Source organism: Triticum aestivum, chromosome 2A, assembly GCF_018294505.1.
Source record: "Triticum aestivum cultivar Chinese Spring chromosome 2A, IWGSC CS RefSeq v2.1, whole genome shotgun sequence".
In the NCBI taxonomy this organism is placed as follows: Eukaryota; Viridiplantae; Streptophyta; class Magnoliopsida; order Poales; family Poaceae; genus Triticum; species Triticum aestivum.
In genome coordinates, this window is record NC_057797.1 from 267,840,344 (window position 1) to 267,912,432 (window position 72,089).

Consider the following 72,089-nt stretch of genomic DNA (forward strand, 5'->3'; position numbering starts at 1 on the left):
AAACCCATTTCATCAACCATTTATCTGTTAGTATGGTTATGTAAGGAAACTAGTAATATCATCTTGCTCTATCCCATACTTTCTAGGTTGCTAATAATGAGACTCCCATAATTTTCAACAAATGAGGTTCAAGTTAGATAGCCAAGATGATGCAACCAGACAAGCTTGCACCCATGTTTTCATGTCTGCTCTGCGAGAATATTGGTATAGCTGGAGGAAAACTCACTTTGAAGGCAAGGCTAAAAGTGAACTTGCCCAAACATCTCCAGTGGAAAATATATCGGATGAAGACTGGAGAGGCCTCGTTAAACACTGGTCTGATCCAAATATTAGGTACATTATATATATGTGATCAGATCACATGTTGAAGTCCTATTTATGCATGTGCCTCACAAATCTATCTTCTTGTCGGTGAACTATTCAAAGAACAAGGCCAACCGTACGAAAGTGAAATTTGAACAGACAATATGATCTCGTAGCTATATTGCACACTACGAGGGTCTTGTAATTAGCTGTTGTTTCACTCTTTTCGATGTACCATATTATCAGATCTGTATTGACTCGTTCTGAATGCAGAGGAAATCCTGCAAGGACCAAAAACTACCTGAACCAAATGCTGTGGAAATCATCAAGGACTATCACACCAACAAGACGAAGGGCATGACTACACCAGTCAAAGCTGTTGTTGTATGTCCTTAATCCTCATGCCTTTTAACTACTACTTACTCTGACTTGTGCATTTAACTTCATGGTTTGCAGCCAATGTCTAATACTCTTTTCAATTTTATACACAATTTTCTTAGCGTATCATTGCACTTTACAAGGTTTAAAACATAGGAGTGATGTTCCTTTGATCTTGATCTGTAATCTAGTTCCGTGCTAGACTTTTCCACACAATGTTAAAATTGCATGTTTGTATCTTCTCTGTTGTTTTGTGATATGAATGATGTCATACTATGCTTACTGTATTATAAACTTTGTCTCTTTGTCCTTAGATGTCAATATAATGTGAAGAAATAGACAATACATTAGCCATGGTACATGGTCATCGGTTTGGAACCTGGTTTTATTATGTACTTTGCAATAAAATACAACTAATATTTTACTTGGGTTCACTAGAATAAGTTTTGTATATAGACCAAAGCTATTTTGTTTGGTTTTGCTGTCTCCTTAATATCTTCTATTCTGGTACTACTAATGTAAAAACTCAACTTTCAGCAAGCTATGGAAAAAATGGTGGAACCGCCACCTTCTGAAGGTGATGTGGCAACTATAACCGCAATATCAGCTCTTGCTATAGTGGGTCAGTACCTGTCCACTAACAGTGCCAAAAGCATGTTCCTGCATAATACTGGGTTTGTTGTTAAGGCAAACTCATCCAAACTGCCTCATGATCAAGATATGCAAGCTCAAAACAATGTTATAACATAGACCCTTTGTGAAACAAGGACAGCCATTGTTCGATGTCGTCAAGATATGCATGGTTTTAAAACCTGACTATCAGACATTTTCTATGTTGTTCAGTAGCCTAGGAGAAATGAAGGTGAATTTTATGGTGCTCCATCGGACAATACATCATGAAAACATAACAGTCAGGTCAAATGAACTGAGCTTCTGAACTTCTGGTGGTGCATTTATATGCTAGACTGTTAACTTTTATGCCAACCTTCCTTTTGTTTTATGGTTGTAATTTGTTTTGTTGCGATACAAAATTTGTTCTTAACATGTAGCCACCGACTGAAGAAAACAGCAAGCCATTTTTGTATAGTGTAGGGTGTTCCCTATATTTGCACTGGTGGCGATCTTTGATGCCTAGTGCATGTAATCTATGCAATCGCCTTAATAGCCTACCGTTAGTTTCGGGCTTATCTACTTCCTAGTCTTGTTTTCCCCTGGTTTGCTAGTGGTCGCAACAACCATGGGCCATATACGGACCGTGGTAACCGCGAACTGCTCCGTGGGCCTCCTATGGGCCATCGGATAAATGGTATCGGCCCAGCACGGTAACGGGCTGTTAAACAGGCCCGAGGATAGCAAAGGCGTAATTCTGTCACAGCCATAATGGGTTGTTAATGGGCCAGAATATAGGACGGGCTGGCAACGGCGCAACGGGTTAACAGACCAAAAAGGGCCTATTCTTGCCACGGGAAGAATTTGGCCTATTAGGGGAACAGGCCAGTGATGGGCCGGAAGTAATCGAGGGCCGTAAAGGAGCCCAAGAACGTATGGGCCATTAATGGTTACAAAGAAATTTATTATTCAATATGGGCCAGAGTCACCGTGGGCCACTAAAGGGCCTAAAGATACGAAAGGCCTCATATGGGTCGAAAGACGTCGTGGGCCATACATGGGCCGAAAGTGAAATGGACTAGTGTTATATTCGATGGCCCACATGACATTGTTGGGATGATTTTGGGAAGGCCCTAATGGGCCGTGATTTACTGGGCCATAAAATGGGCTATTTGTGAATGGACCGTTAACAAGCTTTTCATGGGTCGGCCCGCTAACTTTTGACTAAGTCAAACAGGCCGACCATTGTAAGCTAAATGGGCCAGTGGTGGGCCGTCACACGTGTCGACATATCATATGCGGCTATCTGACCCAATGACGAGTTGACATGTGTTTCCTTCGGCTAATGACAATTTTACATGTGAAAAATCCCCATTGGCCTAGGCTGTTAACGGGTTATCGGATCCAAAACCGGACCCGATAGCTTAATGGCGCCCCATTACGGTGGATGCCACGTGTCGGTTAACCTTGACAAAAGCACTTCCATGACACATCATTTATCGTCATGGAAGTGAACACTTCCGTGAGGATAATTTTGGTATTGTCATGGAACACTTCTACGATAGCACAGGTATGACTATATTGATTCTGTCATAAAATCGTCATGGATGTACATACATGACAGAAAACGTGACCTACTATGACAAACACGTATTATCACGGAAGTGTATTTCTTTGTAGTGGTGCCCCAAGATTTCTACCAGAGAAACAAAAGACGAGAATATGCATCAACCCCTATGCATAGATTACCCCAATGTCACCGCGTGAATCCGCAAGTTGAGTGCCAAAACACATATCAGGTGAATAAATATGATACCCCATTGTCACCATGAGTATTCATATGCAAGAGATATATCAAGTGCTCTCAAATCCATAGAAGTATTCAATCCGATAAAACGAAATCTCAAGGCGAAAACTCAATTCATCACAATATAGAGAGGGGAAAACATCATATCATCCGACTATATTAACAAAGCCCGCAATACATCAAGATCGTGACATCTCAAGAACACGAGAGAGATTAAACACATACCTACTGGTACAAACCCTCAACCCCGAGGGTGGACTACTCCCTCCTCATCGTGGTGGCCGCTGGGATGATGAAGATGCCCATCGGTGATGATTTCCTCCTCTGGCGGAGTGCCGGAACGGGGTCTAGATTGGTTTTAGGTGGCTACAGAGGCTTGCAGTGGCGGAACATCTCATCTATGGTTATCCCAAGGGTTTTTGGAATATTTGGGAATTTATAGGGCGATGCGGGGCTGCGGGAGTCCACCGAGGTGGGCACAACCCACCTGTGCGCGCCTGGGTCCCCAGGCGTGCCCTGGTGGGTTGTGCGCCTCTCGGGGCACCCCCATGTGCCGCTCTGGTCCACTGGTTATCTTTTGGACCATAAAAAATCCACAAAAAGTTTCGCGGTTTTTGAACTCCGTTTGGTATTGATTTTCTTCTATGTAAAAAACAAGCAAAAAACAACAACTGGCACTGGGCACTAGGTCAATAGGTTAGTCCCAAAAAATGATATAAAGTTGCTATAAAATGATTGTAAGACATCCAAGAATGATAATATAACAGCATGAATGCTTCATAAATTATAGATACGTTGGAGAAGTATCAACATCCTCCCTCGTCTCCGCTATAAAAGGAGGTGTGCGAGGTCAGCGATGCTCATCTACTTCTTCCTACTTCTCCTTCCTTGCTCCTGTCTTTTGCCATGGAGAGAGGAAGAGGCCAGGCTCGTGCTTCATCCATGGTGGTGAGAGCTTCTCCTCCAAACCACTCCTTGCCCTCGGCCGAGGCTGTAGAAGTTGGCTCCAGTGCGTGATGTGGAGACACGGGGCAAGGTCGGGGTCGACGCGGCGCACACGGTCGAGGTGGATGGAGCAGCGCGCTCGTCATTACTCCTCTGACTACTCCACCTCTAACACAAGGCCAAGCGGGGGACACGGCGCTTGAGTTCATCGTCAAGCTGTATGAATCTCCCCCAGTCGCCTATGGCTTCCCTGTCCCTTCGCCAGAGTGATGGAGGTCGACCAGCCGTTGGGGCTGCGGTTGCGCATGAGCGGTTGCTGCAATGACATCGTGTGGGTGAACATGGAGTCCCCTACGCCTCGCGTCATGCTCCTTAGGCATGGGTGCAAAAATTTCGCCCGCGCCCATTATCTTGCGGAGGGGCAGGTCCTTCGATTTAAGCAGGTGGAGTCTGACATGCTTTCCATCAAGGTTTTCAGGCGTTCAAGCGCTCGTCTCGGGTGCTGCCTAGGATGCTCAAGCGACGATGAAAGCTCCTCCTTGAGTGACAGTGACGAGGAGTACATGGATGGTGAAGACGATAACGACGAGTCCCCAGTCGTCAAGTCCGAAGATGGCGACTCAGAATCCAGCTGAATGTCGGCGGCACCATCATCTGCGGATTGACCGCAGAGCAATTTGTTGGGGGTGCTTGGTCTTGGATGCCACCATCACTTCCAGCTAGACTCTGACAGGCACATAGACTCCGACTTCGTGTTCCCTGCAAGTGTTCATATCGATCTGTGTCCTGGTGGTCTTGGCGGGGGTGACTAGGGCATCGCCTTGCCGCTCCCTCCATCCTGGCTTCATCCTTCCCGCTGGGGCAGCGCTCTCTCGATCTTGTCGGGCTGTGTCCCTCTTGTCCTGACGGGGTTAGGCTGGGCTTCTACCCAGGTGCTCCTTTTGCCATCCTTGCTCCTGATGTAAACCATAGGAGGATAGAGACAAGCAAGGTATTACGAAGCACTTTTCTTTTTAATTGAATAAAATGTGGGCATTTTGCCATGTTTGAAGCGATCTTAAGTATCCCCCCATCCATGTCAGCACTTGTATGATTTGTACTTGTTTGTCCCTCACAAATTAAAAGAACAAAACGTGCTAGGAATTTCTCAGCTCCTGTTGATTTGATGGACCTACCCTCAACACATTTCATAAGCAAGGTTTCCGGCAAGCCTCTTGCCGATCTCCAACGCATCTACTACAAATCTTCGTTAAGTAGACTCGAAGCGAGTTAGGAGAGCGAATAGAGGTAGGTTCCTCGCTGGTATTTCTCAAATCCGGCTGCGACTGATCCTGTCGAGTGGACTTGAAGCAAGGATAGGAGCGCGAATGATAGACACAAATGCAGCTATAGCAGATCCTGTCGAGCGGACTCAAGGCAAGGACATGAGCGTGAATGGTAAACGCGTCAAGGTTCTCTCACGTGCAAGTTTATCATACTAAGCGTAACATGTAGTTACGGGAAAATTTAAAACGAAACAAACTTATCTTTATTTGATGTACTTATCACTTAGATAAGGAAGAGCCGTCGTAGGACCAAATAGGCAAGCATGTCTCCATCTCCACCCCCTGCTACTTCTTGAGCTTGTGTTGATTTTTCCCTTGAAGAGGAAAGGGTGATGTGGCAAAGTAGAGATAAGTATTTCCCTCAGTTAAGAACCAAGGTATCAATCAAGTAGGAGGCACAAGCAAGTCCCCAATATATGCACCTACACAAACTAACAAACACTTGCACTCAACACAAAAAATGGGTTGTCAATCCCTTCACGGTTACTTGCAAGAGTGAGATCTAATAGAGATAGATATAAAAGATAAGTAAAAGTCAAAATAAAGTAAATATAAATAAATTGCAGCAAGGTATTTATAGGTTTTTGGTTTTATAGGTCTGAAAATATATGATGGAAAATTGACTCGGGGGCCATAGGTTTCTCTAGAGGCTTCGCCCTTGAATAAAGCATATAGTGGGTAAACAAATTTCTATTGAGAAATTGATAGAAAGCGCAAAATTATGATGATATCTAAGGCAATGATCATGAATATAGGCATTATGTCCATGACAAGTAGACTGACTCCTGCCTACATCTACTACTATTACTCCACACATTGACTGACTCCTGCCTGCATCTAGAGTATTAAGTTCATAAGAACCGAGTAATGCCTTGAGCAAGATGGCATGATATAGAGGGATAAAATGAAGCAATATGATATAAACCCCATCTTTTAATCCTTATTGGCCATAATACAATATGTGTCATGTCCCCTTCTGTCATTGGGATTGAGCATCGCAAGATTGGACCCAACACAAAGAACCTCTCGCATTGCAGGAAAAACCAATCTAGTAGGCCAAACCAAACCGATAGATCAGGTAGAAATACTAAGATACTTTAATCATGCACAAAATAGTTTAGATAAGACACAAATAATATTCATAGATAATTTGATCATAAATCCACAATTCGTCGGATCTCAACAAACACACCGCAAAAGAAGATTACATCAAATAGATCTCCAAGAACATTGAGGAGAACATTGTATCGAAGATCAACGACAGGGAATAAGCCATCTAGCCACTAGCTATGGACCCTTAGGTACATTGTAAACTACTCACGCCTCATCGGTAGGGCAGCAAGGTTGATGTATAGGCCCTCCATGATCAAATCCCCCTCCGGTGGAGTGCCTGAAAAGGCCCCAAGATGGGATCTCACGAGAACAGAAGCTCGCGGCGGTGGAAAAGTATTTTTGGTGTAACCTCTGGTATAGGAGCAATATTTGAGGATTTATAGTGCAAAGATTAGGGATAACCGGTCCACGAGGGGCCCACAAGCAAGCGGCGCCCCCTCTGGGCACGCCCCCACGGCTTGTGGTCGCCTCTTATGTCGTCTCGCCTCCTCTCCAAGCCTCGTGGGTTTCTTTTGGTCCAAGAAAAATCATCATAAAGTTTTATTCCATTTGGACTCTGTTTGGTATTCCTTTTCTGTAATAGTCAAAAACAAGGAAAAAATGGCACTTGGGTATAACACAATATCATGTTAACAATTGCTTCGCTTATCATGCACAAACCCGATGACAAGTGAAGCAATTGTTTCATACTTTTAATGTTCTCAAGCTTTTTCAACTTCCATGCAATACATGAGCGTGAGCCATGGATATAACACTTTAGGCGGAATAGAAGGTGCTTGTGAGGAGAGGACAAAAAGGATAAAGTCTCACATGAACTAGCCAAATTAATGGGCTATGGAGATGTTCACCAATCGATATAGATGCAAGCGAGTAGGGTTTTCCATTCAACGGATGCACTAGATATATAAGTGTATGAAAGCTCAAAAGAAAACTAAGTGGGTGTGCATCCAACTTGATTACTCACGAAGACCTAGGGAAATTTGAGGAATCCCATCATTGGAATATACAAGACAAGTTCTATAATGCAAAATTCCCACTTGTATATGAAAAGTGATAAAATAGGAGACTCACTATTATGAAGAACATGGGTGCTATTTTTTGAAGTACAAGTGTGGAAAAGGATAGTAACATTGTCCCTTCTATCTTTTTCTCTCAATTTTTTTATTCTTTTTTTCAATTGGGCCCTTAGGTCTCTCTCTTTTTTATTTTTTATTTGGGCTCTTTGGCCTCTTTTTATTTTTTTGCTCTGGAGCCTCATCTCAACTTGTGGTAGAATCATATCCTCCATCATCCTTTCCTCACGTGGGACAATTGAAGGAAATATGCCCTAGAGGCAATAATAACGTGGTTATTTATATTTCCTTATATCATGATAAATGATTATTATTCACGCTAGAATTTTATTAACCGGAAACTTGATACATGTGTGGATACATAGACAAAACAAAGTGTCCCTAGTGAGCCTCTACTAGACTAGCTCGTTAATCAAAGATGGTTAAGTTTCCTAACCATAGACATGTGTTGTCATTTGATGAATGGGATCACATCATTAGGAGAATGATGTGATGGACGAGACCCACCCGTTAGCTTCGCATATTGATCGTTTAGTTTATTGCTATTGCTTTCTTCATGTCAAATACATATTCCTTCGACTATGAGATTATGCAACTCCCACCGGAGGAAGGACTTGTGTGCTATCAAACGTCACAACGTAACTGGGTGATTATAAAGATGCTTTACAGGTATCTTTGAAGGTGTTTGTTGGGTTGTCATAGATCAACATTAGGATTTGTCACTCCAAGTATCAGAGAGGTATCTCTGGGCCCTCTTGGTAATACACATCATAAGAAGCCTTACAAATAATGTAACTAATGAGTTAGTTGTGGGACGATGTATTACGAAACAAGTAAAGAGACTTCCTAGTAATGAGATTAAACTAGGTATGCAGATACCGATGATCGAATCTCGGGCAAGTAACCTACCGATGACAATGGGAATAATGTATGTTGTCATTATGATATGACCGATAAAGATCTTCTTCGAATATGTAGGATCCAATATGAGCATCTAGGTTCCGTTGTTGGTCATTGACCAGAGAGGTGTCTTCGTCATGTCTACATAGTTCTCGAACACGTAGGGTCCGCACGCTTAACGTTCGATGACGATTTTGTATTATATGAGTTATGTGAGTTGGTGACTGAATGTTGTTTGAAGTCTCGGATGATATCACGGACATGGCGAGGAGTCTCAAAATGGTTCGGAGGTAAAGATTCTTATATTGGACGATGCCATTTGGACACGCAAGTGTTTCCGGGGTACCCGGTACATATCGGGTCACCGGAAAGAGTTCCGGGCATCCCCCTGGCAACTACATGGGCCGAATGGGACAAGAAGGGGACAAACCAGCCCCCAAGGGGCTGGTGCGCCCCATGTAGGCCGAAATAAGGTGGAAGGAAAGAGGGGAAGAGAGAAAGGAAGGGGAGAAATTCGACCTCCGGATGAATATGGAAGGGGGGAGGCCGAATTGGGAGGCACCCAAGAAGGATTCCTCCTACTTGGGGCGTCCCCTTGGCTTCCTCTCCTCCCCCAACCTCTATGGAGGGGCAGCGCTAGAACACACAACAATATCTGTTAGCCGTTTGCGGCACCTCCCTCCACAGATTACACCTCCGGTCATATCTTGGTAGTGCTTAGGCGAAGCCCTGCGCTGACCACTTCACCATCACCATCACCACGCCGTCATGCTAACGAAACTCTCCCTCGACACTTTGTAGGATCAAGAGTTTGAGGGACATAATCAAGCTGAAAGTGTGCAGAACTCGGAGGTGCCATACATTCGGTGCATGATCGGTCGAAACGTGAAGAAGTTCGACGACATCAACCGCATTGTCAAACGCTTCTGCTTTCGGTCGACAAGGGTACATGGACACACTCTTTCCCTTTCGTTGCTACACATCTCCTAGATAGATATTGCGTGAGCGTAGGAATTTTTTTAATTGCATGCTATGTTTCCCAACAGTGGCATCCGAGCCAGGTCTATGCGTAGATGATATGCACGAGTAGAACACAAAGTGTTCTGGGCAGTGATCATCATACTGCTTACCTCCAATCTCTTATTTTGATTCAGCGGTATTGTTGGATGAAGCGGCCTGGACCAACCTTACATGACCACGTTCATGAGACCGGTTCCATCGAGAGACATGCAACTAGTTTTGCATAAAGGTGGCTAGCGGGTTTATGTTTCTCCAACTTTAGTTGAATCGAATTTTACTGCGCTCGGTCCTTGTTGAAGGTTAAAACAACAAACTTGATAAATCACCGTTGTGGTTTGATGCATAGGTATGAATGGTTCTTGCTAGAAGCCCATAGCAGCCACGTAAAACTTGCAACAACAAAGTAGAGGACGTCGAACTTGTTTTTGCAGGGCATGTTGTGATGTGATACGGTGAAGACATGATGTGATATACGTTATTGTATGAGATGATCATGTTTTGTAAAAGTTATTGGCAACTGGAAGGAGCCTTATGGTTGTCTCTTTATTGTATGAAATGCAAGCGCCATGCAATTGCTTTACTTTATCACTATGCGTTAGTGATAGTTGTAGATGCAATAGTTGGCGAGACGACCACGATGCTACGATGGAGATCAAGGTGTCAATCCGGTGACGATGGACATCATGATGGTGCTTTGGAGATGGAGATCAAAGGCACAAGATGATGATGGCCATATCATGTCACATATTTTGATTGCACGTGATGTTTATCTTTGGTGCATGTTATTTTGCTTAGTTCGACGGTAGGATTATAAGATGATCGTCGGTGTCAAAACCGGGCAATCTCGGGTAGGGGTCCCGAACTGTGTGTCTAAGGATCAAAGGTAACAGGAAACGAAGGGGACATGATGTTTACCCAGGTTCAAGCCCTCTTAATGGAGGTAAAACCCTACTTCCTGCTTGATTGACTTTGATGAGTATAGTGGTTACAAGAGTTGATCTACCTCGAGATCATAATGGCTAAACCCTAGCTGTCTAGCCTATATGAATTATGATTGTCTCTACGGACTAAACCGTCCGGTTTATATAGACACCGGAGGGGCCTAGGGTTGTATAGAGTCGGTTTACAGAACAAGGAATCTATACATCTGGACGCCAATCTTGCCATCCACGCAGAGGAGAGTCCCATCCGGACCTGGGGGAAGGCCTTCTACTTTGTATCTTCACGGCCCATCAGTCCGGCCCACAACACACGGCCCAGGCACTTGAGGACCCCTTAATCCAGGACTCCCTCAGTAGCCCCTGAACCAGTCTTCAATGACGATGTTTTCTGCGTGCAGATTGTCTTCGGCATTGCAAGGCTGGTTCCTCCTCCGAATACTTCAGAGCAATCTTCTGAATAAAAGAACTATATCCAGCTCTGGATAACAGCCACAACCCTCAACCATGAGGGAAATATACATAATCAAAATAAGGTTTGTCCACTGACAACTTTTTTCGACGAAACGCCACGTCTGGCCTCTTTATCATTTCGAACCATTTTTAGCCTCTCGCTTCACATTTCGAGGCGCGGCTTCTATTGACACGTCTTGTCAAAGCAGAGATCGTGTCCCCTTATTATGGGATTCTCATCAATACGGGTTTGGGTAATCCAACAGTGCCATTTGCACGACCCCTTGGGAACAGGCGAATTTTAAGGCTTGAGGGGGAGCGTTTGATATTCACTGCCTATATAAGCAAATAAAGATCCCTTCTTTTTACCTCACGCCTTCTTCCTCCCTCTACTTTCCCAACCTCGAGCTCTAGCGCCCAAGCTTCGATCTTTCCCACCGCCACCAACCTATCCAGCCATGTTCGGATCCGGCTCACAGGGCAAGTGGGTGGCCTCCTCTGTTACGGAGAAGGACGTCAAGGAACTCCGGGAAGCGGGCCACCTGGCTCCGGACGTCGTGGACATGCTCCCTGCCAAAAAGCAAGTCACCCCCACTCCAGAGCCCGGCGAGAGGAGTGGAGTTTATCCCCCACTTCCTCTGTGGACTAGGGTTTCCTCTCCACCCTTTTGTCTACGGCCTCATGTTCTATTACGGGCTAGATTTCCATGATCTAGCACCAAATTGCTTCCTCCACATCTCGGCGTTCATCATCATGTGTGAGGTGCTTCTCTGCATCCCCCCCCACTTCGGCCTATGGCTCAAGGTCTTCAACATGAAGCCAAAGGTGGTCGACGGGCAGCACGCGGACTGCGGCGGTGCCATGGTGAGCAATCTCCCCAACACCACCTGGCCCAAAGGGGCCTTCATGGATACTATTAAGGTATGACATCAGGAGTGGTTCTACATCACTGAACCTCGCGTGCCACACGGGCGGCCACTCCTGAGTTTAGATCCGGACCCCCAATGCGGCTCGCATCGTGGACCAACAAGGGTCTTGACCGGGGGTCGACCAATGAAGTGATGATGCTGCAAAAGCGCATCAAAGATATGATAGAGAAGAAAACATGTCTCCCTGATGTAATTCAGGTGATGCTTTTCCGCTGGATCATCCCCTGCCAGCGCCGGCCTCTCCATATGTGGGAGTTCAAATTGGAAGGGTCGCGAACAATGCAGCGATTCTTCGGCACAACACACGAAGAGATCTAGAAGATGCCCTTCAAGGCCCAGAAGACGTGGTCGGAGACGACCAATGACATCGGCCTCGACACTGGGCATCCGGCCACCCCGGTAAGCATTTAGTTTCTGAACATAACTTCAGTTCACAAATCAAAGGATATGATGAGCCTTCCATCCTTCAATCAGGGCGGGACAAAGAAGGCATAGTGGATCAAGTGTCCGACTCCGCTACTCGAAGACCCAGCCATTCCTTTGCTAACGAGTATGATGGTCCCAGTGCCGTATCAGGTGCTGGAGAAGAAGGCCGCGAAGAAGAGCAAGGAGGCCAAAGGTGACCAACGCCGTAAAGGTACTTTGGACGTTGTGTCCAGAGAGACCGAAGCTCCCCCTCCCATGAGGGAGATGAAGACAAAGAGGAGGAGGAGGAAGAAAGAAATTCTCCCCTTAAGGGAAGGAAGAAGAAAAGGACGGCCTCCGTTGACTCGGAGGCGGAGGCGTCCAAGGGACGGAAGATATCCCACTCGAACTGCTCGGATCCGGATGCCGAAGCCATCCCCGAGCGGCGCCCCAGGGTGAAGTCCCAGGCCACATCGTAAGTATCCAAGGATGCTTTACATATATCCAATCTTTTATGATTGTAGGATAACATATTATATTATGTGTTTCAGTCCGGCCCGCGACCTCCCCCTTCTATCATCATCTGAGGGGAACTCTCTAGTGCCGGAGATGGTGGACAGCAAGACGCCTCCGCAAGCCTCTCTGGCAACCACCGCGGATGACACTAAGGTGTTGTACGAAAGTACCTCTCCGGGCCATGGAGAGGTGCGGGAGGCTGCCAAGATGGAGCTACAGGGTAATGCCTCGGCTACCGAGAACATGGCAGGTGCAACCCCCATGGAGACTGGCGACGGGGGCCCTGACCAGTCCGGCCCCCGGTCGAAACCATTCCGGAGACCCAGGTGGGTCCTGAACTGAGCGAGAAATCCCCGTCAATGGATGTGGGAGCGACCTCTCCGGTGGCGACCTCCACTAATCCGAAGGCGCCGAACACTCTGGTGGAGGCACTACGACGTGCCACCATCATGGAGGAGCACTGCACCCTGATGGTTGTAGTGCTTGAGAAGGTTCAGTCCGCCAAGAGCGGGCTGAATGAAGCCTTCACCAGCCTGCTAACAGGCTTCGAGGTAGGTGATGTAATATTATTAGCCCCTTTTCATATGAAAATATACCTATATATAGATAGTAGCCCCTAAGACTTTGTTCAGTTTTGAAAAAAGGCCGAACAGAGGATCAAATAATAATCGCAGGAGGTAACGTACTTGTCCATTGGCAAATAGGCTTCCCTGTTAGCAGCGACCGCCCAAGCCACTGAAGTTTTCGAACTCAAGCGGAAGCTAAAGCTGGCCGACGATGATATCGACCGCATTAACATGCGGTTCGATGAGGCGCAAGTTATGTTTTAAAAGGTTGTTTTACGCGCCTGAAGTGATATTCAAATGTGCGTTTTAAGCTCATGTGCTTCCATGAATATGATTGTAGGTAGCGCGGCTGAGGTCGAGACCCTCAAGAGCGCCATTGTGCAAGCCAAAGAGCAGGCGAGGGCGAGCAAAGCGGACGCTAACAAAGCGGCTGCGTACTTAAAGGCCGAGCAGGTCGCCCACCGCCAGTATGAGGAGAGGGTGACTGAAGTGGAGCAAGAGCTCAAGGATGCCGCCGGCAAGTGCGAGGCCAAGGAGGACAAGAATAAGGCCTGGGTGGTCGATCTCGCCAAGGCTCTCTAGGAGGCCAAGGAGGCGCGGACTGAGTACTGGGCGGCTCGTGTGGAGATCCGATAGGCCAAACAGATAGCAGCTAGCAAGCCCTTTCTTTTGCAGAGTAAGTTTGGCAGTCAGAAATACACCTTGCTCACTTGACTATGGAGTTCTCCATATGCCATGGAGGATCTTCCGAAGAGCGCTGCCGATGCCGCGCAATTTTTTCGGGCCCAAGAGGGGAACAAGACGGAGAAGCTCTTCTGGTCACTATACCTGGCACCGGAGCATCCAGCAATGTTGAACAACCAGATGATGCAGGTGGCGAAGCAGCATAGGATGTCCGGCTTGGCCATGAAGGACCTCATAGTCCGACTGTGGCCAGCCGAACCCATTCCTAGCAGCTACTTCGGCCTTGTGAAGCGACTCGCCGACGCCCTGCCCTGAGTCGAAGCTGTAAAGTGCTCGGCGTGTATTGAGGGTGTGCGGATGACCTTTGCCCGTGTAAAGATGCACCGAGTTAAGATGAAGACCACCGTCGTAGCGACCAAGGGCCCACCCGAAGGCAAGGACCACTGCAAGCTGGAGCGATATTTTGATGATGTCCTGGAGGGTGCCCAGATAGTAGAGGGCTAGTGCTCGCAGGATATTGTGTTCAAATGAATGTATCCGGGTTGTCTAGACCTTATTTTTGTGAACCAAGGCTTTGTAATATATTTATGCCTTTATTCTGAAATTATTTGCCTCCTGTGAGGCCATTTTTAATTCTGAGAGTTTACCAGTCGTCGGCTTCAGCCCCCAAATAGATGTTACGGGGTGTTCGGAATAACACATGATTACACTTGACCAAACATCTTGGTCCATAAAGGAGGTGTCTGCGCATCAAACCAGGCAATCAGACTATGCGGCTTTATCACTCTCACTTAGCCATAGGAGTTTGACAATGGGACTAGGAACTAGCCCCTGGTGCATGTGCGGCTATCGAACTTGGATGCCTTAGGCGCATGACTGGATGAAGGCCGGTCCTTCGTATAATATGGAAAAAATCACAAGATATTTATAGTAAGTTGCCAAATCGCAGACCATCTCTCGCAGTATCATGACAGTTAGTTTTCGGCATTCTCTACCGAGTTGTTTGACCAGACGAGCTAGAAACACAATCGGAGTAGTTCCACCTTTACTACCCTAGCCGAACAAGCGGAACGTAAGGTAGTAATGACCTCGTTGCGGTAGTTGTCACGCTGGCCGAAGGTGACAGTGAGGCGGATCTGCCCTATCGGAGTGGTGGAGCCGTCGGTCACTCATGAGAAAGGCCTGGTGGGCTGCAACTGATCGTATGGCACTTGGAGGCGGTCGAATGTCTCGATGGAAAGAACATTGAGCCCTATGCCACCATCAATGAGGGTTTGGTGACTTGGACATTGCTGATGACGGGCGAGCAAAGCATCGGGAGGGTGCCGGCGGTTGCCGCGCACTTGAGTTGGTTGGAGAAACTGAAGGTAATGGCGCACTTGGACCACCTGAGCGGGCGTGTGGCCTGGGAAGGGTCGCATTCACCTCACGAGCAAACTGATTGAAGACACGCTGAGAGGCTGGGGCCTGAGCGCCACCAAAGATGCAAGCGATGGCGCGAGGCTCCTAGAAGCCCCCGGCCCCCTCGTGCCGATGATGGTCGTCGTTCCTTCTTGGTGGTGGTGGCAGCGGAGGGAGGCTAGCGTTGCCCCGAGAGCGGTCCTCACAAGGCTGATCCCTCCAGGCGCCCTCGCGAGGCTGGTCCTGCCAGCGGTCCTCACGAGGCTGGTCGCGCCACTCCTGACAGGGGCCGCGGTCGTCCCAGCGTCCTCCACTGCGGCCTTCTCCACGGTCATAGCATCGGTCGTTGCGCTCGGGGCGTCGGCCAAAGCGCCTGTCGCGGATGGCCCTGGGCTCCTGGCAGTCATTAGTGTTGTGGTTGTGCACGTTGTGGAAGGCGCAGAATGGACGGTTGGCCTTGGACGACTCGGGGTAGTCACAGCCGTGCTTCATCTCTGGCTCTGCCGCGAGTACGGCAGACCCCTTGCGCTTCACGTCCTTGGCCTTGGCCTTCTTGTTTTCCTAGTCAGCGGCTGGAAGCTCGAGGAGGGAGAGGCGCCCTTCCTCAGCCCTTGCACACTTGATCGCCATGTTAAACATATCCAGGGCTGTGCACGGGTCCTCATGGATGGAGAGCTCGTCCTTCATCTTCACATGATGGACGCCATCAGAGAATGCTGAGATGATGGCCTCGTCTGTCACCTTGGGAATCTTGAGGAGAATGTTGTTGAAGCGGTGAATGTACTTCTGCAGGGTTTCCCCTGGCTATTGCTTGATGCGCCGTAGGTCACCAGCAATAGGCGGGCAGTCACGAGTGCCTTGAAAGTTGGTGACGAAACGCTCGCGCATCTCGCCCCAGGAGGAGATCGATCCCACAGGCAGGTTTAGGATCCACGCGCGCACACCGTCCTTGAGGGCCATGAGGAACCAGTTCACCATGACCTTCTTGTCATTGTTGGCCGCCTCGATACTCAGCTCGTAGAGCTGCAAGAACATGCCAGGGTCGGGGGTGCCGTCGTAGGGCTGAGGCAGGTCGGGCTTGAACTTGCAGGGCCGGACGACACTCCGCAGCTCGGGGGTGAAGCCTCGGCAGCCTGCCGTCGTCACTAGAGACCGTCGTGGATGCAGAGCCCGATCTTGGTACTCGCGCGCCATCGCTACAAGCGGCGCGCTATCCTAAAGTGGTGGTGCTGGGAGCGCAGGAGCGTTTTCTTGCGGCCGAGGGACTTCTTGGCAGCAACCTTCTTCATGCGCGAGGGCCCTGCGCGGTGGGTCGCGCCGGGGGGGGGGGGTGCCTTGGTGCAAGGGCGCCATCTTGATGCAGAGGTGGTGGAGGCGTCCCTGGGCCACACCGCCCGTAGCTGGAGGTGGCGAGGTAGCGAGATAGACGGTGTGGGAGAGCCCCCAGCGGTGCTGACGACCTCGGTGATGCGGTCTAGCCAGTATTCGTAGAGGTCATCGAGCAGGCGGTAATGCAGGAGCTCGTGTGCCATGAGCAGCGCGGCATGTGCGTCTATGGGTGCATGGCGAGCATGGAACAACGAGCTGGCTAGGGTCAGCGACGGGGTGGCGGTGCGTCCGTCCCGCCGCACAGAGGGGTGCAGCAACGAAGCTTGCTGCTCGTTTCCCACCAGGCCGATAGCGGCGATGTCAGCGGGTGATGGAGAACAATGGGGAGGTCCACCATCGGGCGCCGTCTGGGCGACACGAGCGGGAAGGGTGGCCTGACGCTCAGCACGGGCTCGGCGAGCGTCGGCCATGAATGCGGTGGAGCAGCGGTACATCAATCAGTGGGGAAAGGCTTCATTGCACCCCTACCTGGCACGCCAAATGTTGGATCGCGGGTTCTGGCTTACCCTTGAGGTTCGAACTCTATGGTGCGCACTAAGAACACTCTCTCCCTAGTTTGCTTGCTCAACGATCTCGCGGCCTAGCTCGTCGAACCCAACGAACAAAAGACATGAGGGTTTATACTGGTTTGGGCCACCTTGCGGTGTAATACCCTACTCCAGTGTGGTGTTGGTGGATAGCCTCATGGGCTAAGGATGAACTAGTACAATGGATGAACAGCCTCGGGAGGAGGGGTGTTCTTGAGCTCGGTGAGTTGGGGATGTGAGGATGGAATGGATCCAACCCAAGACGAGTCGGTCCCTGCCTAGGTTTGTGGCTAGTCCTATTTATAGAGGCCCTGGTCCTCTTCCCAAATGTTTAGGTGGGAAGGGATCCCACAACAGCCAAGTTTGAAGGGGACAACTAGTACAAGCTATCCAGACAAAAGGTGGTCTTCGCCTGCCGAAGGCTCTGGTGGTGATGCTGATGTGGGCTCCGTGGTGACCTCCGTTCTGCCGTCCTGCTGGTCCTGGTCTTGTTGCACCGATATGCAAACCTTGGCCTGATGCCTCGGGACTCCTCTCCTGCGTCTGCCTCTTTAGCAAAAAGAGGAAACTGGTACACTGCACCCGTTGGCGCCCGCCTGGCCTTGGTCGTCATGACTCACGTCATGCGAACCTCGCAAGGTGCCCGCTGCATAGAGATCTCCGCTCCTCAGGAGCTAGCCTAGTGAGGCTGCCCCCAAGGAAGTCTTGGCGTCGTCCGCATTGCGAGGCATGGCCCCTCACGAGGGTCTTGAGCGGTTGTTGCTGAGGATGGGCCGTACCAGGCCGTTGGTGGAGCCACGCACAGGGCTGCAGGCTAGCAAGTCTGGGCACCCCCAGGCCCAGAACGCCGACATGTTCGGACTTCTTTTTTTAAAATATGTGTGGCCGAATAGAGCCCCTGGCATTGAAACTGTACCTGAATATATATGTGGCAATCTTTGCACAAAAGAGGAATGCAGATTATGAAACAAACCAAGACCGAACGAAGGTTGGTAAAAAAATCATTATAATCTGTCTTATACGTCAAGACGTGCTATTGCAGATAGTGCCCAGTCTATTTTACACGCCGAAATTTGTACACGAGGGAAATCTGTATACGGGGCCTGAGAACAAAATGGTCTTGAACATATGATTGATACCCTACCGCACGTCTGCGCTGTTGTCGCCTTTATGGAAAAGATCCGTTGAGAGAAGCGGTCCACGGTCGTTTATACGAAAATGGGACCGGAAAGGGTCCTTGCATGTCTACAGAACAGCTAGGTTTTAATGCACCTGCGGTATGGAAAAAAGAAGATCAAAGAAAAAGGTTAAGGTCAAATAGGGTCAAGCCGCACTATAGACATTGTCCGTACTGTGCCTCTGTTGTTGCCCAAGGTATTTTGAGTGCGTAATTGTGCATGCGTGGTATATATGTCGCAGATGTATGTGGCGGTTGACAGAGGAGAGACTGCTAGTCTAGAGCTGGATATACCGAGCTGTCATTGTGCTAACTAGACTGGATGCATTTAACGGTGTCCGGGGGCTTGATGGTCGATGAAGTATTTGGCCCAATGAGGTGTTCAGCCCAATGAGGCCGCTCTGCACTTCATCCGCAAGTTCCACGGTATGCTCCTTAGTACAGAGGGAGCACTCCATGTTTCCATTGACTGTGATAACACCGTGGGGTCTGGGCATTTTCAGCTTTAAGTACGCATAATGTGGGACCGCATTGAAGCAAGCGAAGGCCGTTCGTCCGAGCAGTGTGTGATAGTAACTGCAGAAGGGGACGATGTCAAAGATCACGTCTTCGCTTTGGAAGTTATCTGGTGAACCAAAGACTACTTCCAATGTTATTAAGCCCGTGCAGCGAGCCTCTACGCTGGGTATCACTCCTTTGAAGGTGGTGTTAGTAGGCTTGATTCTTGGTGGGTCAATACCCATTTTGCGGACCGTGTCTTGATAAATCAAGTTAAGACTGCTGCCGCCGTCCATGAGGACTCGGGTGAGATGGAATCCGTCGATGATTGGATCAAGGACCAAGGCTGCTGAACCTCCATGGCGGATACTGGTCGGGTGGTCCTTACGATCGAAGGTGATCGGACAAGCCGACCAGGGATTGAATTTTTGGGCAACCGGCTCTACAGCGTAGACGTCCCTTAGTGCATGTTTGCACGCCCTCTTGGGTATATGAGTGACCTATATCATATTCACTATTTTTACCTCATGGGGAAATTTCTTCTACCCCCTGTGTTTGGTGAGCCAGGCTCATCATCGTACTCGCTTGGAGGCCCTTTCCCCTTGTGTTTGATATTTAACTTACCAGTCTGTTTTGAGACCCAACAGTTTCTGTTTGAGTGGTTTGCATGTTTGTCTGGAGTACCATGAATCTGGCAAGGCCGATCAAGTATCTTGTCTAAATTGGATCGGTCGTCCCTATTTCCTTTGAATGGCTTCTTCCGCTGACCGGGTTTAGAGCCACTGAATCTGTCATTGACCGTCGTGTCTTCGATATCTTCATTGTTGCTGCGACGCTTTTGTTTGTTGCATCGTGGCCTGCCGTTGCCATCTGTAGCTTCGGAGGTGCCAGGGTCGTTGGTACTGTTGCTTCTACAAGCCAACCAACTGTCTTCTCCCACACAATACTAGTCATGGGTGCGGTAAGGGCTGCCATAGACTTCGGCTTTTCTTGGCCGAGGTGTTAGGCGAGCCATTCATCATGGACGCTATGTTTAATGGCCGTGAGGGCTTCGGCGTTCGGACAATCGATGATTTGGTTCTTTTTAATTAAGAACATAGTCTAGAGTTTTCGGGATGACTCTTTGGGTTGCTGGACTATATGACTAAGGTCATCGGCGTCCGGAGGCCGGACAAAGGTGCCCTGGAAGTTGTCTCTAAAGGCATCTTCCAAATCTTCCCAACTACCAATAGAGTTCTCTGGGAGGCTGTTTAACCAGTGCCGTGCTGGCCCTTTTAGTTTTAGGTGGAGGTATTTGATGCCATGGAGATCACCACCGCAAGCCATGTGAATGTGGAGAAGGAAGTCTTCAATCCATACCGCGAGATCTATCATTCCATCATATGATTCAATGTTTACGTGTTTAAACCCTTCTGGGAACTGATGCTGCATTACCTCGTCGGTAAAGCATAAGGGGTGTGCGGCGCCTCTGTATCGGGCGACGTCATGATGGAGTTTGGACGACATCTGTGTTCAGTTTTCAGCCTGGACGAGGTTATGCCTGTCGCGCCAGGCTTGATGGCCGTCATCGCGCATTGCCGCACGCCCCCTTGACCCATAGATTGATCTGGCCTTACTTGCTCTATGTCCAGGTCCTGGCGTAAGTCATAGGTATAGCCCAGAGCTGCTACTTCTTTGGCTCGATGGCGAGGCGGTGCAGGCTCGTGTTCGGCATAAGCGGCCGCTTTATCTCGCCCACATGGTTGTTGGTCTGGTTCATCAGCGAGGTCATATCTTGATGGTATTGGCTCAAGGATTCGTCATAGAATTGTGGTAGTAGCCGACGCTTCGGATAAATCTTTGTTGGGCGCTCGATATCGTATTCTTTGGCAGCTAGGGCTTGGGTCCATTTGTCGCTGAGGGTATCCTGTTCGGCTTGGAGCTGTTGCTGCTTCTTTTTTGGGCTTCTCGCAGTTGCGATTAGCTGACGCTTAAAGCATTCTTGCTCGAGGGGTTCCTATGGCACGATGAAGTCTTCGTTACCGAGGCTGACATCGTCCTTGTTGATTGGTAGATAGTTACTATCTTCCGAGTCCTCATTCCCGACCGGCTCGTCGGGGTTAACTTGTCCGTCCTCCCGTTCATCCTGCTCAGACGCAGGCTCGACCGGGTCATCAAGATCTTCGGCATCATCCGGGGTGTTATTGTCTCTGATGCCGGTATTGCTTTCCTTATCGCGACGTGATTTTGAGCGGTGTCGCTGACATCGATGTTTTGGTGGTGCCTCACCGGGCTTGCCCTCGATCGGATCTTTCCTGCCTTCGTCGTCGTCCTCTTTGGGTGTATCCACGATGTGTACATCATATGTGGAGGTAGCCATACAGCGCCCGGTGAATGGCGAGTCTTGGCTTTGTTTGTCTCTGGCATCGTCGTCCATACTGTCGATGTCTTTGGATGCGTAATCTAGCATGTCGGTCAAATCCTCGACAGTGGCTATTAAGTGGGTGGTGGGTGGGATGTAAAATTACCCGGTCTCAGCCCCTTGTCTGGGCTGCGCGTATTTCAGAGGCGATACTTCCGTAATGGCAAGGGATCGCATTAAGTCCAAGGCCTAGTTTAAGAGCGAAGGCCGGATGGGGAACCCAGGACCTATAGCGCTAGGCACGGCAAATTCTCCTAGGCCATGCTCACTAGATGCAGGCCTTGAGAGTTTGGAGTTTGCATCCTGAGGCGGGTGAGGGAGTACTGCATTAGGGGGTCCCCGGGCGTCCGGGCTACATGACGTGGGCCGGACTGGTGGGCCGTGGAGATACAAGATAGAAGGCTTCCCCCCGTGTTCGGATGGGACTCTCCTTGGCATGGAAGGCAAGCTTGGCGTTCGGATATGAAGATTCCTTTCTCTGTAAACCGACTTTGTACAAACCCTAGCCCCCTCCGATATCTATATAATCTGGAGGGTTTAATCCGTAGGGGCAGTCATAATCATATAGGCTAGACATCAAGGGTTTAGCCATTACAATCTCGTGGTAGATCAACTCTTGTAACCCCTATACTCATCAAAGTCAATCAAGCAGGATGTAGGGTTTTACCACCATCAAGAGGGCCCGAACCTGGGTAAACTTCGTGTCCCCTGCCTCCTGTTACCTTCGATCCTTAGATGCACAGTTCGGGACCCCCTACCTGAGATCTGCTAGTTTTGACACCGACATTAGTGCATTCATTGAGAGTTCCTCTGTGTTGTCGATGAAGCATTCGATGGCTCATTCGATCATCCACAATGATGCTATTTCGGGGGGATTTTCCCCCTGAGCCAAATTTTCGTGTTCGGCGGCTTCGCACTGCGAGCCAACTCAATTGGTCACCTCGAGCAGACCGACAGCTACGCTCCTGGTCATCAGATCAGTCTCGGGAACCTAAACTATGTTGCCGATATCTGAGGAGATTTGATCCTCGAAGGGTTCGTGACCCCGCTTACCACTCTGTCCTCAGATCCAGACCAAGCCGCCAGGTCTGAAGAATGGAGTCTAGATCCCGCCAGACTCTCTGCACTTATGGAACTTGTAATTGGATAAGCGCCGGACACTCCGCCGAACTCTAAGTCTGAAATCTCGAGGTCCGTGCCAAGTGGGCACCACCAGGAGGCTCCAACTCCGGACAGCCCCACGAACTCTCACTTCTCTGTCCAACCCTCACCTTTAAACAAGGCTCTCGACTTAATGCGATTACTCGCCATTGCAGAAGGATCGCTTCCAATTATGCCTAGCCCAGACTAGGGGCTGAGAGTGGGGAATTTTACGTCCCACCCACCTCCCACTTGTAACACCCACGATGCGTCTATATCTCCCACATGTCGAGGCACGACTTAGAGGCATAACCACATGGTGGTTTTATCGCAAGAGGGGTAATCTTCACACAATCCCATGTACTAAATAACAAAGGGATAAAGAGCTGGCTTACAATCCCATGTACCACAGTTGGCTTACAATCAGAAATAACAAGTTAAATATACATCATCCAGAGTACAATCAATGTCTGACTATGGAACCAAAATAAAAGAAGACAACCCCAAAAGCTAGATCCCCGATCGTCCCAACTGGCACCACTACTGATCATCCCGAAAAGACACAAAACAACGATTAAGATCTTCATCGAGCTCCCACTTGAGCTCGGTTGCCTCACCTACACTGGTATCATTGGCACCTGCAACTGTTTGGAAGTATCCGTGAGTCATGAGGACTCAGCAATCTCACACCCGCGAGATCAAGACTATTTAAGCTTATGGGTAGGATGTGGTAATGAGGTGGAGCTGTAGAAAGTGCTAAGAAAATATGACGGCTAACATACGGAAAAAAGAGTGAGAAGAGAAGCAACGCAACGCTCGAGAAGGTAGAAGTGACCCTGAAACTACTTACGTTCAAGTATAACACAAGACCGTGTTCACTTCCCGGACTCGGCCGAAAAGAGACCATCATGGGTACACACACGGTTGATTCATTTTAATTAAGTCAAGTGTCAAGTTCTCTATAACCAGATATTAAAAATTTCTCATCTGCAACATAACCGCGGGCACGGCTCTCGAAATTTTATACCCTGCAAGGGTGTACCAACTTAGCCCACCACAAGCTTTCACGATCAACGAAGGATATTCCTTCTCCTAGAACAACCCGATCAGACTCAGAATCCCGGTTACAAGACATTTCGACAATGCTAAAACAAGACCAGCAAGACCGCCCGAATGTGCCGGCAAATCCCGATAGGAGCTACACATGTCTCGTTCTCAGGGCACACCAGATGAGCACTCCACACAACTAAAAACCAGCCCTCAAGTTTCCACAAGGTGGCACTGCAAAGGACTCTAGATTGGACCAACACTCAGAGGAGCACTGTCCCGGGGGGTTAAAATAAAGATGACCCTTAAATCCGTGGAACCCAAGGGAAAAGGCTTAGGTTGTTAGGCAAATGTAAAACCAAGGTTGGGCCTTGCTGGAGGAGTTTTGTTCAAAGCAAACTGTCAAGGGGGCCCCATAACCCCATCCGCGTTAGGAACACAAAATCAAGGAACATAACACTGGTATGACGAAAACTAGGGCGGCAAGAGTGGAACACAACACCAGGCATAAGGCCGGGCCTTCCACCCTTTACCAAGTATATAGATGCATTAATTAAATAAGAGATAATATGATTTCCTAACATATCCATGTACCAACATGGAACAGACTTCAACTTCACCTGCAACTATCAATGCTATAAGAGGGGCTGAGCAAAAGTGGTAACATAGCCAAACAACGGTTTGCTAGGAAGGTGGGTTAGAGGCTCGACATGGAAATATGGGAGGCATGATATAAGAAGTGGTAGGTAGCGCGACATAGCGGTAGAACGAACAACTAGCAAAGCAAAGATAGAAGTGATATCGAGGTTATGGTCATCTTGCCTGAGATCCCGCAAGGAAGAAGAACGAGTCCAAGAAGTAGACAATCCAACGTAGTCGAACGGATCCCCACAACTCCGGAACGAAACCAAGCTTTAGCACGATCTCCAAGCGAAAAAGTAAATAGCTTCAATTTAACAATATCATTATCAACATCTTTCTTCTTTTGCATATCACACAAATCAACAAAGCTATTCAGATGGGTAGCAGCATCTTCACTAGGAAAGCCGGAAAACGGATCTTTCATGACAAGATTCAGCAAGGCAGCATTAATTTCACAAGATTCAACATCGGTAAGAGGAGCAATCGGAGTGCTAATAAAATCATTTGTTGGTATTGGTAAAGTCACACAATTTAGTGTCATCTTGAGCCATTGTGACAAATAAGCAATCCAACACACAAGCAAACGAGGAGCAAGCGAAAAAGAGGCAAATAGAGAAAGAGAGGGAGGATAGAGAGAGAGGGCAAATAGAACAACAAGGGTGGAGTAGGGGAGAGGAAAACGAGAGGCAAATGGCAAATAATGTAATGCGGGATATAAGGGTTTGTGATGGGTACTTGGTATGTTTGACTTTTGCGTAGACCTCCCCGGCAACGGCGCCAGAAATCCTTCTTGCTACCTCTTGAGCACTGCATTGGTTTTCCCTTGAAGGGGAAATGGTGATGCAGCGAAGTAGCATAAGTATTTCCCTCAGTTTTTGAGAACCAAGGTATCAATCCAGTAGGAGGCTACGCGCGAGTCCCTTGCACCTGCACGAAACAAATAAATCCTCGCAACCAACACGATAAGGGGTTGCAATCCCTACACGGTCACTTATGAGAGTGAGATCTGATAGATATGATAAGACAATATTTTTGGTATTTTTATGGTAAAGGTGCAATGTAAAATAAAAGGCAATGAAAATAACTAAGTATTGGAAGATTAATATGATGAAGATAGACCCAGGGGCCATAGGTTTCACTAGTGGCTTCTCTCAAGAGCATAAGTATTTTACGGTGGGTGAACAAATTACTGTTGAGCAATTGACAAAATTGAGCATAGTTATGAGAATATCTAGGTATGAACATGTATATAGGCATCACGTCCGAGACAAGTAGACCGACTCCTTCCTGCATCTACTACTATTACTCCACACATCGACCGCTATGTAGCATGCATCTAGAGTATTAAGTTCATAAGAACATAATAACACCTTAAGCAAGATGACATGATGTAGAGGGATAAATTCATGCAATATGATAAAAAAACACATCTTGTTATCGTCGATGGCAACAATACAATACGTGCCTTGCTGCCCCTACTGTCACTGGGAAAGGACACTGCAAGATTGAACCCAAAGCTAAGCACTTCTCCCATTGCAAGAAAGATCAATCTAGTAGGCCAAACCAAACTGATAATTCGAAGAGACTTGCAAAGATAACCAATCATACACAAAAATAATTCAGAGAAGATTCAAATATTGTTCATAGATAAACTTGATCATAAACCCACAATTCATTGATCTCAACAAACACACCACAAAAGAAGATTACATCGAATAGATCTCCACAAGAGAGGGGGAGAACTTTGTATTGAGATCCAAAAAGAGAAAAGAAGCCATATAGCTAATAACTATGGACCCGAAGGTCTGAGGTAAACTACTCACACTTCATCGGAGAGGCTATGGTGTTGATGTAGAAGCCCTCCGTGATCAATGCCCCCTCCGGCGGAGCTCTAGAACAGGCCCCAAGATGGGATCTCGTGGATACAGAAAGTTACGACGGTGGAATTAGTGTTTTTGCTCCGTATCTGATCGTTTGGGGGTACGTAGGTATATATAGGAGGAAGGAGTACGTCGGTGGAGCAACAGGGGGCCCACGAGGGTGGAGGGCGCGCCTAGGGGGGGGGGGGGGTAGGCGCGCCCCCTACCTCGTGGCTTCCCTGTTGGTTGCTTGACATAGGGTCCAAGTCTCCTGGGTCTTGTTCATTCCAAACATCACGTTCCCGAAGGTTTCATTCCGTTTGGACTCCATTTGATATTCCTTTTCTTCGAAACCCTAAAATAGGCAAAAAAAACAGCACTTCTGGGCTGGGCCTCCGATTAATAGGTTAGTCCAAAAAATAATATAAAAGTGAATGATAAAGCCCAATAATGTCCAAAACAGAAGATAATATAGCATGGAGCAATCAAAAATTATAGATACGTTGGAGACGTATCAGGTTCCCATGGGTCGACGGCATGGCAAAGAGGTGGAACTGGAAGGAATAATCGCAACGGTGAAAACACGCGGTTCATCTCATACAACATGCATTCGACCACGAGCCGTCGTCTTGGCGGTTATACCTTCAAAGCGTGTGTTCGGGGCGGTTCGGGTTCGATGGAATGTAGTTGTTCATGTTTCGTCATGGGAAGTAGCAGTACGCGTCTCAGAGAGGAACTTGATGAATCCGAGTAACGCGGGGTCGACGGTAGTTGTACACTTGGATTTTGTCGGATCCACATCGATGGTAGAGGTACAGACATTCTCAGGGTACTTGTCGGTCCGGTGTTGACGATGGTAGTTTTACACGGGTCGTTGGTAGTCGAGCTTGGTGTATCCAAGGTCTTCGGTGCTACAGTACTTGGTGGGTCATCATGTAGACGTACTTTCGAGAGGAACTTGGTGCGTCCAAAATCTTCGAGGATCGTCCTTGGACTTGCGGTGTTAGTCTCCCCGGGTCAACAGAGATGTGCAAGGACCGGAATAACCGGCAGCTTAGGCGGCTCCTCAAGGCCATGGAGACGACATGCAACAGGAGGCCGCTAGTGGACCTAGGGTCACAGCAAGGGAGACAGGGCACGGTCAATGCACGCGCGAAGCAGAGGAACTTGGTGCTGCAGCTGCGGGACGACGGGAATGGACTGGACGCGGCCGAAGGTCGGGGATCGATGCTGACATGGTAGGAAGGCGACGACGTCGGGTAGCAGCGAAGGAGCGGGCGCAACGAGGGAAGCGGACGTGCGCAGCAGAGGCAAATGAGGTCGGTGGCGAGGATGATCGGGAGTAGGGGCGGGTGAGGCACGCAGCGCGAGGGCCCTGCTCCTCTACATGTGGCCACGCAGGAGGACAAAGGGGTGATTAACGAGGCCGGCGGATCGGGACGAAGATGGAGGGGGCGAGCGAGGAGAGGTGAAGGACTTGGCGGTATGGACGAAATAGAGGGAGGCCGGGCATCCACGAGCTCGGGCATGAGAAGGCAGGTCAGCAAGGTCCTGCGGTGGCGCTGCTGCACCTGGTGACGGCGGCGAGTTCGGCGACGACGCGCGGGGTTGCACTAGCATGGGGAGGAGCTTTGCTCCAGCAAGGTCCGGTGGCGAGGGAGTCCTGGACTGGGCACGTCTGGAGGTCCAAGGGGATCGGGCACGACCCTGTCCGTGTGAGCGAGTGGAAGTGGCGTCGCGAGGTGAGGAGAGGGAGACGAGCGAGAGGAACGGGGTCGATAGGGAGAGGGGAGATGGGATCGGGTGCCCTGGCGGCTAGGATTTGCAGCGGGGCTGCGCGGCCTTAGAAGGCTGTGGGAATCATTGGGCCAGGGAGGCCGGCCCATCAGAGAGGGTAACGGCCAGAGGCCTGGTCGTCCGGTTAAAAGAAAGAAAGGAAAAAAGGTTTTCCTTTACCCTTACAGAGAAGAAAAGAGAGGCCAAAGGATTTATTTGGGGGGTCTAATAACTTCAAAATAAGTTGAAATTTGGCAGGTGACCTCTCTAGAATATATCAAGGCTCCACACGAAGGATTGGGGCCAAAAGGAGAATAGAGCAAGGATGTGAATATTCGGAAACGAAAGGAACTATAAAATGCAAGTGGGGTTGGTGATTAGTTCCAAATAAATGGAATATTTATTTTCAGCTACCTATACATATTGGGAGATATTTTATAAAGAGAAATCACCATGTGAATTCCCTCGATTTAAATGGATCAAAGACCTATACAATTTATTTAGTTGAGTTATAAAAAGGGTTGCATGATGACATGATGCAATGCACATGATGCAAAGATGAATGCAACGAACCAAACAAAACACACGGACGAAACTTGGAATCTATGGAAGGCAACTGGAGCGCCGGTCTTGGGGCCTCACAACACTCCTCCACTTACAAGAGATCTCGTCCCGAGATCTAGTGATGGCACCGGAGAGAAGTGGAAGAGCAAGAGGTAAAACAAAGTTGCTTCTTGACAAAAGTGTGAAACCACGAATCTTGAGAGTTGAGAAAATTGAAAGAAAGAATACAACGAAGATGAACAAAGTTGAAAACACTCCGTTAGAAAAGAGGAACAAGAAACATTACTAGAACCTTGTAGGTTGAAAGACAAAAGAAAAGGGTTGCAATGGACAAGAAGTACATGCAAGCGCTCCGGTTGAAACGAGATAGAGAAGTAATAAGAATGATATAATTTGGACAGCACTTTGACTGTAAATGGAAGGAATTGAACATGAACTTGACAAGATGAGAGGATACTTGATGAAATCAACAACACACTGCCTTCGGAACTAATGAAAGAATGACACAATGGGTAAGAATGATTTCAGACAGCACTCCGGTTGAGAAGGTAGGTAAACTTGACAGAATGGGAAGAGCTTGAAAAGAGGGCACGCCACTCCGGTTGAATGGATAAGAAAAGGGAAGAGCATGATCTTTGAAAAAAAACAAGATGATGGTCGAAGAGTGCAACATCACAATGCTTTCAGAACAAACGAATAGAAGCTAAATCGTTGGGAAGAAAGAAAATAGAAGGAAATGATAACTTCTACCACCATTGAATTTGAAGGCATCCTTAGAAAGAATGATTTGAATGGAGTTGTTGAAAATTAAAAAACAAAAGAATAAGGTTGTTGTGGGCTTATGGAAAATGTCTCAAAATTATGAGGTAAAATTCCGCCACCAACAGAAATGATAGATTGGATTTATATCAACAAGGACACGAGAAACTTATTTCACCGTGAGGATAAATGAAGAACTTGGGTCATTTATGAGCACCATAAATAGCAACAATTCTTAGGGAAAGCTTTAGGTGAAATATAACCCAATATAACTCCAATGAAGAGATTGATGGATTGAAAAGATGTCTTGAGCAAAGAGAAAATGATGGATTTAGATATGTCACTCTTGAAAACTTGTGAATCATGAAACATGAAGTCAAATTGTCAAGAATGACATAACACCACCTCAAAAGATAAGGTAGAAAGAATTGCTTTTGGAATGCAAGATGAAGAATGCTTGAACTCCTCAAAACAAAACACGTGTTGAGCACCATGTTAAATTTTGCATATTGCTTAGCAGATCGAAACTTCGAGACAAATCTTGATGAACAATTGAGGAATGAAAGGAATCCTTGATGAACCACCATGTAGAGTCTACATGACAAACTCTGGTAATAAAAGAATGATCAAATGAAAGGAAAGTTGAAAAGAACTCTAGGATAAGCCTTGCAATGATCAGATGGAGCTTCACGACGAGATAATGCGGAAAACTTGGAACTCCAAAAAAGAAAAGATGAAGCATCTTGAACCGAGAATGTGATATGATGAACAACTCCGGAAAGAAGAAATTAGATCACTTGGATGAAACAATAATATGAATTACGTAATGCGTATCCTTCACAAATTTAAAATGATGACAGCAACGGATTTGGCATACTACTTATTCTCGTAGAAAGGATTAAGAAAGATATAGCGCAAACTTGAGAAGGTCTTCAACGAACCACCGGTAGGATTGGAAAGAACGAATGAATTGATATGATGACATATGAAGAGGAATCTTGAACAAACTGCCATAAGAATTAAAAATGAACAAAGACAAGATAACAAAACTCCGGGAAGAATTAGAAAAAGAACGAAGATACTTGAGAGAATTGAGATACATGAGAACGAATAGATAACGAGCTGACTAGAGAGTACATGAATGATGCACCACATAGATCGAGGAAACGAGAGCAGCAAGTTGAGAACGAATAAATCTGAAATGATGGCCTTCATAGGAATAAAGTGGAAAGAACTCATGAACTGCTTCGGATGGTTGAAAATAATTCTCACAGTTGGAAATGATTTGAGAGGATAGCATCAAGCTTGAACTACTAATCTTTGAGGGAACGGACCAAGATTTAAGAGAAAATTTTCTTTAGTCTTCAAATGCAGAGAATGACGATGAGAAACGCCACCAAGAATTGTTTAGACACTCCGGGAGAATCAAAAGTGAAGAGGTTGAGCCAACAATGGAAAGAATTTAAAATATCTTGGAGGAAAACATATGACTGATGATAATTCATTCTTATGTCAAACTTGGAGAAGAATTTTAGAGTAACTCCGGGAAAAAATAGAAGAGTCAGGTAAGATCTTGGGAAAGACCTGTGGGTTAGGGCCCACTCAAAAGATACACCGTCGAACGATTTAAAAGAGAGATTGTGCCAGTTGAATTAAATGACTTGAATGAGATAATAATCTCCAAATAGTTAAGAATGAAAACATGAATCTTCTCAGATATCTTCAGCACTCCGGATACGAGAATCGCCATGTTAATGATCAGGAGATGGTTAGATAAGAACTTCCAACACGAGAAAGCATTTGAAAACAAGGAAATGGATATGATCGACAAAGCTTAAATTGAATCCATGGGAGAAGAAAAGAATGAAGAATGATGAACTAGTAGAGCATCATAACCACTGGGTAAAAACATTGAAGGAAAGAATGAAGAAACTTCACATCCATAAGATGGATACTTTATTAGGATATATGAGTCCTTGAAGAAAAGGGGTGGGAGGGCGGGAAAAACAAAGGCAACTTGGGGACAGATGAAATGAACAACGTTAGGAAAACTGAGAGGTGATCTTGCGAATGTTCAAACGATTGGATCCACTTGAAGAGAAGCACACCGGTTGTGAAGAAATTAAGATAACAAACTCGATGATCAAGAAGGATTAGTATTCACATAGGAATATGAGAACACCGCTTAGGAAAGGTATGTAATCAACACTTGACATAGAAGAAACTCGAATACCACAACTCAAATACAAAACAAAGGACTGGATTGCAAAATAAGCCGGAAACAAACATATGATAGAGATTTACCCAATCCCATATCATGCATTTGTCGGAAAGATATTCTAGGAGCTACTTAAATTCCCATCTATAAACTCCCGAAACTTTCTGGTTATGCAATCTGGTGTTGGGGATATAGGGGAAGCATAATATCTCACCCAAACTAACAATCCCTACATCCAGTTGTATCCATCCTTCAACACATAACCAAGAAACCTTCGGAAATCATGTACCTCAACCTTCAAAAAAGCATTCGTTATACGAGTTATGGGAATTCTCCCAAACTCCCGCCCCAGTACTAGGTGGCGTCGAGGTTATCTCACCAACAACTGCATAAAAGAGATTTTCGACGTCGGCGAACTCTGGTATTCCAGAACTGCAACGATAAAATTGTGATGACAACACATCGGAGCTCAACTCCCCGGGACACTGCCACAACCCCTAAATGTCAAGAGGCACCAATAACAATGTTCTCGTCACAAGAATATCGGAGCGATTCGAAGATACCCCTGTGATCCTAAAAAAAATCGTGAAATTTGAGGAGAGGAAAGTCAAAACATCTATGTCAGGAGACCTCACCAGAGCGACGAAGGGACTGAGGAGTAAAAAGAATCCTACTCTCTGATATATATAATCCTAAGACTCAAAACATTTTATTCTAGACTCGACAATGTCAGCAATTCTCTCAAGCAGGGGGCTTCTAAGTCGGGGATGGCTCTGATTACCAACTTGTAACGCCCACGATGCGGCTATATATCCCACGTGTCGAGGCACGACTTAGAGGCCTAACAACATGGTGGTTTTGTCGCACGAGGGGTAATATTCACACAATCCCATGTACTAAATAAGAAAGGGATAAATACTTGGCTTAGAATCGCCACTTCATGCAAATAACAAGTTAAACATACATCATCCAGAGTACAATCAAGGTCCGACTACGGAACCAAAATAAAAGAAGACAACCCCAAAAGCTAGATCCCCGATCGTCCCAACTGGGCACCACTACTGATGAACTGGTAAAGACACAAAACAATGATCAAGATCTTCATCAAGCTCCCACTTGAGCTCGGTTGCGTCACCTGCACTGGTATCATCGGCACCTGCAACTTTTTGGAAGTATCCGTGAGTCACGAGGACTCAGCAATCTCACACCCGCGAGATCAAGACTATTTAAGCTTATGGGTAGGATGTGGTAATGAGGTGGAGCTGCAGCAAGCGCTAAGCAAATATGGTGGCTAACATACGCAAATAAGACCAAGAAGAGAAGCAACACAAAGGTGGAGAAGCTAGAAGTCATCAAGAAGTGATCTTGAAACTACTTACGTTCAAGCATAACACAAGAACGTGTTCAGTTCCCAGACTCTACCGAAAAGAGACCATCACGGCTACACACGCGGTTGATTCATTTTAATTAAGTCAAGTGTCAAGTTCTCTACAACCGGATATTAAAAAATTCTCATCTGCCACATAACCGCGGTCACGGCTCTCGAAAGTTTATACCCTGCAGGGCTATCCCAACTTAGCCCATCACAAGATCTCACGATCAATGAAGGATATTCCTTCTCCGGGAACAACCCGATCAAACTAGGAATCCCGGTTACAAGACATTTCGACAATGCTAAAACAATACCAGCAAGACCGCCCGAATGTGCCGACAAATCCCGATAGGAGCTGCACATATCTCGTTCTCAGGGCACACCGGATGAGCACTCCGTACAACTAAAACCAGCCCTCAAGTTCCCCTGAGGTGGCGTTGCAAAGGACTCTAGTTTGGACCAACACTCAGAGGAGCACTGGCCCGGGGGGGTTAAAATAAAGATGACCCTTGAGTCCGTGAAACCCAAGGGAAATTGCTTAGGTTGTTAGGCAAATGTAAAACCAAGGTTGGGTCTTGCTGGAGGAGTTTTATTCAAAGCGAACTGTCAAGGGGGCCCCATAACCCCAACCGTGTTAGGAATGCAAAATCACGGAACATAACACCGGTAAGACGGAAACTAGGGCGGCAAGAGTGGAACACAACACCAGGCATAAGGCCGAGCCTTCCACCCTTTACCAAGTATATAGATGCATTAATTAAATAAGAGATAATGTGATATCCCAACATATCCATGTTCCAACATGGAACAAACTTCAACTTCACCTGCAACGATCAACGCTATAAGAGGGGCTGAGCAAAAGCGGTAACATAGCCAAACAATGGTTTGCTAGGTAGGTGGGTTAGAGGCTTGACATGGCAATATGGGAGGCATGATATAACAAGTGGTAGGTAGCGTGACATAGCGGTAGAACGAACAACTAGCAAAGCAAAGATAGAAGTGACATCGAGGGTATGGTCATCTTGCCTGAGATCCCGCATGGAAGAAGAACGAGTGCAAGAAGTAGACGACCCAACATAGTCGAACGAATCCTGACAACTCTGGAACGAAACCGAAGCTAACATGAGAAGCAAACCGGAAAGAAGCAAACAACATGGTAAACACACAAGCATAAACATGGCATTATGCACAACCAAGGATGATGCATGTCCGATTTAAAGATGCATGGCATGGCAAAGTGCAGAAACAAAACTACAAGTTAAGTGGAGCTCAACATGTAACAAGTTGCGTATTGACGAATCACCACATCAATTATTTAGTTCTCTCTCGATTATGTACCCAACAATATTAAATATTGTTAAACATGACAAGAGGTGAAGCATAAGTAAACTACACATTCTAGGCAATTTAAATGAGGCCGGAAATAACAAACAACAATTCCGATAAATCCTCATGTGCATGTAGAAATTTAAAGCAAACACCAATTTTAAGCATTTTAAATGTTGTTATCATGATGCGGATGACATAAGCAAGTTGTATGCAAATTTTAGGAAAGTTGGCATGAGCATGTTATGAAGCATTCTTCATCGTGGAAGAAACGAAAGGGGTGCCACGACAGCGACAACGGAAATGATGCCACAGCAACATCCTGATGATCCGGCAATTCGTGGAAATGCCGGTGCAAAAGAAGAAGTGTGCAGAGCATGCAAGAGTGACTGGGAGTGATCCCGGTAACCGGCTTCCCACGGGTCGACGACATGGCAAAGAGGAGGAACGTGCAAGGAACAATCGCAAAGGTGCAAACACGCGATTCATCTCATACAACATGCATTCGACCATGGGCCATCATCTTGGCGGTTATACCTTCGAAGCGTGCGTTCGGGAAGGTTCGGGTTCGATGGAATGTAGTTGTTCACGATTCGTCGTGGGAAGTAGCAGTACACGTTTCAGAGAGGAACTTGATGAATCCGAGTAACTTGGGGTCGGCGGTAGTTGTACACTTGGTTTTTGTATGATCCACGGCGACGGTAGAGGTACAGACGATTTGAGGGTACTTGTCGGTCCAGTCTTGGTGACAGTAGTTGTACATGGGTCGGTGGTAGTCGAACCTGGCATATTCATGGTCTTCGGTGCTACGGTACTTGGCGGGTCATCATGTAGATGTACTTTTGAGAGGAACTTGGCACGTCCAAAATCTTCAGGGATCATCCTTGGACTTGTGGTGTTAGTCTCCTCAGGTCAACAGAGATGTGAAAGGGCCAGAATAACCGGCAGCTTGGGCGGCTCCTCAAGGCCATGGAGACAACATGCAAGAGGAGGCCGCTAGTGGAGGTAGGCTCCCGACGAGGGAGACAAGGCACGGTCAATGCACGCGCGAAGCAGAGGAACTTGGTGCTGCAGCTGCGGGACGGCGGGAATGGACTGGACGCGGCCGAAGGTCGGGGATGGACGCTGACATGGCAAGAAGGAGACGACGAGGCAAAGGAGGTCGGCGGCGAGGATGATCGGGAGCAGGGGCGAGCGAGGCACATAGCGCGAGGGGCGGGCGGCGCAAGTGGACGAAGGGGATATTGACGAGGCTGGCGGATCCCGATCGGGACGAAGATGGCGGGGGCGAGCGAGGAGAGGCGAAGGACTTGGCGGCAGGTACGAAATAGAGGGAGGCCGGGCATCCACGAGCTCGGGAAGGAGAAGGCGGGTCGGGGAGGTCCTGTTGTGGTGCTACTGCACCTGCTGACGGCGGCGAAGTTCGGCGACGATGCGCGGGGTCGCACTGGCATGGGGATGAGCTTTGCTCCAGCAAGGTCCCGTGGCGAGGGATTCCTGGACTAGGCACGTCGGGAGGTGCGAGGTGATCTGGCATGGCCTTGTGCGTGTGAGCGAGTGGAAGTGGCGGCGCGAGGTGAGGAGAGGGAGACGAGTGAGAGGAAGGGGGTCGATGGCGAGAGGGGAGATGGGATCGGGCGCCCTGGCAGCAAGCGTTTGCAGCGGGGCTGCTAGGCCTTAGAAGGCTGCGGGAATCATTGGGCCAGGGAGGCCTGCCCATCGGAGAGGGTAACGGCCAGAGGCCTAGTCATCCAATTAAAAGAAAGAAAGAAAAAAGGTTTTCCTTTCCCCTTACAGAGAAGAAAAGAGAGGCCAAAGGATTTATTTTGGGGGTCTAATAAGTTCAAAATAATCTGAAATTTGGCAAGTGACCTCTCTAGAATATATCAAGGCTCCACAAGAAGATTGGGGCCAAAAAGAGAATAGAGCAAGGATGTGAATATTCAGAAACGAAAGGAACTATAAAATGCAAGTGGGTATGTGATTAGTTTCAAATAAATGGTATATTTATTTTAGCTCCCTATATATATTGGGAGATATTTTATAAAGAGAAATCACCATGTGAATTCCCTCGATTTAAATGGATCAAAGATCCATATAATTTATTTAGTTGAGTTTTAAAAAGGGTTGCATGATGACATGATGCAATGCACATGATGCAAAGATGAATGCAACGAACCAAACAAAACACACGATGAAACTCGAAATCCATGGAAGGCAACTGGAGTGCCGGTCTTGGGGCGTCACACCAGTTCATAGCCACTGTCGTGGATCTAACTAACATGCTGGGCTACGCCTCCGAAGGCATCGACGGTATGGACGATGACACCGTAAATGAACAAGGCCAAAACCCTCCGTTTACCGGACGATGGACGGCCACCTCCACATACGACGTGTACAAGGTGGCACACCGAACGACAACGGAAAGGAGAATACGGTTGAGGACAAGCCTGCACAAGCACCTCCAAAACATCGACGTCAGCGGCGCCGCTCAAAATCATGTCACAAAAAAGACAGCAATACCGGCACCGAAGAGAATAATACTCTGGAGAACGCTGAAGACCCTAAAACCCCTATGGAGCCAACATCCGAACAGGATGATGGGGAGGATGGGCAAGTAAACCCCGACGATCATGTCGGGCACGAGGACTCAGAGGACAGTAATTACCTACTGATCTCCGAAGAGGATGTGGCCTCGGTGACGAAGACTTCATCATGTTAGAGGAACCCCTCGAGCAAGTGCGCTTGAAGCGCCGGCTAATCGCCTCTACGAGGCAGCAACAGCTTCAAGCTGACTAGGACCACCACAATGATAGATGGACTAACATCCTGGCAGCCGATGACTACGGCCTCGCACTCCCAAAGAGCTACCCGAAGCGCAAGCTACTGCCACAATTTAACAACGAGGCCCCGGAGCCGATACCACCAATGTGCGATGCTGACAGACCGTCGCGTGGCCGGGAAAGAGCGGCAGCTCAATCCGAACACCATCCCGCACCACCTTGCCATAGAGGCAGAGAAACAGCTGCCCCAGGATACACCTATGACCTACAATAGAACCTGGACAATAGAGCCATTCAGACCAGATCAATCTACGGATCAAGGGGGTGTGCTCCAATGTGTGAGATGGCCATCAGACTTGGCGTGATAGACACAACCTCACGCGGGCTTAAAATCGCATACGGCCTCCGTCCGAACTACGCCGCGATGTCGCCCGGTACAGAGGCGCCGCACATCTCCTATGCTTCACCGACGAAGTAATGGAACATCAGTTCCCAGAAGGGTTTAAACCCATTAACATCGAATCATATGACGGCACAACAGATCCCGCAGTCTGGATACAAGATTTTCTTCTCCATATTCACATGGCTCGCAGTGACAATCTACATGCCATCAAGTACCTCCCGCTCAAATTAAAGGGACCAGCTCGGCAATGGTTAAACAGCCTCCCAGAGAATTCTATTGGCACCTGGGAAGATCTGGAAGATGCCTTTAGAGACAACTCCCAGGGTACCTATGTATCAGTCACCTAGTTTAGCAACCCGGAGCGTCAGCCCGGAAACTATGGACAAGGTTCTTAACTAAAAAGAACGAAATTATCGACTATCCGGACGCCGAAGCCCTATCGTCCTTTAAACACAGCATGCGGGACGAATGGCTCACCCGACACCTCGTCCAAGAGAAGACAAAGTCTATGGCAGCCCTTACAACACCGATGACCCGCTTTCACACGGGATATGATAGCTGGTTAGCCCGAAACAACAATGGTACCAGCGACGCAGGTACCTCCAAAACCATAAATGGCAATGGCAGGCCTCGACGCAATAAACACAAGCGTCAAAGCAACAATGATAATACCGAAGTCACAGTGGTCAACGCAGGATTTAGTGGCTCTAAAACCGGTCAACAGAAGAGGCCATTCAAAAAGAATAAAGGCAGTTCATCTAACTTGGACCGAATACTCGATCGACCCTGCTAGATTCATGGCACCCCAAACAAGCCTGCCAACAATACCCACAGAAGCTGTTGGGTCTTCAAACAGGCCGGTAAGCTGAATACCGAACATAAGGAGAAGGGGTCTCCTAGCGAGGAGGACGACGACGAACCTCATCCGACGAATACAGGGGGACAAAAGAAATTTCCCCCCGAAATCAAAATGGTGAATATGATAAACGCTACTCATATCCCCAAACGGGAGCACAAGCGCGCTCTGAGGTACGTCTACGCGATTGAATCAATCGCCCCAGAATTCAACCCATGGTCAGCCTGCCCGATCACTTTCGATCACAGAGACCATCGGACTAGTATCCGTCACGGAGGCTCAACTGCATTGGTCCTCAACCCAATTATAGATGGATTCCACATTACGCGAGTCCTCGTGGATGGCGGTAGCAGTCTTGACTTGCTCTATTAGGACACGGTCCGTAAAATAGGTATTGATTCATCAAGAATTAAACACACCAAAACTACCTTTAAAGTAGTAATACCTGGAGTAGAGGCCCGTTGCACGGGCTCAATCACATTGGAAGTCGTCTTTGGCTTGCCAGACAACTTCTGAAGCGAAGACTTGATCTTCAACATCGTCCCCTTCCGAAGTGGCTATCATGCACTGCTCGGACAAACTATGTTCGCTCGCTTCAATGCGATCCCGCACTATGCCTACCTCAAACTCAAGATGCCCGGACCCCGCGGTGTCATAACGGTCAATGGAAACACGAAGTGCTCCCTCTGTACTAAGGAGCACACCACGGCCCTTGAAGCGGAAGCCCAGAATGGCCTTATCAAGCCAAATATTACATCGGCAGTCAAGCCCCCAGACGCTGTTAAACGAATCCGGACCACCCTGCAGAGCGATGATCAAGACTGTCAGGAGCTCGATTAGCATTTCGTCCTCCGTCTCAGCCTCAACCGCATTGCAGCATATGTACCACGCATACATAACTACGCAATGAAGACGAAGGCATATTAAAAATATAATCACAATACGACTCGACCCTATGTGGACCCCCATATCATTTCTCTTTTCCTTAGTTTTTCTTTTTCAGGTTCCTTAAATCGACGTCAACTTTTGATGGTAGCAAGGGCACCATTTCCTGTCCCTTTATGAAAAACCGATTGTTGATCCTCTTGAAGGATCACGCACCAAGGAGCAACGCGACGCAAGCGTGCGGCAGAGTATCTAAAGGATCTTTAAAGATCGCCTCTTCCTCTTTAGGACCCGTACACAGCTTCCCCTGGTATTCGGCATGTGAAATAGCCTCGATGCTTGTCACATCATTTGTAAAAATACGTTTTCACGTATCAATCAGACTATAATGGAAATAGTCTTTCGCCCAACGTATTCGGCACTGGCTTATTTCCTAATCTGTATTCCTTTTTTTCTCGTCTGATTGCCATGTACACCTTGGTACGGCCTAAGTCGCCAGGGCTCCATTTGGCCATGTACATGTCTTAAAAATAAAATAAGACCGAAACACTTTTATAGTGCAAATTCGGCATCACGAATATAGCATTATATGCATCGGCTCCGAATCATGTCTTTAGTCAATAGTTGGGTTTCCCGGCTCCTGTGGTTAGTGCCTTACGTTACTCTTGTTCGGATAAAGCAGTAAAGGGAGTTACCGCGATTGTGTTTCCGGCTCATTCGGATAAACACCTTAGTAGAGAAAGCCGAAAATTGACTGTCATGGTGCGTCGAGAGCTGGTCAGCAATTCAGTGACTAACTACATATCTCTTGTGATTTTGCCTGCATTATGTGAAGGACCGGTCTATGCCCGGTTAGGTGTCTACAGCACCCAAGTTCGAATAATCGAGCCACACCGGGGGATGCTCCTATAACCTCATCACCAAAGCCACATAGTCTGATTGCCTGGTTAGCCGCACTGACACCTCCTTCAAGGACCATGCTGGTTGGGTCAAGTGTCTCTAGGTGCCTTTCCAAACACCCCCATACTACCTACGTGGGGGCTGAAGCCGACGACTGGCCATCTCTCAGATACCGTAAATGGTCGCACAGGAGGAAAGGATTTCAAAGTAAAACAAGCAACACATTATACATAAGCCTTGTTTTATAATACAAAGTACGGGCATTACATGTACATTCATTTGAAAATAGTGTCCTTAGAGCACTGGCCCTCTACAATGCGGGAACCCTCCAAGACTTCATCAAAATACTATTCCGGCATGCGGTGCTCTTTGCCCGCGGGTGGTCCTTTGGTGCCAGCTTGACGGCGTTCATCTTCGGCCACTGCACCTTGACACAGGCGAAGGCCATTCGGGCACCTTCGATACAGGCCGACCACTTTATGGCATCAAGCCGGGGCATGGCTGGCGAGCCACTTCACAAGCCCAAAGTAACTGCCGGGTATGGGTTCGGCTAGCCATAGTCAGACTATAACATCCTTCATGGCCAGTTCGGCCACCCTATGCAGCTCGGTCAACTGCTTCAGCTCACCGCTGAAGAGCACCAGATGCTCTGGTGCAAGGTACTGCGACCAGAACAACTTCTCCATTGAACTCCCCTCTTTGGCTTGGAAGAACTCCACATCATCGGCAATACTCCGGGGTAGATCCATAAACGCCCTTGGAGAACTCAAAACGCGGGTCAGTAATATGTACCTCCTCCTTACAAATTTGCTTTGCATGTTAAAGGCCTTACCCGCCGTGATCTGATTTGCTTCTTGGATCTCTCGGCAGGCGCCTTGGGCTTTAACCTGGGTTGCCTTCACGCTTTGGAGGGCCTCAACAACTTCAGAATCTCGATCCAAAAGCTTGTGCTCTACTGACTCACATTTGCTTATGGCATCCTTGAGCTCTTGCTGGACTTCCTCCACTCGTGACTCATGCTTTCGGCGGGCGGCGCGTTCCTCCTTCAACTCCTTCTTGGCCTCGGCCAGCGTGTTCTTGAGGGTCTCGACCTCAGACGCGTCAGCTGTGAGCATGATTATAAAACTCAGCAAGATAACACAACAACAAGTAAATATCATGTCAGATACGAATAGTTATCGCATACCTTGCTTCTCCTCCAACCGTTTGTTCGTGCAGATAAGTTCTTCATCGGCCCGCTTCAGCCACCGCTTCAGTTCAGACACTTCATCGGCATGGGCAGTCGCTGCTAACTTCGAAGCCTGTTTGTTCAAATACACATGTATGTTAATCTCCTGCAAAGAATATTTGATCCTCTGTTTGGCCTTTCTTAAACGAACCGCCGAACAGAGTCTCAGGGCGACTGACTATGTAGAGGCACTCTTTTTATAGTTAAATCATGTGCATCAAAGCCTTTTAGAAGACTAGTATATGCCTCGTTCAATGCGCTTTTAGCAGACCGAACCTTTTCAAGCACCGTACCCATAAGGGCACGATATTCCTTAACAATGGACGCGCTCTGAAGCGCTTCCTTCAGAGCATCCGGCGCCTCTGGATTGACAGAGGTCGCTGGTGGAATCAGCACACCACCTTGTTTCGAAGGACGCTGCTCGCCTGATTCCGGAGCCGTATCTGCCTTCGGAATGATATTCGGTTGGGGGCCGAATTGGGCATGGCCCCTGTCGCCGGCCTCCATGGGCGTCAGTTCCCCCATGTTTTCGGCAACAGAGGTATTACCCTCTGGCGCCACCTTGACGGCTTCCCACACCTCTACATGGCCTAGAAAGGCCCCTCGAGACAACACTTTGGTGTTGCCCGTAGCAGTAGGTGGGGACATCGGCGTAGGCGACTCGCTCTCCATCATGTGTGAGCCCAGCGAATTCCCAGAAGATGATGATTGCCAGGGAAGATCACGGGGCAGACTAGAATACGTGATTCTGTGTGTTAGGATCACAAGGTATAAAGGCGGATGAGGGATGCCTGGATTAGGGGGTCTCCGGACAGCCGGACTATCTCCATTGGCCGGACTATTAGACTTTGAAGATACAAGATTGAAGACTTCGTCTTGTGTCCGGATGGGACTCTACTTGGTGTGGAAGGCAAGCTAGGCAATACGGATATGGATATCTCCTCCTTTGTAACCGACCTTGTGTAACCCTAACCCTCTCCGGTGTCTATATAAACCAAAGGGTTTTAGTACGTAGGACAATAACCATAACATACAATCATACCATATGCTAGCTTCTAGGGTTTAGCCTCTCCGATCTCGTGGTAGATCTACTCTTGTACTACCCATATCATCAATATTAATCAAGCAGGACGTAGGGTTTTGCCTCCATCAAGAGGGCCCGAACCTGGGTAAAACATCGTGTCCCCTGCCTCCTGTTACCATCCGGCCAAGACGCATAGTTCGGGACCCCCTACCCGAGATCCGCCGGTTTTGACACCGACATTGGTGCTTTCATTGAGAGTTCCTCTGTGTCGTCGCCGTTAGGCTTGATGGCTCCTACTGTCAACGGTAGCGATGCGTTCCAGGGTGAGACTTTTCTCCCCGGACAAATCTTCGTATTCGGCGGCTTTGCACTGCAGGCTAATTCGCTTGGCCATCTGGAGCAGGTTGAAAGCTACGCCCCTATCCATCAGGTCAGATTTGGAAGTTTGAACTACACGGCCGACATCCGCGGAGACTTGATCTTCGACGGATTCGAGCCATAGCCGGGTGCGCCGCACTGTCACGATGTGTATGACCTAGCTTTGCCGCCGAACAATACCCCAGAAGCCGCGCCCGCATCAGCTCCGACCCTCAGCTCGGAGCCAACTGCGCCAATCGAGAATGGGTGGCTAGACACCGCCTTAGGGGCTGCAGTCTCAATGGCGATCGAGCCGAACACCAGCCTAATCCTCCACGAAGCCTGTGACTCCAAGGTGCCGGACTCTTTTCCGGACTCCGAACCGCCCGCGCCCTTGCGAATCGAATCCGATTGGGCGCCTATCATGGAACTCACTGCCGCAGACATCTTTCAGCACTCGCCCCTCGGCGACATTCTAAATTCAGTAAGGTCTCTCTCTTTGTCAGGAGAGCCCTGGGCGGATTATGGCAAACAGGATTGGAATGTGGACGACGAAGAAATTTGACGCCCACCCACCCCCACTTCGTAGCCACTCTCGATCATTTAACCGACATGCTCAACTTCGACTCCAAAGAAATCGACGGTATGGACGACGATGAAGGAGACGAACATGAACTAGAGCCTATAGGGCACTGGAAAGCCACCTCATCATACGACGTATGCATGGTGGACACACTAAAAGAGGACAACGACGAGGACCGGAAGGACGCTACGAAGGCTTGTCCCCTCAAGAAGCAGTCAAAGCAGCGGCGTAAGCGCCGCCCCAAATCCCGCCTCGGTAGAATCAACGATCATACAGACCCAACGTTAGAGCAGGGCGAGCCATTGCCGAACCACGGCAACATGGAGAATCAAACCGAACAACCCGACTCTGTCAAAGATAATAGTCCAGACGACATCACACCAGACAGACACCCGGAGCAACAGAATGCCCATTAAAGGCTTGTTGCTACCGCAAGGAGTCTAAAAAAGCAGAAGAAAAGGCTCAAGGCTGCGCAAGACACACTCCAAATCAGATGGAGCAAAGTACTCAACACAGCAGCAAAGTACGGCGGCAATCGCCCCACCAAGAGCTACCCAAAGCGGAGGTTGCTACCTAAATTCGATGAGGAGGCCTTAGACCCCCCACAACCAAAAATTAAAACAGCCATCTAGCCGGTTAGACGACCTCACGGCCAACATAAAGCGGCAAGCAACGCCGCACATAAGCCAATACGCGGTTTACGCGAGGGCTCACATCAAAAGGACGGCGAAGCCAGATCCATCTATGGACCACGCAAGCGTGCTCCAGCATACGATGCAATATAACAAACATTCGAACATCGCGGTACACCCAGATATAGGGGTGCCGCACACCCCCTATGTTTCACCGATGAGGTGCTGGACCATGAATTTCCAGAGGGATTCAAACCCGTAAACATAGAGGCATACGACGGAACAACAGACCCTGGGGTTTGGATTGAGGACTATATCCTCCATATCCATATGGCTCGGGGAGATGATCTCCACGCCATTAAGTATTTACCCCTCAAACTCAAAGGGCCAGCTCGGCACTGGCTTAAGAGCCTCCCCGAAAAACTCCATTGAAAGCTGGGAAGAGCTCGAAGACGCCTTTCGGGCAAATTTTCAAGGGACTTATGTCCGACCTCCAGACGCGGATGATTTGAGTCATATAGCTCAACAGCCCGGAGAGTCAGCCCGCAAGCTTTGGAACAGGTTTCTTACTAAAAAGAACCAAAATGTCGACTGTCCGGACGCCGAAGCCTTGGCAGCTTTTAAGCATAGCGTCCATGATGAATGGCTTTCCAGAGAACTCGGCCAAGAAAAGCCGAGAACAATGGCAGCATTAACAAGCCTCATGACCCGCTTTTGCACGGGTGAGGATAGCTGGCTAGCCAGATGTAGCACCAGCGACCCCAGAACATCCGAAGTTAGAGATGGAAACGGGAAATCACGGCGCAACAACAATATCAAACACCGGAATAAAGAAGACAACACGAAGAGCACAGCAGTAAACGTCGGATTCAAAAGCTCTCAGCCAGGTCAGCAAAAGCCGACCTCTAAAGGCGCCAGAGACGAACTGTCCAGCCTAAACAAAATTCTGGACCAAATATGCCAGATCCATAGCACCCCTGGTAAACCCGCTAATCATACCCACAGAGAATGTTGGGTCTTCAAGCAGTCCGGCAAGCTCAACGGCGTACACAAAGGGGAGGATACACCAAGCGAAGACGAGGATGAGCCTCTCAAGCAAGACATTGGGGAACAAAAGAAATTTCCACTAGAAGTCAAAACAGTAAACGTGCTACACGTGATCAAGGGGAGAAACAAAATGGTACTCCCAGAAAAATATTCCCAAGGGCCTATCACCGCAGAGTCCTGCCATTGGTCGTCTCAACCGATCACTTTCGACCATCGTGATTACTCAGCAAGTAACCGGCGTGCAGGATGGGATGCCCTTGTATTAGGCCCAATAATTGACGAATACCACTTCACACGAGTCCTGATGGACGGTGGCAGTAGTCTAAACCTGATATACCAGGATACAATCCGCGAAATGGGGATAGACCCGACGAAAATTTGCCATAGCAATACTACCTTTAAAGGAGTAACGCCAGGCCCAGGGGCTCATTGTACGTGCTCCCAGCTACTAAAGGTTATATTCGGCTTCCCCGATAACTTCCGTAGCGAACATTTAACCTTCCACATCGCTCCATTCCAAAGTGGATACCAAGCACTACTTGGACGGGAAGCTTTCACTCGCTTTAATGCAATACCGCATTACGCTTCCCTCACGCTCAAGATGCCCGGTCCACATGGCATCATTACAGTGAATGGAAGTATTGAGCGATCTTTGCGCGCCGAAGAGAGTGTGGCTGCCTTGGCAGTCGCACACTAAAAATGACCTCACCAACTAAAGCATTTAACAGGTCGTCAAGACCTCGAACACGGTTAGACGAGTCCGGCGCAGCTATATGTAATTCATACCGGATCGATGGTCACATCCCTATTACAAATACAAGGGGCTCAACGCGCGCAGACAAGTGGCAGTTTTTACTCATCTTGAATTATACATGGTTTTTTTTTAAAAACTATATTTTTGCACGACAACTTTTTCACCTAAGTTCCTCTCTTTTACAGATGATCATCATGCTACACCCGTCCAGGATACGGCACAACGGAGACACAGGCGCAGACGTGAAGCAGGGACCCGCTCCAAGGATTCTTTTTAGATTAAGACCCTGCGTAAACCTTTTTTACTGTCTCTTGTTGATACACATCCACAGAATTCTCAGCACAATTGAGAAGGATGCTGACGTCTTGGCATGTGGCCACGTCAGAATAATGCATGTACCTGGACACAAGGGGCTTCTCACAAAGGGCACTATTTAGGCCCGGTTTATACCATAAAGACCGAATACCTTAGGGAGTGTTCGGCGTCGCGAGTTTGGCCTTATATGCATCAGCTCCGAATCATTGTGTTTGGTCAAATGTTGGGTTTGCCCGGCTCCTGTGTTTTGGTGCCTTACGTTCCGCTTTACCGGCTAAGGCAGCACCAGGAGAACTACTGCGATTGTGCCCTGGTTCATCCGGACGAGCACCTCAGTAGAGAAAGCCGAAAACTGACTGTCATGATATAGCGTGAGACTGGTCAACCACTCGATGACCTATAGGGATGTTAGAATTCCTCCGCCTTAACAAAGGGCCGTTTCCCGGCCAGGCATGTATGCACCCCGAGATCGGGAGAGTGCGGAGCCACCAGGGGCTATCTAGTAGCCCCACCGTGAAACTCCTATGGCTAAGTGAAAGTGGTAAAGCATTATAGTCAGGTTGCCTCGTTCGCTGCGCTATCACCTTCTTAATAGGACCAAGACGTTGGGTTAAGTGTGAACACGCGTTTTGTGCGAGCACCCCCGCATTATATGCGTGGGGGCTGAAGCCGACGAGTGCAATCTTTCAGGTTATACACACGTATACATAAACGGCCGCGCAGGAGGCATCATATTACTTTCAGGCAAAAGTATAAACACAGCCTTATAAAATTTCGTAAAAACATTGTGTTTATAATGGGAATACGTGTCACTCAAACATAATGTTCTTCGAGCACTGGGCCTCTATCAAACGAGCACCCTAGATAACCTCCTCGAAATAGTGCTCGGCAGCCACTCGGCCTATGGCCGAACCCTGAGCCGCAACAATATAGCGTCCATCTCTGCCCAGTATGCTTTAACATGGGCAAGGGCCATCTGCGAGCCTTCTATGCACGCCGACCTCTTCATCGCATTAATGTGCGGCACCGCACCAATGACTTGTTGCACTAAGCTGAAATAGCTGTTCGGCTTTGGCTTTTCCGGCCATAGCTGATCCACGACAGACCCCTTGGCGAGTCCGGACAACCTATTTAGTTCGGCCCATTCGGCTAGCTGATTAGTCAAAGAAATTGGACGCTCTGGAACGTTGAATTGCGACCAGAACAGCTTGTCCACCCCACGATCTGCTTGACCTTGGAAGTATATGGCCGCATCGGCATCGCTCGCCGCCAAGTCCATATATGCATCTGCCGAACTCCACAGCCGATCCAGAGGGGCATACCATGGATCTCCGAACTTCCTCCGTAGCATGAAGGGCTTCCTAGACGTAATATCCCCGGCTTCCCGCAGCTCCTCCTTCTTCGCTCTCATAGCAGAGCGGGTGTCTTTGTCTGCCATTGTGGCCTTCTCAAGGTCCGTTGCCTTTGCTCGGTTTTCTTTTTCAAGAAGCCAGCAATAGTCGGAAGTGTATTTTAATTCTACGGCCATCTTGGCCATCTTCTCTTTGCTCTCGCAATGTGCGGCCTTCTCGGCTTTCAACTCTTCGGCCGCCTTCAAAGCAGCTGCATTACCAATCCTCGCTTGTTCCTTGGCTTGGGCGAGCTCCGCCCGAAGGGTCTCCACGGTGGCAGCTCCGTCTGCAGTCACAACATATTAAAGATACTGGCATCATGCTGCTCGTATTGTGTGACAATCACCAGAAAGCATTACTTACCCTGTGATTCGTCAAGCCTCTTGTTAACAAGCTCGATGTCGGCGTCTGCCACATCCAGTTGCCGTTTTAATTCGGCAAACTCACTAGTCCAGCTAGCCACCGGAGCTTCCACCACCTGCACATAAAGGCAATCTAGTTATTGCCTGGGACTATGATCCTCTGTTCGCCGCCGTTCTCGATGACAAACAGAGTCTCAGGGGCTACTATCTACACAGGGCACACCTAACATGTGCGATACTATCACATATTATCTCACGTACCTGAAAGCCTGTCAGTAGACTCATAATGGCTTCATGTAATCTGCGTTCGGCGGACGAAATTCTTTCCATCACCATACCCATCAGCGTACGATGTTCTTCTGAGATGGCCGCTCGCCCCAACAGCTCCCTTAGAATGTCCGACCGCATACCAGATGGTGCCGGATTCCTTTGTTCGCTCTCCTCGAAAGCCGGACGCTCGGGACTTCGGGGGTCTATGGGATTATCTTCTAGCCTCACCGGATCTAGAGAGGCCCACCGTGACGACACTTCGGGGTCGCCCGCTTCTTGAGCGGAGGAGTCCAGGGGAGGCGTTTCTCTCTCCATCATCTCCGGAAGAAGATCCCCCGAAGACGAGATCAGCTGAGAAGGGCTAAGACCCGAACTGCAAGATATATGCGGCGGTTATTCTCTCAGAAGAAAGATAGTATACCTTCACTATTAAAGTATTTTTTGGATCACTTATGACTCGTTGGAGGGCTAATCCCCCCGCGGACTTTGTGCGGCAAAAGCACCCCCCGAGGCAGGACCCTCTGTGGGAGGCTTCTTCTCCCGTTTGGAGGCCTCGGCTTCCGGATCCTCGGAAGCAGTCCTTTTCCTCCCCCGGTTATCCTCCTTCATGGAGGCGCTCATTCCCTCGGTTCGAACTGGCAGCGACAGGTGCCCGCGTCCGCCCGTATTATCCCCCCCTGTATCTTCCCTCGAGGGCTCCGGGCAAGGTGCGAGCTCGAGCATCTTTTCCAATACCGGATTTCCAAACCCTCAGTGAGTGGGGCCAAACAACGAATCATCTTCGCCTTTGTTAGCTAGTCCTGGTCAAAGAGCGAACTCTCAGAAATAAATTCATGGTGAATAAAAGACAGTGTGTTCGGTTAGAGGATTTCTTACTTGTTCGGCGGCGCGGTTACTGCTCAGGCCCACGTCCTCGGTAGTATCCGGACACTCTATTTGAGGTCCGACGAATGACTTGTACATCTCCTCGTGCGTCAGGCCAAGGAAACTTTGAATGGCACGTGGCCCTTCCGGGTTGAACTCCCACAAGCGAAGGGGCTGGCGTTTGCAAGGCTGGACTTGACGAACCAGCATAACATGCATTACCACAACCAAATTAAAATCTCCCTCGAAGAGATCTTGAATGTGGCTTTGCAGTATAGGCACGTCCTTGGATGGACCCCATCTCAGGCCTCTGCTGATCCATGACATCAGTTGTGGTGGGGGCCCGGGCGGAAGGCGGGGGCAGCCGCCCACTTGGCACTTCTGGGAGCCGTGACGTAAAACCACTCACGTTGCCATAATTCGGATACCTCTGGAAAGGAACCTTTCGGCCATGGGGCTCCTGCCATCTTGCTTATTGATGCGCCTCCGCACGCTGCATGCTGCCCCTCGATCATCTTTGGCTTCACTTCAAAGGTCTTGAGCCACAGGCCGAAGTGGGGGGTAATGCGGAGGAAGGCCTCCCACACGACAATAAATGTCGAGATGTGGAGAAAGGAGTCCGGGGCTAGATCATAGAAATCTAGCCTGTAGTAGAACATCAAACCCCTGACGAAGGGATCCAGAGTGAGGCCTAGGCCTCGGAGGAAGTGGGAGACGAACACAATGGCATCGCGAGGTTCTGTAACATAGAACTACTCTTGTTGCTACTCCTTCATGGTCTCTATAAAGGTCCCCTTGGGCCATATGACGTTAGGGAGCTTGCTCACCATGGCGCCGCCGCACTCTGCCTATTGACACTCGACCACCTTCGGCTTCACATTGAATACCTTGAGCCATTGGCCAAAGTGGGGGGGGGGGTGCGGAGGAACGCCTCACACATGGCGATGAACACCGAGATGGAAATCTTGCCCATAATGGTACATGAGTCTGCGGAGAAAGGGTGGAGAAGAAACCCTAGCCCGCGAAGGATGTGGGGAATGAATACTACCTTTCATTGGACTCTGGTGTCGGAATGATCTGCTTTTTGGCAGGGAGCTGATGGGAGATTTCCTTGGCTAAATACCCCACCTTCCAGAGTTATTTGATGTGCTCCTCCATGACGGAGGAGGCCATACACTTGCCTTGTGCTCCAGATTCGGACATGGTTGGAGCGTTTGTTGGGGACAGAAAGGCTTGAAGCTTGGGCGCTGGAGCTCGAGAGAAGATGGGGTCAGGAGGGAGAAGGCGTGGGGTAAAAAGGTTGATCCTTGTCTCCTTATAAAGGCAGCGAATATCAAGCGTTCCCCCCACAAGCATTAAAACTTTCCTAGTCCCCAGGAGTCGTGCGAGTGGCATGGTTGGGTTACCCAAATCCGTATTGATGATAATCTCGTAATAAAAGGACGTGATCTCTACTTTGACAAGATGTGTCAATGAATACCACATCTCGAAACACGAAACGCGAAGTTGGAAAACAGTTCGAAATAATAATATGGTCGGAACACAATACCTCGCCGAAAAAGCTGTCAGAAGACATAATCTATTTTTGTTTAAAGTGTTTTGCCCTCGTGGCCTAGGGTTGCAACTATTGTACAGAGCCGGATATAGTACTTTTGATCAACTACTTAGGAGTATTCGAAGGAGGAACCCGCCTTGGAATTCCAAAGACAATCTGCGCGCCGGACACATCGTCATTGAAGCCTGGTTCAGGGGCTACTGAGGGAGTCTTGGATTAGGGGGTCCCTAGGTATCCAGGCTACGTGACGTGGGCCGGACTGGTAGCAATTGCCACATTTTATGATTAGGAAATCTGGCAAATGGACGTCAAAACTGCATCCCTTAATGGATATCGTAGAGAAGAGTTGTATATGATGCAACCAGAAGGTTTAGTCAATCCTAATGGTGCTGACAAAGTATGCAAGCTCCAGTGATCCATCTATGGACTGGTGCAAACATCTCAGAGTTGGAATATATGCTTTGATGAGGTGATCAAAGCATATGGTTTTATGCAGACTTACGATGAAGCTTGTATTTACACGAAAGTGAGTGGGAGCTGGGTAGCATTTCTGTTATTATATGTGGTTGACATATTGTTGATCGGAAATGATATAGAATTTCTGGATAGCATAAAAGGATACTTGAATAACAAATTCTCAATGAAAGACCTCGGTGAAGCTACTTATATATTTGGCATCAAGATCTATAGGGATAGATCGAGACACTTAAAAGGACTTTCACAAAGCACATACCTTGATAACGTTTTGAATAAGTTCAAAATGGATCAGTCAAAGAAAGGGTTCTTGCCTGTGTTACAAGGTATGAAGTTGAGTAAGACTCAAAACCCGACCATGATAGAATATATTTAAAGACAATGAAAGTCATTCCCTATGCCTCAGTCATAGGTTCTATAAAGTATGCCATGCTGTGAACCAGACCTATTGTGTGCCTTACCATGAGTTTGGCAAGGGGGTACAATAGTGCACTACTAGGGAAAAGCCTAGCAGTAGAGAGGGTTTTGGGCCTCTCAGTAGCGCGGGTGCCGGCGCTACTAATAAGGCGCTACAGCTAATGTATAGCAGTAGAGCCTGTTGGGAAAGGGCGCTACTGATATTATCTGCAGCGCTGTTTGCTGGGACGCGCTACTGGTAAGGAGGCGCTACTGCTAAATTTCCCCCCTCGCTACTACTAGTTTATTTATTAGTTTTTTTCCTGCATATTTGTTTTGTATTTGTTTTGTATTTGAATAGGCTTTATGCAATAATCTTTAGCATATCATACACATACAAATGTAATCATAGCATATACACACAATTAGTCTCATCAAATCATGTCATCATCATAATCATCATCCAACACAAAGTGGTCTCTTGTCATCATCTCGAAAATAGCGATACAAGTCTCGATTACTTGCAAATACATCGTCATCCATCTAAACAATGATATACATGAGAAGAGCTATCACTTTGAGAACATGAGTTCGTATCCCTCTCTCGCATTAGCGTGAACCTAAACTAACTACTGCCTGTCGCTCGGAAACCGGAAACCGGTACACCTGGGCGGCCTGACACTCCGACCACTTGTCGTATATATACTCCTGGCGTAGCACTTCTTCGCCATCTATGATCTATGCACCTGCATCATCACATGAGTCGATGATATGCAACATATATAGTTGAGCAACAGAAAGAGACAGCCTTGGCAAAAATAGAAACAACATATCATAAGCATAAATAGCAAAGTTCATCGTACCCCAAAATGCCCTAACTAGAGTGATTTTCGCTAGTAGAGTAGGAGGACGGTTTAATTACATCACAAATAAAGTTTCACCGTGCATAAATCAAAGTTTTGTCATACAGAAAGTATGGACTAAACAGACACATTGTCATATATCGACAATCACTCCAACTTGTCGTTCCATCCATCCAAGTCAGGGAGATAGTCCCCAAGCCTAGTGAAAGGCTTCAGGTCAAGATGCTGAGAGGCTATCCATGTTCGGACGTCTTCCTGCGACATTTGTCCTTCTCCGTAGAACATCCCTGTTTTTCCAATGACCTCCTTCATGATGATTTGGGCAAGTTCGCGTTGGATGTTATAGAACTCAGCTCGAAGTCGATGATCCTCGATATCTCCTATGTCCTTTGCCCATTGCAGAATATGGGCATCGTCGGAAGAAGGTTCCATGCGAAGGTTCTGGTGATCCCGTATGTACTCCAGCATGTGGTGTAGGACATAGAATCCATCATTAAGAGAATCGTTCAGTTGCTGGATGCAGCAGAAGTCGGTCTTATGGCCGAAGGTGACCCTGCCGCCCCTTATCTTCTTGTCCCTGACCTCTCCACCCATTGATTGATAGTAATACATAGCACTGTCGAGAACATCCTTGATGTGGGTGTAATCCTTTTTGTGAATGTTCTTCGACAAGTCCAAGTAAAGAGCGTGGGAGAATCGGGGGTAGATGATGATGAGGACGTCGCGCCCGCCGCTGCGTAAAATAAGTCCTCAAATTAATTAGCCTCCACCGTGCAAATGAATGATTGAAATCGAAGGACGAAGGATAACAGCGCGGATGACTTACACGGGATGATAAGGCACGAGAATCACCCCCTTGTCTTTATTAGCGAGCATGAAACTGACGATGTAATCCCTCGCGTATTCACGGTGATTGGCACTGACTCCCAAGAAGCCCTCGTGCATGTAGTACGGGTCAGCGACACAGATATGAGATATCTGCTCAACCCCGATGATGTAGTTCATGTGCAAGGCATAAAGGCGGACAAACGTAAAATCCAGCTTCTTCACGTGAAACATGTCGAATATGTAATCGAATCAGAGGAAGAACTTATCCGCGGGGAAGCTGTCGATGTACAACATTTGCCGCAGAATGTTAACCACGTAGAGTGGGTATCCTGGATCTTTCGAGGCAATGAGGTATTTCTCTACCCGCAGCACATCGTCATGAAGTCTCTTTAGATTGCCGAATCTGGCCCGTAGTGCTATTGCAGGTAGGATTGGTTGACCAGGGATATGCCATTTATCCCCATCGGGGATATCTATACGGTCCTGAAGCCGAGGCTGCTCAGGCGGCTGGATCATAGAAACAACTTTTTTGCCTTTCCTCGCTCTCTTCCTAAACTTCTTTACTACCGGAAGGTCGTCCATAATATGTTGAGAAGGCAATTTAGGCACCAACTCATCACGCTTAAACCCTGAGGAGGCGCCAGTATAGACATACTGTTCAGCAGCGCCATCGTCGTCCTCATCCTCATCCATGGCGACGTCATCAACGACTAATGGAGCCTCCTCCTTACCCCGTCCGCTATCACCCAACCCGACAGCCGACGCTAATTGGGTAGGTGGGGTCTTGATGTTCATACCTTGCTGAGGCTGCGTGCTCGTGGGTGTGCTCCCGACCGCCTCCAGACGAAGCATACTCTTTGGCCATAACAGGACCCACCCAGCATTGCAACAATCACCAAGCTGCCGTGGTGTCTCGTCGTCATCCCCCAGTAGTAATGGAGGAGGCAGATTCTCGTGGCCCGGTTTGACACTGGCCACGGAAACCTTGAAGACGTTCGGGGGGATCGGCCGGTAGTGGAACAATGGTTCCTTCGGCTCCATTATCGTCGCCTTCCCCACGTCCACCTTCTGGTCGCCGATGGTGTACAATATGGTGCACGGAGTTTCGTCGGCCTGCAAAAAAAGTCTGCGACGTGAGACATCTGAAAGGCAACGAAAACGGGAGATTATACATTTATATTGAAGGGGGCCGGTGTGACAGATACCATGAGGGCGTCGAGCTCAGCCAAAGACGAAGCACTGCCTAGCATGTCCGGTGCGGGAGCCGGTGCGGGAGCAGGTGCAGCTGCAGGTGCTGGTGCAACGCTAGTCGAGCTGCTCCCCGCCAAGAAGTCAGCAAGGGGAAAGTCCGCTGCATTTTTTTCTGTATTTTGCCTGGTCAAATTGAAAACGGCCGGAACCAAGGTAGTAGAAATATCTATAGCCACCTGTTTTGCGGTAGCTACCGTTGTTGCGACCGTCTGAGTTGATTTCTTCTCAACCGCAATCTCAACCCTCTTGTCGATGTTTTCTTCATTTAACCTCTGTCTTTCCTTTCTCTCCTCCGTGGTCTCACGGTAGTACTTCTTCCATGTGGCGCCGTCTCCGACACCGTGTACGCGTCCATACAACGGTCGAGTATCCACCAGTTATCGTTTTAATATGTTTAACGCCCGGTTCAATGGAGTGTCCCGCTTGGGCCTCGCCAATGCCTCAGACGGCGAGTCGCTTTCGGCCGCAATCTTGTGCAGCTCTCTCTGCAAAAGGCACAATGATCGTTTACAAATATGACTAACGTGTGCAGTCGAATTGATCACAAACTAAAATTACCAGCAGTCTTATGAACTCCGTAATGACCGGTGTTGTCTCGTAAACCTTTTTCACTGGGTCCCAATGGTGCCGGGCCCTGAGGACGTCACGCTCCTGCTGGACGGTGAACTCCGCCAAGGGGTCTGCGATGCCCAGACTCACGGTTTCCGCATCCTCCTTGGCCCATTTGGACCTCTTTCCGCCGTAACCACGGCTTCCGATGTGGTGGCTCCCAAAGTTCCTCTCTTGAAGCCCCTTCATGTACTTAGACTTTTTTTTGGCATCTTTGGCCTTGCAAGCCGCCTTGAATATTTGAAACTGCTCTTCTGTGATTGTCGGATTATCCTTTACAATCTCGGAGTAGGGTTCCTTCTTGTCGATCATCCTTGCTCTCACCCGATTTTCCTAGCGGCCAACGCGTCGCTAAACTTGGTCATGGCGTGTTTGTTTATCTTCTTCATTGTCGGGTTCTCATCTGGATCTTTATAATCATTCTCATTTCGGCCCGGGAACAAGAATATCTGGTGAAACTTCTTTAGGAGGGAGCTCCTCATATTTTCTATCTTCTATAGTTTCTCATCGTTGATGGTGGCGGTTATCCGTATGATGCAGTCTATTTGATTGCCGTAGCATCGACGCGCTTCCTCGGGCGCCGTTGGCTCAAAATTGTCATCGTCCACCTTCGTGACCACCACTCTAGTAGTCCTGAGTTTGTTAGGAACCAGTTGCCTCTTTGCTTTCGGTTCTACACCGGCTCCGCTCCCCGAGGCAGCGCCGGTCTCAGTCTCAGCACCGGTCTCGATGCCAGTCTGAGTCTGAGCGCCGGTCTCAGTCTCAGCACTAGTCTGCGTGTCGGTCTCAGTCCCTGATGCCACCGGTGGGCCCAGCAATAACATCGGTTGATCGTCGGTAAGGCTAAAAAATTCGTCTGTCGCCCGGTAGGCTTTGTCGCAATCACCAAAACCCTGTCCTTCATCGTTGCTAGCCATGTTTCCTATGATTAAATCTAGTCAATTAATTCTAGACCTAATAAAATGCATAATGACATAAAAAGGCCTATTGTTTTGCAGGAATGTTGACTCCTTCCTGGTGCGGCAAATCACGGGCACTCGATATGTCCTAGTTTGTAGCACAAGTCATGCCGAAATTCACGGAAAATTTTGGCATGACCTTTGCTAAAAAGTGGACAAATCGAGAACCTGAAATTTGCCGGAAAAGAAATGAATCAACATTCCGGCAAAACATAGGCCACTAAGCATCATTCCCTGGAAACAGTGTCCAAATATACACGAGCAACCACATGTCCAAATTTCGCAAGCTAATTCAAAAACAAAGTGTAGAAGAAAATTCATTTAACTACTAATAGAACTAAATTCAGTTAACTTTAGTGCTCTATAATGATGAAAGGAAAAAAATTCAGTTAACTACTAATTTCATTCATTTAGGTTATTCATTTAACATCACCTAATTAACCTACTGTACCACTAGTACTAGCAGCACTACTAACCTAATTAACCTAGCAAAACTCTAGTGCCCTAACTGAAAAACATCTAATTAACATCTACTAGTATCACTATTTCCCTAAGCTAATTAACATCTACTAGTATCACTATATACTATACAAGCAGCATCTACACTAATTAAACCCTACTGCCCTAACTAACTTTTGCTCTACTAATTTTGCTCTACTAATTTTTTCTCTAAAATGCAGAGAGAGATGAGTGGGGGGGAGGGGTGGGGGACTTACAGAGAGGGGAGAGAGGGCGGGCTCGGGCACGGGCAACGGCTGTCCTGGGCGGGCTCGGGTGGCGGTGAGGTGGAGGGCGCCGACGGTGACGTCGGGGGCGGCCTCGGGCGGCGGCGGTGAGGCTGAGGGCGGCCTCGGGCGGCGGCGGTGAGGATGACGGCGGCCTCGGGGGGAGACGGTGAGGTTGCGGGCGTCCACACCGGCAGGAGACGGCGACGAAGTGGACGACGGCGAATTGGGGAGACGGCGGCGAGGGCGAGGGATTTGGGGAAGAAGTGGTGGCCGGGGGGGGGGACCGCTGTTTAAGTGAAACGTAACGGTAGCGAGTTTCTGGAAACGCGCTATAGCTATGTTAGCTATAGCGCGTTTACTGAAACCCGCTACTGCTATTCCTTTCTCCTTTTTTTCCTTTTTTCTTTTATTTTTCTTTACATTTTATTTTTTCCTTTCTCCTTTTTCTATTTCTTTCATTTTCATTTACTTTTCTACTTGTTTTTCACTTTATTTTATTTCCGTTAGCAGCAGCGCCTTACACGTAAGCGCGCTACAGCTAAGGAGCGTAGCATTAGCGCTGGGCCAGTATACGCGCTACTGCTAGGTTGGGCTAGCCATGTGCGCCTAGTTCAAACATAGCAGCAGCGCTTTTCTCCAGTAGGCGCTACTGTAAAAGTCGTAGTTGTAGCATGGTTTATTTACGCGTGCTGCTACTAATTAGCAGTAGCGTTTGATTTTGTAGAGCGCTACTGGTAACATTCTATGTATAAGGTTTTCCCTAGTAGTGGTGATCCAAGAGTAGATCACTAGGCAGCGGTCAAATTATCCTTAGGTACCTAAAGAGGACTAAGGAAATGTTTCTCGATTATAGAGGTGATAAGGAGTTCGTCATCAAGAGTTGCGTTGATGCAAGCTTTGACACCGATCTGGATGACTCCGAGTCTTGATCTGGATACATATTTAAAGTGGGAGCAATTAGCTAGAGTAGCTCCATGCAGAGAATTGTAGACATAGAAATTTGCAAAATTCATACAGATCTGAATGTGGCAGATCCATTGACTAAATCTCTCTCACAAGCAAAACATGATCAAACCTTAGTACTATTTGGGTATTAAACACATCGCGATGTGAACTAGATTAGTGACTATAGTAAACTCTTTGGGTGTTGGTCACATGGCGATGTGAACTATGAGTCTTAAATCACATGGTGATGTGAACTAGATTATTGACTCTAGTGCAAGTGGGAGACTTAAGAAAATATGCCCTAGAGACAATAATAAAGTTGTTATTTATATTTCCTTATATCATGATAAATGTTTATTATTCATGCTAAAACTGTATTAACCGGAAACTTGATACATGTGTGGATACATAGACAAAACATAGTGTCCCTAGTGAGCCTCTACTAGACTAGCTCGTTAATCAAAGATGGTTAAGTTTCCTAACCATAGACATGTGTTGTCATTTGATGAATGGGATCACATCATTAGGAGAATGATGTGATGGACAAGACCCACCCATTAGCTTGGCATATTGATCATTCAGTTTTATTGCTATTGTTTTCTTCATGTCAAATACATATTCCTTCGACTATGAGATTATGCAACTCCCGGATACCGGAGGAATGCTTTGTGTGCTATCAAATGTCACAACGTAACTGGGTGATTATGAAGATGCTATACAGGTATCTCCAAAGGTGTTTGTTGGGTTATCATAGATTAAGATTAGGATTTGTCACTCCTAGTATGGGAGAGGTATCTCTGGGCCCTCCCGGTAATAAACGTCATAAGAAGCCTTGCAAGCAATGTAACTAATGGGTTAATTGAGGTATGATGTACTACGGAACGAGTAAGTATACTTGCCGGTAACAAGGTTGAACTAGGTATGAGGATACCGACGATTGAATCTTGGGCAAGTAACATACCGATGACAAAGGGAATAACGTGTGTTGTCATTACGGTACGACCGATAAAGATCTTCATAGAATATGTGGGAACCAATATGAGCATCTAGGTTCCGCTGTTGGTTATTGACGAGAGAGGTGTCTCGGTCATGTCTACATAGTTCTCAAACCCGTAGGGTCCGCACGCTTAACGTTCTATGACGATTTCGTATTGTATGAGTTATGTGATTTGGTGTCCGAATGTTGTTCAAACTCTAGGATGAGATCACGGACATGACGAGGAGTTTCGAAATGGTCGAGAGGTAAAGATTCATATATTGGACGATGATATTCGTATACCAGAAGTGTTTCGGGGGTACTTGGTAAATACCAGGTCACCGGAAGGGGTTCCGGACATCCCCCGGCAACTACATGGGCCTAATGGGCCAAAAAGGGGACATACGATCCCCTAAGGGGCTGGTACGCCCCATGTAGGCTTAAATAAGGGGGAAGGTAAGAGGGGAAGAGAGAAAGGAAGGGGAGCAATTCGGCCTCCCCCTTCCTTCGCTCCTCCCTCCTCCTTCCTTCCCCCTCCTGATGAATTTGGAAGGGGGAATGCCGAATTGGGAGGCACCCAAGTTGGATTCCTCCTACTTGGGGCGCCCCCTTGGCTTCCTCTCCTCCCCTCCAACCTAGAACACACAACAACATCTATTAGCCGTGTGCAGTGCCTCCCTCCACAGGTTACACCTCCGGTCATATCTTCGTAGTGCTTAGGCGAAGCCCTGCGTGGATCACTTCATGATCACCGTCACCATGCCATCATGCTGATGAAACTCTCCCTCGACACTTTACTGGATCAAGAGTTCGAGGTACGTCATCAAGCTGAACGTGTGCAGAACTCGGAGGTGTCTTACGTTCGGTGCTTAATCGACCGGAGCGAGAAGAAGTTCGACTACATCAACCGCGTTCTCAAACGCTTTTGCTTTTGGTCTAAGAGGGTACGTGGACACACTCTCCCCTCTTGTTGCTATGCATCTCCTAGATATATCTTGCGTGAGTGTAGGAATTTTTTTTGAAATTGCATGCTACGTCTCCCGACAACAATGCTCTAATAGTGATGATCATCACACTTTTACTTACTTACAACTCAAGAATTACAATTCGATACTTGAAAAACGGCAGTGCATGCTCAGCAAACCTTTAAATGAACTTGTTCAAAGTCACAACACACCCGACAAGATGCCTCACTTCCTTGATGGTCTTTGTGCCTCGATTTGCTCGATGGCCTTAATCTTGTCCGGGTGTTCTTCAATCCCACGCTGTGATAAAACTAATCGATGGATCTTGTATAACACCCTCGATGCGACTATATCTCCCACGTGTCGAGGCACGACTTAGAGGCATAATCGCATTGAAGGCATATGTCGCAAGTTAGGCAATCTTCACAACATCCCATGTAATATAAATAATAAAGGGGAGATAACAATAGTTGGCTTACGCTCGCCACGTCAATCAAGTACATAAATAACATTACATCATCCAAACACTCATGGCCCGACTACGGCGCCAAAATAAAAGATAACCCAACATGCGACACGGTCCCAATCACCCCCAACTGGGCACCACTACTGATCATCGGGAAAGGAAACATAGTATCGTTGAGAGTCTTCGTCGAACTCCCACTTGAGCTCATATGCGTCTTCTGGAGCGGAATCATCGGGCCCTGCATCTGGTGTAATAGTAATCTGTGAGCCACAGGGACTCAGCAATCTCGCACCCTTGCGATCAAGACTATTTAAGCTTATAGGTAAGGCAAGGTAATTATATGTGGAGCTGCAGCAAGCGACTAGCAAGTATGGTGGCTAACTTATTCGCAAAAGAGAGCAAGAAGAGAAGGCCAAGCACGAGCGAGAAACTAGAGAACAGCCTGCGCAAACATTACTCCAACACCGTGTCCACTTCCCTGACTCCGCCGAGAAGAGGCCATCACGGTAACACACTCAGTTGATTCATTTTAATTAAATTAAGGTTCAAGTTATCTACAACCAGACATTAACAAATTCACATCTGCCCATAACCGTGGGCACGGCTTTCGAAAGTTCAAATCCCTGCAGGGGAGTCCCAACTTAGCCCATGACAAGCTCTCACAGTCAACGAAGGAATAGACCTCCTCCCAAGACGTTCCGATCAGACTCGGTATCTCGGTAACTCAAGACACTTCGACAGGTTAAAACAAGACCAGCAACACCGCCCGAATGTGCCGACAAATCCCGATAGGAGCTTCACATATCTCTTTCTCAGGGCACACTCAGATGAGCGCTCCATACAACTAAAACCAAACCTCGAGTTTCCGCGAGGGGGCGCTGCACAGGACTCTAGTTTGGACCAACACTCAGAGGAGCACTGGCCCGGGGGGGTTTAAAATAAGATGACCCGCGGGCTCCGGAAACCCGAGGGAAAAATAGGCTAGGTGGCAAATGGTAAGACCAAGGTTGGGCATTGCTGGAAAAGCTTTAATCAAGGCGAACTATCAAGGGGTTCCCATTATAACCCAACCGCGTAAGGAACGCAAAATCCGGGAACATAACACCAATATGACGGAAACTAGGGCGGCAAGAGTGGAACAAAACACTAGGCGAGAGGCCGAGCCTTCCACCATTTACCAAGTATATAGATGCATTAAGATAACATAGAAATATAATGATATCCCAACAAGTAAATAAAAGATGTTCCAACAAGGAACGGCCTCCAAACTTCACCTGCAACTAGCAACGCTATAAGAGGGGCTGAGCAAAGCGTTAACATAGCCAATCAACAGTTTGCTAGGACATGGTGGGTTAGAGGTTTGACATGGCAATTTGGGAGGCTTGCAAGAAAGTGGTAGGCATCGTAGCAATGGCATAGCAAAAGAGCGAGCAAACTAGCATAGCAAAGATAGTAGTGATTTCGAGGGTATGATCATCTTGCCTGCACAGTTGTCAGAGTTGACTGGATCCCCGAAAGTAAACTCAACGGGCTCCTCGTTAGCGAACTCGTCTCCCGGCTCTACCCAAACAATACAAACAAGCAACAAGGATACAATCAACCACGTGCAAGACCAAGCAATATGATGCAATGATGATATGCTATGCGGGATGCGATGCGGGATGCAAAATGCAAGATATGACAGGAAATGCATGAACCTGGCCTCAACTTGGAAAACCAAGTGTGCCACTGGAAAGATGAGATGAAATCGCTTGAAAACTATATAAAGAATGCCGGAATCGAAGTTACGGTTTGGAAATGGCAAGCGATTCAAATATGGCACCGGTCTGCGATTTACAGCAAGTAGGCATCTAAATGCAATGAGATGAACATGCTACAGCACCCAAACATGACAACAAAATACATGGCAGGGATGCATACAAGATGCTTAACAAAAGTCTAGCACTGAGCTACGGCGAATTCATCCATTAACAGGTTCAAACAAGCATGGCAAAAATGCATATGGCAAACAGATCTCAGACTTAGTGAAATTAACACTTGTCTGGAATTTCAGATCAAGTAGCCCTCTTCGGAGCAACAAAACCACATGCTACAGGACCTGAACATGGCAAAGTAAAGCATGGCATGGAGCTACTCAAAGAGCTTAACAAAAGTCCCTTAGTGACCTTGAGCCAAAAGGTTTCAGAAAATACCATTGAAAGCATGGGAACATAGCAAAAACATAATCATTTTTCAGACTTAGTGAAAACTAGAGCAAGCTGAAATATAACTCAAGTAGGCATGCTTACGAGCTCGAGGCACTCACTACGGTGCAAGTCGTGGCAATACAAGCATACACCCATCAAGAAGGCACAAAAAGCAAGCTAGACATGGCAAGAACAAAAGCATAGCATGCACGGATCAGCTACAACATCACCGGCAAAATTGCAAACAGGTTGACAATCCGCCCAGATTCACAAAGTAGCAAAAGTAGAGCTTGATTGACTCAAGCTAGGGTGCTCCACAATTGCAAAGAAAGACATGGATGGATAGAGCACTACAAGGTTAATAAAACATCCTTACTGATCATCCTCAAAAGAGGCACGGATCACTAGGAAACAACATGAACATATGGCATCATGAGATAAACAGGTCCAGGACTTAGTGAAATTACTAAGTCCCTGAAAACAGAATTAGCAAGTGCACCACTTTGCAAGCTTGCACTAGTCACCACACACATCACAAAAATACATGGGTTGCACCTCTGGAAAGATGACAAAACCCTTAACAAAACACATGTAGAGCATCAGGGCATATCATGCACACATTAATCATGGCAAAAATGACAAAATCCTAAATGGAGTAGCAGATCTGGCAATTATCTCAAGTAGCCCTCTTCTAACAGCATTTCGGGCATCAAGATGAACTCAAATGAAAATGATGCAATGGAATGAAATGATGTACTCTCTGAGATGAACATTTTGATATTCTATATGCATGAATCGGAGCTACGGATGCGAAGTTACGGAGCTAGGAACATGAGCACTTGGATCGGGATTACTGGGACTTTGTGAATCGGGACCGCCGGGGAGGTCGAGGTCTAGGGTTTGCACGGATTACGAGGACGGCCGGATCTTCGGCGGAACAGTGCTCGGGACCGCCGGGGAGGTCGAGGTGGCCGGAGTTGGAGATGGACGGGGCGGCGGCCGGAGCGCGGTGGCGCGGCGCGCGCAGGCGGCGGCGGCGGCGCGCCGGCGGCTGCGGCTCGGAGGAGAGGGAGGTGGCGGCGCGGCGGCTCGGGCCGCGGGGGCCGGCTCCGGGCTCCCCGGGCCGCGGCGTCGGCGAGGTGGCGGGTGCCACGTGGTAGGAGGCGGTTGGCTGGCGGCGGTGTGTCCGCCCCGGGCGGACAATGTCCGGCGGCGCGCGGTGGAAAATTAGGGTTTCAAAGGTAGGAGGAGATCCGAAAATCGGGGGGGGGGGGTGTTTAAATAGGCATAGAGGGAGTTAGGAGAGTCCAAATGAGGTGAGGTTTATGGCCACGCGATCGTGATCGAACGCTCTAGATGATGGAGTAGATATTGGTGGGTTTTGGGCCAAATTGGAGGGGTGTTGGGCTGCAACACACACGAGGCCTTTTCGGTCCCTCGGTTAACCGTTGGAGTATCAAACGAAGTCCAAATGATACGAAACTTGACAGGCGGTCTACCGGTAGTAAACCAAGGCCGCTTGGCAAGTCTCGGTCCAATCCGGAAATGTTTAATCCCCACACACGAAAGAAAGCTAGAAATGGCCACCGGAGGAGAACGAAGCGCCGGAATGCAAAACGGACAACAGGGAAGATGCTCGAATGCAAGAGACGAACACGTATGCAAATGAAATGCACATGATGACATGATATGAGATGCATGAAAACGACAACAACACACAGAGACAATAACCCGAACCCGAGATAATAAATATAACTTAACGCCGGAAACGGCAAGAGTTGGAGTACAAATAGAGAAAGTTACATCCGGGGTGTTACATCTTGTCGGAGGGGACACCAAACACACACTTCTCGGGGTTGAGCTTCATGATGATCTTTCTCAAGTTGGCAAATGTTTCTTCCAAATCTTGGTTCATGGTAGATGTGTCCTTGGTTTTCGCTACAATATCATCCATGTAAGCCTCAATGTTTCTGTGCAGCTGTGGCTCAAAACCAGTCAGAACTGCCCTTGCAAGTGTTGAACCCACACTCTTTAGTCCAAAAGGCATTCGTACGAAGCAGTACGTGCCACATGGACTAATGAATGCACTTTTCTCTTCATATTCCTTGGACATAAATATTTGATGATATCCGGAGTAAGCATCGAGAAATAAGAGCAGATCACAGCTGGCAGTGGAGTCCACGATCTGGTCAATACGCTGCAAGGGGAAACGATCCATTGGACATTCCATGTTGAGGTTAGTGTAATCAATGCAAAGTCTCCACTTCCCATTTGCCTTGCGTACGACGACCAGATTTTCCAACCAATTTGGATGTAGCACTCCTCTAACCAGGCCAACCGCCTTGAGTTTCTTGATCTCCTCTGCTATGAATTTTGTCATTCGAAAGCCTGCTTCCTTACCTTTTGCTTGACAGGACAAGCATGTGGGTAGACAACAAGGTGGTGCTCAATTACCTCCCTGGGAACACCTGGGATGTCAGATGGTTGCCATGTAAACACATCTACATTTGCCCACACGAAAGCGGTGAGCGCGCTTTCCTATTCGCTGTCTAAGGTGGCACTGATGGTGAAAATACCATCAATGTCATCTTCCCTTGTTGGCACTTTCTTAGTTGTAGGTGGAGTGGCCTTGGATCTCTTGCCGTCCAAGCTTTCCGGTAAGTCCTCGACGGGTGCGCAGCACTCTGAAGAGGCGCGCTTCCTGGAAACCTCACTGAAAGTCTTGCCGGGTATTTGGCTATTTTTTGTCTTGGTGGGCATTGCTACCTTCTTGCCTTCCGCTGCAACTGCATCTTGGCGGGTATAGCTTATCCATGCAGATGATTGCATCCTTCTGGTCTGAGCCAATGGAGATGACACCCATGGGCCCTGGCATCTTAAACATATTATAGGCTTAGTGGGACACCGCCATAAATTAGGCCAAGGAAGGGTGGCCAAGGATTACATTCAACGGCAAGGGGGTCTTAACCACATCAAACACTACCAGTTCAAGTCTCTGCCAACTTTCACGGGCAGCATAATCTTTCCCTTTGGTTGGCTCCTTCCCATGTTACTTCCTTGGAATGTCCCTGTTTTCTTGATCTCTTCCTTGGGTATCTGTAGCCTCTTGATCACCTCAGGGGAGTCAAGTTCAAGCTGGCCCCATCGTCAATTAGCACTTTTGTGACCTTGAGGTTTCGTATTGTTGGTGAAACCAACAATGGCAAGCACCCGACCGTAATTGTGCGATAAGGGCGGTCCTTGACATCGAAAACAATAGGCATGTGGGATCACTTGAGTGGCCTCCGTGCATCTGCTGCCGGTTCCATTGCATTAACTTCTCTTGCCCATTGCTTGAGCTGATGGTGGGAGGAATGCAAACATGCCTCCATTGCCTGCATGAACTCTTGCTCGCTAGACTCACTACAATCATCTTCACTCTCTTCATCTACTTCTTTCTTCTCTCTGCCCCTGGCGGGTTTTTCTTTCTTCTGGCCGGCTTTGCCGTGGCGTCCACCTCATCCGCCGTGACCATTCTTGTCGGACTCACCAGTACCTTCCTGACCCTTCTCCTTGTCCCACTTCTCATACTCTACCTTCTATTTTTCAACTAGCTGCTCGACTTGATGGCACTCTTGGAGATCATGGCCCAATACACTTGCCAATCTTCTCCCCCGCAGCGGCAACCTGGCAATGAACGCATGAAGCTGCTTCCTTGCTGGTACCCTCTGTTTTGGATTTCAGTAGGGCCAGAGTTGTCGGACCCTTGCACAGCCATAACTGCCTTGCCTCTACACTTTCTATTCTGCCTCCAATTCTTCTTTCCTTGGGTAGTCACATCATCATTGTCAGAGTCGACCTCAACAGCGTCTTCCTCCCCGGGAAGCCTTCTCCCTTCTTCGGCACGTGCACATATGTCCGCCAACGTATAAAGTTTATTGATGGTCTTCGGCCAATGGACATGCATCTTCTCCCACATTTTGCGGTTGCGCACATTCGTGTGGAACGCGACAACCACAATCTTGGGGTGGATGTTTGGTATGCTTCGATGTACATGGCTAAACCTCTAGATGTAGTTGTGGAAGATTTCTCCTTCGTTTTGTGGGATTACTTGCAAGGTGCTGGGCAGCCCTGGACCTTTTTGTCCCCTAGTGAATGCACCAACAAACTCATTGCAAAGATCTGACCACGAGGCGATGGAGTTTTCTTCCAAATTCATTAGCCAAGATCTTGCATTCGGCTTGAGCACCAACGGAAAGTAGTTGGCTAGGATTTTCTTGTCTTTTCCCCCGGCAGCTTGCACAATAAACGTATAGATGCCAAACAACTCTACTGGGTTCTGATTGTCGTCTACTTTTCCGAGACGAATGCATGAACAGACGACCAATGGACTTGCCATAGCTCAGTGTGAAGGCAGGCCACCCAACCTCATAAGGTAGGTACCCACCAACAATGGGTGATGGCTCATCAACGGCTGGACCGGTACGCTCCACCGATTGACGACATGCCTCCCTGCGCCATGGGATAGTGGTGAGAGCATCCTCCGCTCGCCTTTCTAGCAACACTTGCCTCTGATCCTGCTGTGTCTGCGGATCTGAGGAAGCAATGGATGTGCCGTCAAGCTGTATGTCTTGCTAGTTTTGCTGCAAAGGTTGAGGTTGTCATCGAGACTGATGTCGCGGAGGGGATTGCTCCGTTGGCGCAACACCCGCCCTACAGTCCTCAGCTTGTGTCGTTGGCATAGTTTGCGGGACCTGTTCGCATCGGCAAACTCGATCAAACTCCGAATAGTAGCTCTCCACTCATCCATCTTGTGAGCCACTAGGGGAAACCTAGTAGCATCTGCGCCCGCACCATCATTTCCGTCGCCACTCAGGGTATGTTGTAGCGTGAGGAACGCGACGTCGCTCGACTCCTGGCAGAGCCAGCAGGAGCAGCGATTTGGTTTCATTGCCGAATCGCAAGGGTAGTAGTAGGCTAACGCGGTGGTACGTGTCTTGATGTCGTATCCCCCGCGGCCGCCGGGGTTGGTGCAGTGGGACGATCTCAACTTGCACCAGATTGGGTGGCATTGCTCCAGTGGTTATGCTCACGCTGGCACGGGGGGAGCGACAGTTGCACGTCTGCACCGCCCACACCATTGTCGTGGTCATCGCCGGAGGGTCAAGGGAGCTGGCCGGCTTTGGCGGTCCTCTTGTCTGCCCCCGCCGTGGTGGGCACGGCAACATCACCTCCTGTGTTGGCCGCACCACGCGTGGCTTCCGGACTGCCCGCCGGAGTGGCATCGCCTGCGCCATCCACATGTGAATGTAGTGGGAGCATGGACGAAGATGGTTTCATCGGCATCGAAACCTTCTTCTTGGGATCCATGGGTGATGAAGAAGATGTAGAACTTCACGTAGCCAACGCGCTTCTCACTTCTTTGGTCTACGCCAATGTAGAGCCTCCTACCTGGCGTGTCAAAGATGTCAGCGTGGAGCCGACAATCTATGGGGTAATGCGGCCCCTTTGCTGGTTCGGCGGGGGGTAACAATCAACACAGAGAGCGAACACAATGAGGAGCACATGATTTACCCAGGTCTGGGCCACCCGGAGGCGTAAAATCCTACTCATGCCTTTGGTGTATTGGTGGAGTTTGAGCATAAAGTACATGTAGCACTCCTCCCCAGCAAGTTATGAGGAGGGCAGCTGCACATATACCTATGCATGATGATTGTCAGGGTTTGAACCCCCTCTAATGTTGCCCTGGCCCTCCTTTTATATCTCAAGGGGTAACCACAACAGCAAAAAGGTCATTACATGTGGTTATTATACTGAAGTAGAACTATCATACCTATCTCTGGCATTTAGGACAAAACACATTAAATGCGCTGCTAGGTGTCGAGTGGAGGTTGAAGCCTGACAAGGCTGCTATGCCGCTTATCCAACTAGCTCTTATTTGTGTGACATGCCATCTAGACGGGTGTCGATAAACTTAACCCGCTCCTCCAACAAGCTGACACGAATGGGTTACGTCCACCTAAGCACCTGCGGGATCGACACCTCACTAATCAGTGTCCAGATGGTGAGAGAGGCGGAGCACTGGCATTTGGCGGGAAGCCCTTGTCCGAGGAGCTTGTCAGGGCTTGACTTGCCGGTGCTGGTTGCTTCTATTTGGGGTGTTTGTAACTTGCCCCAATGCTTGGTCTTCTCAATTCTCTCCTTGATCCCACGAAGAGTGGCTTCTCTGGTTCAACTGCATATGTGACTTAGTACTTGACACAAGTGTTCGTAGCGCACCCATGCATAAGTCAGGGGAGGCAAACACCGATGTTTGTTGCACCAACAAACACCAAACCAAGTTTTGTCTTTTCTTAACAGTTTGAATATGAAAAATGTGTAAAGTGTTTAGAAACCTATTCCTAATAAGATAAGTTATCCTTTGTTGGTTATCCCTAATTTTTTGGTATTCCTCCATCACGATGCCGAGGCAAACTGTTTATCACCTAGAGCGGTATCTTTTGAAGAAAATGTTTGTTGCAAAAAGATGAGTGGGAGGATAGTGCAGCTCGATGAGATAACATAATCATCATCGATCAAAGGAAAGAAACGTTGGAAGTAGTTCTAAGTTTACTAGTGTGACTGATAGGGAAGCCTCTACACTAGATATATGGACTTTAGCCAAACTTGTAGCTGGATCACATAGGCAAAACTTGTGCAAACCTCTAAGGTCTGCAAACGAGACATTTTTGTTAGAAAAAAGTATACCTATGATACACATGGAACTGATGATGGGTCGTGACTCTGGAACTGGCTAAATGCCAGAAAAACTCCATGATAGTAACCGTATACATGGTTCAAGAATAGATCTTGATAACCCCCCCCCCCCCCCCCGAAGACTCGGATTTTAACTAATATTAATGAAACTATAAGGGACCGGCTAGGGATCAATCGCCTGAAATTATTTTAAGGGTCAGTCGATCTTGTTTTTCCAGCTACCGTTGTTGCCAGACGCAAGTGGTGGAAAGTGCAATGGGATAGACCAAAGTTTTGTACGTGGCTGTAGCATTTGGCAGCACATAGAGTGTATGGGGACCTCATCCCTGCCATGAGACATTAAGAATCAAAAGCATGCATCTAGGTAGCTCGTACACTATCACTTCTCAACATCTCCCTCAAAACAAAACAAAAATCACTTATCAACATCTGTTTTTAACCCTGCAAAGCAAATCGCACTTGGGTTTTAGTGCAAATTTAGAAAATCAGAAATACATTTATTTTTCAAAGGAAGAATAACATATGGGAGTGGTTAAATTTGAAAGGAATAATAGGAAATCTAACATATTTTTCTTATTATACAACTACTTTTAACCTGAACAAATGACAAATACTTATATTATTGTCACATTCTTATCATATATGATGAAATTTGAATACAATGGTAAACTGAGCAAACAATACACAAATTTGCACTCTTTCATACTTCACATAAACATGGGTAGAATAGTACAAATTTAATAATTACTATGACTTAAGTGGATTAATTTTAAATGCTAAAAAAATAAGTAGCCACATGTTTACAATAGTGAAAATCCAGCAATCAATAATTTGACAAAGCAGCAACAAAAAAAGCAAGATGAAACATTAGCACACACTAGAAAAGTAGGCGTTTTTCATAGACTATGTGTAAATTGCCTGAATTTTGATTTGTTGTTAGATGATTTGGACCATCCAACGGACAAAACAAACGTGCAGCAAAATCAAAATTGACTAGCACCAAATTTGTCTCACACTCATTTTTAAGAAGAGCAATAATGAAAAAGAAAAAGAAAAAAAGAAGAAGTTTTCTATGGAAGAATGGATTAGTGGGATTGACATTATCCTTCAAGAAGAAAGAAAATAAAAAAGGTAAAATTTCCAAATAGCTTATACATAAGTTTTCTAAAAAAGGAATGAATTTGATGCACAAAGGGGCCGCATGTCCAAATCGTCTACCATTACCCTTACATAAGAAAGAAATGATAAACTAACACTAAAACATAATCAAAATAATGAAGTTTCTAAGGAAGAATAAAATAGCACTGGTATTTCCATTTAAGAAAAATGAACAAGATAACATAAATAATGAAAAAATATGCACACAATTTACACAGAAATTATGCTTTTGTATAGTATGCAAGAAGAAACATACAATAGTGGAATTTCGAAACAATAAAAAGCTTCCCAATAAGGAAAGAATTAGTGGCAATGATATTACTCTTAAAGAAGAAATACAATAAATAAAACTAAACTAAATCAAAATAATAAGGTTTTCTCAAAATAATGAATTAGTGGCATGGTATTACACAAAGAAAAGAAGTTTATAATATGCACAAAGTTTATACATAAATTGTGATGTTTATAATATGCAAACATAAGCGTATAATAGTTGAGTTTCACAAAATAAAGAAGTTTACTAAGAAGAACGAATTAGTGGCAATGGTATTACCCTTAAAGAAGAAAGAAAATGAAATAAAAAATAATGAATTAGTGGCATTGGTATTACCCTTAAAGACAAAAGAAAATTAAAAAATACTTCCAAAAATCTCATATTATTTATACAAAAAATTGCACTTATTTATAATATGCAATAATAACCATATAATAGTGAAATTTTACAGAAAAAAAGTTTTCTAAGAAGAAATGAATTAGTGGCACTGGTATTACCCTTAATGAAGAAATAAAATGAAATGAATACTGAGCAAAATTAAAACAATACAATTTTCTAAGAAAGAATGAATTACTGGCAAGGTATTACCCTTAAGGAAGAAAGAAAATGAAAATAAGAGACATATGACAATATTTGCACATAATTTACACAAATATTGCACTTTTTTATAATATGCGAGAATAAGCGTATAATGGTAGAATTTCACGAAAATGAGAAGTTTCCTTAGAAGGAATTGATTAGTGGCAAAGGTTTGCACTTAAAGTAGAAATAAAATGAAATAGAAACTAAACAAAATCCAAATAAGGCATTTTCCTAAGAAAGAATAAATTAATAGCACTGGTATTACCCTTAAGAAAAAGGAAATGAAAATAAAAACAAATAATGCCAAAAATTCACACATTTTATACAGAGAATTGCGCTTTTTATAATATATAATAGTGGAATTTTGCAAAAAAAAGTTTTTCTCTAAGAAGGAATGAATAAGTGGCAATGTTATTACCCTTAAAGAAGAAAGAAAATGAAATAAAAATTAAAAAAATCCAAACAATAAAGTTTTATAAGAAAGAGTGAATTAGTGGCATGGTATTACCTTTAAGGAAGAAAGAAAATGAAAATAAAAATAAATGATGACAAAATTTGCACACCAAAATGATTCTTTTATAATTCAAGAGTAAGCATCTGATTGACTTGTTTTCACAAAAAGAAAGATTTCAAAGAAGGAATGAACTAGTGGCATCCATGCAGAAGAAAGAAATAAAACAAAAAGTAGAACAAAATCAACGTAATGAATTTTTATATTGAAGATGACTTAGTTGCACAAAGTTTGCACAAAAATTGCAATTTTTACAGTACAAAAAAATAAACATATAATAGTGAAATCTTCACACCATAGTTAAATTTACATACATACTGTATAGTACTTACACGGATACATTTACACCCATCTAACATCCCAAAGATAATTTGAACACCAATTGTAAGTAATTTGCACACATATATATTTATATATTTATATCATGTTATATATACTCCGTGTTCAAATAACAAAACAACAACGTTGGAGATTAATCATCTCTCAACACATCAAACTTTAATTGCATCGAATATCTGTGGTGTCATCTCACTCAACACGCATGTTTGGGCACGAACCTGCAGACCCCGGTGCACACACAAACTTACACACACACACCAAGAAAAACACCAAACAAAATAATAATAAAAGGGACACACACCAAGAAAAACACCAAACAAAATAATAATAAAAGGGACACACACACAGTTTGAAAACACATTTGGACTTGTACGTGTGAATGATAGAGAAAACTCATAAAAATGTCTTTAATTTCAACTAAAACGAGCTTTCTGAATTGTACTTAACACACACATGCATTAATGCTCTCGGCTGCCCGTCACTTACCTGCATGCTGCATGCATGCCATAGGGTACATGTACACAATTTGAAAAAGAAAAATTGACTATCCGCAATTGTATTTTCAGCCAACTGAA